Source organism: Quercus suber, unplaced genomic scaffold (genome assembly GCF_002906115.3).
Source record: "Quercus suber isolate HL8 unplaced genomic scaffold, Cork oak 2.0 scaffold_327, whole genome shotgun sequence".
In the NCBI taxonomy this organism is placed as follows: Eukaryota; Viridiplantae; Streptophyta; class Magnoliopsida; order Fagales; family Fagaceae; genus Quercus; species Quercus suber.
Genome location: NW_027069780.1, coordinates 85,880 through 152,862, shown reverse-complemented (window position 1 = coordinate 152,862; position 66,983 = coordinate 85,880). Strand labels below are relative to the sequence as shown.

Sequence of the window (66,983 nt, the reverse complement as noted above, 5' to 3'; positions counted from 1 at the left end):
ATCTTTGGTTTAACAAATCACTTTGAAATTTTGAAATACATAGTACTATAGATAAAATCTCCTTTTTAATAGTACTATAATTAACTGTGCATTATTCCATATTCCAGAATAGAAACGGACAATTTGTTTAGGTGACTCTGGAGAAACTCTTTGTTTTAAAATACCACCATAACCAATATCAGAGGCATCGGTTTCAACAATTTTGAAAGCATCAACAGTAGGAATACCAAGACATGGGAGTGTCTTAACATGAGACTTGATTTGTTTAACAAGAGAAGTATGAACATCAGACCAAGGTGAAGGATTGCTCTTTAACCGATCAAGAGAGGTTTACATTGTTTTCTCATATCTTTGTAGAAATCAGCAACATAATTTAATCACCCAAGATATCTTGGAGTTGAGTTTTATCAGTGATAACATCAGGAAATTTATCAGCAAATTGAATGGCTCTATCAATAGGACGAATTTGTCCTTCAAAGATGTCATAGCCAAGGAAACGAACTTTCGTTTGAAACAGTTTGATTTTCTTAGCAGAGACAACGAGACCATTTTTTTTATAGTATCTAGAAACGAATACAAATGTTTCCAGTGTTCATCAATGGAATTGGAGTAAACAAGAACATCATCATATAAACAATGGTGAAGTGGCTAAGGAGTTGAAAATATCATTCATAATGTTTTGGAACTCACTGAGGGCATTCTGAGACCGAAAGGCATAACATTCCACTCATAATGTCCAAAAGGAGTGGTAAAAGCAGTTTTGTACTACTGTAAGTGTTTAACTCTACTTTCAATAAAGAAGTATTTTCAGTTAATTTTATGTTTATATACTACTTGTTGCTACCGCCACCTTGGACGGATACTGCCATACCGGACGGTTCTAAATTGCTTTTATTTACTTTGAATTATTTTGTTATATACTGCTTGGCTGGTTCTATGGCCTTATTATTGCTTTTGGGACTAGGTCATTCTTGTTGGGAATAGGATACCGAATCCATTCCAAAACCTTGTTCCAAAGGTTATAGTTAATTACTAGACGAGGAGTTCCTCTCTCAATTTCAGCATTCTTTTGAACATAGAAAGCAGAGCAAGACCAAGGGGACTTGCTATTCCTAATAAGTTTTTTCTCTAACAAATCATGGATTCTTTTTTTGCAAAACTCAACAGTTTTAGCATTCATTTGAATTGGACGAGCCTTAGTGGGATTGTTTTTCTCGTCAAATCTTTCACATAAGGCAAGTCGACAATATGTTTCTTCCTATGCAAAAGGCATTAGGAATATCAGAGCAAACATCATCAACTAACAATTTTTGAAATTATCAATTTTTGACTGCAACAATTTATTGGAAAGTTGGTCAGATTTTTATGTATTTAACTTCTTGTTGAAGGAAGTTAAGATGTTTGATTTTAGCATAAAGCAGATTGGAAAGTATTATCAGTATCAATCTCAGATTTTGAAACAAATTTGAATTTTACTTTTTGACCAAAAGGGTCAGTAGTAATGCCATCATGTTCACAAGAAAAGGATACAAGCAATTTATAAAAGCAAACCAAGAATCACTTTATCAGTCATATTTTTTGACTAAAACAGAAGAAATCTTGAAACATATATTATCATGGCAAACATGAGCATTATTCAATTCGTATTTAATCTTCATGTGAGAACCATTAGCAGAAACCAATTTCTCAGTTGATTTTTCAAAATATTTTGAAGGAATCAATCCTTCTTGGATATAGTTTATATCCGCACCAGATTCATTATCAGACTTATTTTTCTCACCATTTTTAAATACATGTTTTAATTCACTTATCTCTTGTTTAACAACATTAATTTCATGTTGGAAATCATTAACAGTTAAAATTTTTCGGTTCTTTTTAGTAAGTCTTTCCAAAAATTTTCTTCACTTTTAGTGAGAACATTAATAGTTTTAGTAGCATTACAACATGAGCTTCCACAACAAGTTTAATATTAGAGAATCAGAAGATTCATCAACAGATTGATAACAAGAATCAGTTGAAGAGGAAAAATCATCTTCCAAGGGATCAAACGAATTGTTTGATTCAAGGATTCTGAATAATTCTTCTTGATCATTATTTCCAATGTTTAACATGTTGAACTTGTTTTTCAACTTACCAGGTTTTTGGTTACAATCTTTACTAAAATGACCAGGTTTTCACAGTTGAAACATTTACCTTTTCCAGATTTTTGGTTAACATATTTTTTCGAAACATTTTTCTTTTTAGCATAAAAATCATTAACATTAGTTTTGTATTTTTTGTGACTTTTATCATGTTTTTTGCCCTTTTGCCGAGAAGGAGCAATCGGGGGCAAACCATATTGTTCACAAAAATTACCCATTTCATATTTAGCTTTTCTTTTATTCTTTAATTGGTATTTTAACAGTTTTTCATCATTGCACATATTAATACCAAGTTTTTTAATAGTGCTTAAAATATCACCATAGGTTAAATTATCATAGTCAATAGAGTCATTTTTACCAATTAATTCTTGTTTTACCTTATGAGCAAAGAGGAGGTAGACTGTCAAAAAACTTTTCTTTCCAATAAGGTTTGTAACAATCTCTCCGCTGCATTACTCTGGAAAGAAAAACATCTTGATACCATCTATAATCAGACATAGTAGGACATCTCAAATTATTCAGTAAATCAGAAATTCGAGATGAAACATTAGATGGAGCACCAACAAAATGTTTGATAATAGTATAAATCAAGGTATTAACACCATCAGGAATACCTCAACCAATACGATCATCAAAAATATGCAAACCTTCATCATTCTTTTTAACAACATGTTTAATAGAGTCTCTGGAATCTTCTATGAGATATGAATCCCACCATCCACGAAGAGTACTAGAAAAACCAGTAGCAAGCAAGTCAACAATTTCAGGTTGATCAAAATCATGATTATTTTGATAAGCAATACCAACCATGGACATATGTCCCATTTTGTTAATAATTTCTTGTTCAGAAAAACCATCAATATTCCATTCATAAATTTTATCAGCAGAAATAGAAAATTGAGTTTGAAAAGGTCTTTCTTCAAACTGAATATCAGGAGGAGTAGGTTTTGAATACCAATTTTTTGTAAGAAACATGGGTTTGGAAGAACTTCCAACAAATCTTTTTATTTCTGGGAAATCATTATCAAAAACCTTTTTAGCAGAAACAGAAGAAACAGTATCAGAATCTGTATTTTCATCAGAAACAATTTCTTTTTCATTTCTTGAAATAGTGCAAGCAGCATGAGTACTTGTGGAAGTACCCTCAGTTTTGACTTTTAAATCAGCAAGCATTTTTTCAACAATGTCCAGAGTTTTAAATTGAGAAGTTTTAAACTTGAATTTGTTATCAAAACTGTGCAAGTTAATCAAAGGCTTCTCAGTCTTAACAGAAATGGATTTTTCAACAGAAGTAGGCTTTTCAATAGAAACAGTTTTTTCAACAATTTTTCTTCAATACGGTCAAGCTGTTGACCAATAATATGCAAAGACTCATAGAGTCTCTGGAATCTTCTGTGAGATATGAATCCTACTATCCACGAAGAGTACCAGAAAAACTAGTAGCAAGCAAGTCAACAATTTCAGGTTGATCAAAATCATGATTATTTTGATAAGCAATACCAACCATGGACATATGTCCCATTTGTTAATAATTTCTTGTTCAGAAAAACCATCAATATTCCATTCATAAATTTTATCAGCAGAAATAGAAAATTGAGTTTGAAAAGGTCTTTCTTCAAATTGAATATCAGGAGGAGTAGGTTTTGAATACCAATTTTTTGTAAGAAACATGGGTTTGGAAGAACTTCCAACAAATCTTTTTATTTCTGGGAAATCATTATCAAAAACCTTTTTAGCAGAAACAGAAGAAACAGTATCAGAATCTGTATTTTCATTAGAAACAATTTCTTTTTCATTTCTTGANTGACAAGCATTGATGTAATCAAAGTAGAATAGTGGGGAGAAGAGGACATTGTTCTAGTAATACTAGGGGAAGGACCCATTCTTCTTCAGTTATAACATGACAATGTAAACACTGTGGTAAATAATTTGGAGGCATCAATTTTGTCAGAAATTGTGTTTAATAAATAATAGATTTCTCATTACGCAAGAGATCAGAATAATAATTCAAATTTTATCTTTATGCTCAGGGATCCAGTGAAATCTTGGAGGGAAATAGCTTTTAGCAAGTTTGAGAGGATCAGAAATTGAGGCTCTGTTGGGTTCAATATAAAACATGTTTAGAAACAATTTCTTTTTCATTTCTTGAAATAGTGCAAGCAGCATGAGTACTTGTGGAAGTACCCTCAGTTTTGACTTTTAAATCAGCAAGCATTTTTTCAACAGTGTCCAGAGTTTTAGATTGAGAAGTTTTAAACTTGAATTTGTTATCAAAACTGGGCAAGTTAATCAAAGGCTTCTCAGTCTTAACAGAAATGGATTTTTCAACAGAAGTAAGCTTTTCAATAGAAACAGTTTTTTCAACAATTTTTTCTTCAATACGATCAAGCTGTTGACCAATAATATGCAAAAACTCATTAGTAAAATTGTTTTGTTCAATAAGACTAACAATAGTAGTTTTATCATCAGCAATTTTGAAAGGAGTAGCTTTAACATCAGTCTTGTCAACAGTTACTAAAATAGTGTCAAGAGGTGGATGACTGGACCTGACAATGGTTTTGTAATCTTTAACAAAATTTGATTTTTTTTATGACATTCAAATGATTTTTTGTAACTTCATCTTTTGAAACATAATAATTTTCAAGGAAATCAAAAAACAAAATATGCTTTTTCAATTGAAGCATTTTTTCTTTCCATTTTCTTTTAACACGGTCTTTTTCAGACTGAGCAAAATTATTTTGGAAATATTTCCTTTTAGGTCAATTTTTTGGAAGCATGAACTCTTTGAACAAGGAAACCATATCAATATCAAAATCTCTATTCAAAACAGTCAAAACTCTTAATCGGTTAACATTATTATCAACAGGAGGAAAATCAGAAACAATTTTAGTATCATCTTCTTTCATATGATAACCAAATGAAGTAGTATTCCAAGCCAAAGTCTTAGCCATATTAGAATCATCCAAAGCAAGAGTAATATCAGGGGAACAGTTAAAATGATTCACAGAAGTAGTATTCATACAGTGATTAGATCTATCATGAAACTCATTATCTTCAACAGTGTGATCTTCTTTATTTTCAATATCAGGAGGACAACCAGTCCTGGAGCTGATAGAGGAGTTGGATCTCCACAACTTATCCATACTATCCTAGTTTTAACACTCAGTTATCATGTTTTTCTCACAACCGTTGCATTTCGTAACACATACCCTAAGCAACCCTATACCACACACATGCCCTACACGCCCTCTCTTGGCTCAAACGGGCCTTGCAGTCAGGTTCTGGGAATTCACTTTACACCTAGGATAAATTATACTTTTCCATCCTAATCTTTCACCATCATTACACTTGTTAATCCCATAAATTATCAAAACACACCATTGACCCCCTAAAATTGTTTCAGTGTCCCCTGTTGTCTATTTTTGTATTAAGTATGATAGAATTTAATATTGAAAGACCATTTTACTCCTCTCTTCATAATAGACAGCAAAAGGGTAAATTAGTCTTGCATTGCTAAATTCCATCATAATTAACAGCAAAACATATAGTAGGAGGTAAGTGTAATATATTTTTAAAATTAAGGGTCGACCATATGTTTCAATAATTCAAATGTTTAAATGTAATCATAGTCATAGTAGAAAAATATAATTTTGCCTTTAAAAAAAAAGGAAGTTGCTTTATTTATGATATTATAAAGGTGTCAAATTTTACTTTAATAATTGAAGGGTTTCTAAGAAATGTATTAATATCACTACGCACCCTTGGTGCGGTAATCACTTTACAAGTATAAGTGTTTGTGGAGTGTGAGGTGTGGGGTGTGGAAGGTAAGGGCAGGAGTTCAAGTCTCCAGCAAGGAGCTTCACACATATATACACTTAGATTAGACTAGAGTAAAATTTCTATCTTATATATAAAAAAAAAAAAAATGTATTAATTATTAATTTTTTTTCCTTTTATGACTATTATTTGAAAATTATATTTTTACCAATAAATTTAATGAAAATTTTATAAACCTAAATTTCATATTTTTATTTGACTTACAATTAAGGGAAGATCAAATTACTATATATAACTATATATATATATATGTGCGCACCCAAAACGAGCTTAAAGGGCTGGCTCACTTTTGGGCTCACAATATATTTATAATGTGGGTTTTGGATTTCCTACTTTGGGTGATTCTAGCCTAGAGACTCAACGATATCTCTCAAACCTTTGTATCGTTTCCCTCTCACTCTTATGACTCTATGGTTCCCAGCTCTCAACTTTCTTCAGAGCCTTCTCAAAAACAGTTTTCCTGCTTCGCTTCTCTTATTTATAACCTTATAATTAGTGGGGAGTCATGATTACTCTTGTGATTAGTGGTATAAGAGGTCCAATGTTATTATTGCTAAGTGGATATTTTAGTTGGGAGTGGGGTGTGCTGAGAGTGGCATTGGAACTGGTTCCTCACTTCAGGAGAGATGTTTGGCAATGCAGTGTCGGATAACCGGGTACAATGTCTTTGAGCAATCATGTTTCCGCCCGAGGTGTACTTTGCAATGCAATTCCTAGGTGATGATCGATGACGTACATGTATTATAATGATTTGCTTGACAGATTTTAGGCCGAGCATAATGACATAAGGCCTGGTTTTAGACGAGTAGGTCAGGCCCATGGGCCATGCTGTAAAGCTGGAATTCAAGGTGCAAGGCCCAAATGGGGCCAGGGGAGTCTCGTGCCTTACAATATATATATATATATATAGATAGAGAGAGAGAGAGAGAGAGAGAGAGAGAGAGAGAGAGAGAGAGAGAGAGAGAGAGAGAGAGAGAGAGAGAGAGAGAGAGAGAGAGATATATATATATATATATATATATATACTAGATTATCATGCATATTATAAGTGTTAAATTTTTATTAAATCAAATATTTAGGCATTATTTTAATGTAACCCCTTTGCATATGAATTTTCATTTTATTATATTAATTAATGTGCTTTCTTTTTCCTTGCAAGTTGCAACAAATAGGGTATTGAAGATTTTAACCTAAAATATTAACATTAAAAGTACTAGTTAGTACCATTGGATATTAAGATTCTTGGCTATATGGATTACAGAGTGCTTTTTAGTATGATACTAAATTAACGATTACATTTGCTCTTGTGGTTTGTCATCATTTAAATCTATAAAACTTTTAGCATGGGCTTACGAATGATCTATTAGTTTTTGTTGTTGTTATTGTTGTAGTGATAATTCGATAGTTACATTAGGGAGGGAGGATTTGAACCATAGATGTTTTAGAAACACCAAGAGGTAGCAACAAACTGAATTCCAAGTTTCTTAGCATCTCTTAGATTTGTTTAATATGATAGAGAAATAAATCAATGACTCTTTTCATTGTGTTAGCAAGATTATTAGCATGGCTTTTGGCATCTCTTGGGTTAGTTTAATATGATGGAGAAATATATTAGTGACTTTTTATTTTATTTTATTTTATTGTGTTAGCAAGATTAGTAGGACCAGTCCCATATCTATAAGGATTTTTGTTTGTTTTATTTTTTTGATAGATTCAACAAATACAATGAGAACGTGGGATTTTGAATTCTAGGAGGCTCCATTGAAAAAACCAAAAAGGTACTAGTTAAGTTACAAAAGGCTTTTGACCTCTTATATGTAGGTTATATATATTCACTTATGTAGTTTTTTCGATTGCATTACATTGAGTAAATTTTATTAAGTCACAATGTGTTATATCATCATTGATTATGTCAGGCCATATGGTAGCATAAACTTTTAGATAAATCCTTACTATCACTTTTCGCATAGAGTTTTGTAAAGGATAACAGTTGTATTGAGTAAAGAAAAATAAGGAAGAAAAGTAAAAAAAGAAAAAAGAAAAAAGAAAAAGAAAAAAAAGAGAGAGGATACATTATAACTTCATACCCCATTCCATTTAGTTTGCCACTTTTCCAAGTATTTCATAAAATAGATGATTAATGTATGCTCTAAGTGTAGGAAATATACATAAAATTCCCAGATATGTGAGATCCAAAAAATAGAAAAAAAAAATGCATCAAAGCAAACAATCACACAAGACAAAGATTTACGTGGTTTGGCAATTTGGCTACCTCCACGGAGTTGTAGGGATTTTACTATTCATGGAGAAAAATACAAGATGTAGCAGTACAAATTTTTATTTTTTTATATATTTTTTTTTATTATTATTTTTTTCACTCAAAACAATACACCAAACTCTAGGACCCATTTGGTAATGTTCTTCTAATAACGTTGTTTAAGTTTTTTGGAAATACATGTGGGTGAAAAAGTGTTATGAAAATACGTGTTGTGTTATTTAAACAACGAAAACTATTGTTTAAATACCCCTACCATGTGCACAGGATTCACATTTGTTTAATTTCCAAAACAAAGTTTTTCAATCATGTGCACAAGATTCACAATGGGCTAAAAACGGACCTCCAAGGAAGCTTGTCCATGAGCGCTCTGGCTTGGCCTATTAAAAACTGTAACACTTTTATATCAGATTTGGCCATAATTCAAATTAAATACAGCTAGGCTCCATACAAATTTTTCTATAAAAAAAGGCTCCACAAAACCCAATACTAAGGGCATACGTACTGGACCCTTTTATTTTATCCCTACATGTTTGTCTAATATTATAAATCAATAAATAATATTTTCACAACTTTCTTAATAACACCTAATGTCTATCAAAATATTATAATTTGATGGGTCACTCTACTATAGAATGCTCCATTATTTGATTTTATTTGAAAAATCAATTCTTAATATTTGATTTGAGTTTTAAATTTTTGAACACTCATAATTTTTCATTTTAAATAATACTATCTAACATCTTTTTTAAAAAATATAAATAATACTATTTTCTTAGAAATCCTATTTAGTAAGAGATTTTTAGTAATGTTGTTTCTCGTTTGGGAGGAGGGAATGATATGGAATAAAAAGGAATGAAAATAATAATTTTAGAATATTTTTTCATTCCCTTGTTTGAGAGTTTTAATGGAGGAAATGAAAAGTTTATTCCCTTATTTGGGAGTTAAAAAAGTGGGAGGAGATGAAATGGGTAGGAAATACCACTCATTCCCTTCTATTCTCTTAAAACCTCAAATTTTCATTCCCTCGAAATTGGGAGAAATGAGAGGGAATAGAATTAGATTTAATAATTTTTTTACTAAAACTTCCAAAATACCCTTATATATTCAACTCTTTATTTTAAAATAGGGGTCTAATAGTAATATTATTGTAAATTGATTCCATTCTATTTCCTTCATGTTACTCCCAAACAAGATTACTTACATTTCATTCATTTTCATTCATTTCCATTCCTTTATTTCAAAACATCCAATCAAGGTTACTTAATTGCATTCCATTTTTTTTTTTTCCATTCCTTTCTCTTACTTAGTGTTGTGAAAATACGTGTGAGTTAAAAAGTGTTGTAAAAATACGTATTATGATGTTTAAACACTGAAAACTACTCCCTCCATTTCAATTTGTTCGTCCTATTTGAAAAGTCAAACTTTTTAAAGAAATATCATTTATTGTCATGTCTGCCTTATAAAAATATATAAGTTTATAAAATTAAACTTAAATAAATTTATCAATTTTTTTAAAAAAAATGTTATTCTTAATGAGGCAACTAAAAAGGTGCTCCAATTAGATTGATTTTTTAACTATTTGTTAGTTTTCTTTTCAAATAGTTTTGAAAATAAAGTAGGGGTATAATAAGAACATTAGTAAAACTGTGTAAAAAGTGCATAAAAGAAATACGTGTTGGTGAAAAAATGTGTAAAAATACATGTGGGTGAGTAATGTTGATTGTATTTTTTTGAAATACATGTGAGTAAAAAGTATATAAAAATACGAGTAATATTGTTTAAAAACTAAAAACATGTGTTTAAGATACTCTACCAAACGAGACTTAATATTTTAGATTCTCATTCTTAGCCCTTGATCAGTAGGAGACAAAGGGCCTGTTTGGTAGAGCATTTTAGCAAAATATTTTCATTTTTTAAACAATATTACACATATTTTTATACACTTTTTTACTTACACATATTTTAAAAATATACAAATAACATTACTTAAACTACTCTACCAAACAGCTCAAATAGTTTTAAAACTCTTCAGCTTTTTCCTTTCCTTTCCTTCTCCTCCAAGTTATATTATACCATCCTCCAATTTACTCTCTCTGAATTTTCAAAAACAAAACTTTAAACTTTACTATCTGTGACTGACTCTATCTCTCTCTCTCTCACACACAAACACAAAATCTCAGCCAACCCAGAGTAGAGTTTGGGTTCTTCATCATCATCATTATCATCATCATCAAAGATCATCAAACACTCAAAAGTCTCAAACTTTCCCTTTCATTGATTCATCCACCTTCATTCTGCGCCCAATAAAAGCAACCCCACCAAAACAAACATGCGTCGTGGAATTGGCCGTGGCAGGGCTAGGAGCACCGGAGTCAAATGGGTTCAAAAGGAGACCGGTGATTCAGTGCATTGTCACAGCCTTGTAATTTTACCACACCCCTTTTCCCTTTTTTTTTTTCTTATTGTAGAATTTTAGCATGGAAAAAATGCAGTCTTTGTAGAATTTGTGATTTCTCATTTTGCTGAAGGTGTTTTGATATATGGGAAATGTACAGTTAGTGGTTAATATTTTGATTATGATGTGAAATGTGACATGTTTATGTAAAAAGTTCCAAATTTGAGATATGGGGTTTTGTCATTGTTGGATTAGTTTAAGGAATATTGTGAAAGATTTGCAAAAGACCCAAGTTGAATATTTGAATTGAAAAGGATGGTGTGGGTTTAGTAAGTAAGAAAATTTGGTCATGATTGTGTAATGTGTGAAAATTCTGGAATTTATGTAACTATGATTGTGTACTGATTGGATTACACAATTTTTATCTGGCATAATATGAGAATTTCATTACAAATGTCATATATGATATGTGTTATGTGTTACAACCTTTGCGTTACTGTGTAAGTTTTTAATGTCTATATGTGATAAATCCTACAGAAATTCCAGGTTGTGTTATCCAGTTTAAATATATACACACAAAAATTTGTTATTAAGGAAGATTGAGAAATATTACACTCATTTTATAAACTTTTGGTGAATTTGATAGTTTTGTTTCCATCTTTGACAAAAACTCAATTCCTAAGCTGTCTGGTATTGTTGTCATTTTGGGGGTCAGGGTTTTGGGTGTTGGTCATTGTTTGAAGTTGCTGTACTAAGAATATATGCTTGAAGCAAATTGATTATCCTCTTTGTATTTTATTTCCATTATTTATCAATTGATTTTATGAGTGTTTATGGAGTTAAGTTTGAGTAATTGGTTTTGATTAAACTTGGGGTTTATTTATTTATTGTACGAACTACAGGTCATATTCTCTTTCCATTATTTATTGCTTGATTTTATTAGTGTTTATGGGATCTGAGTTTGAGAAATTGGTTTTGATTAATCTTGGGCTTGTCTTATACTCCCCTTCTTCACAATACTTCAAACTCACATTATTGGGTATCCCATAGTCAACAATGAATTTGTTCATCATCTCGTCGGACTCAACCAACTTCTTAAACTTACCCATTCCCCAAGGACGACTAAAAGTTTCAGAAGAAGAAAAGAAGGAGTAGAATCAAGGAAATTTGGGGTCACTGGAAGAAGAAGACTTACAGAAATATGACGATTCTCTTCAGGTAGTGTGCAAGTTGAACTAGATTCAAATCATACGCATTAATGGTTGTAAGCGCGAAAATGAGGAAACCAGGTAGTTCAAACAGGTACTTATACTCCCCCTTAGGTTCCCCAAATGTAACTGCCTGCCCATAAAAGCAGGAGATCCCCACCGAACAATTATCATCACACCATTGAAAGTGGGAAACGTGGTGCCGCCAAAATTTAATGTGGGTACACATTAAGTCTTGAAACGCAAAAAACGCACATCGGGCAGTCGAAAGGTCGCCAGCATTAGCACGAACCGAAGTGGGGCGATTCGTCTAGAGGGCCCGTAGGTATCAAAACCCTCCTCCCCGTCCGAGGGAACGTGCAGCAGGGTTTTGAGGGGCTATTGTGGGGCCCGTGGGCCTAACAGCCTCAGCCCATCGCGTAGTAGGCCCAAGGCCGGCGCCGAGGAAGACTGACCATCCAAGGCTAAGTTGGGGAAAGCCTCTTTTTTGACCCACGTCGAGGACCTTTTCGTCCTCGGCATACTAAGGATAATTTTTGGGAAGGGACAAGCCCAGAGCGAGCTGTCACATTCACACTTAATGCATTTACCTAACCCCTCTGGCCACATTAATAGGGATATAACCCCTTAGCAGGGCAACGTTGATCAGAGTGAACCACTTGAGTACTGATAAGGCCTCTGATGGGACGGACGGCCAGAAGAGAGGCGAATGGATGATCAACAGATGGAAGAAGGAGATAGGAAGATGAAGACTATATAAGAAAAGCAAGTAAAGTAAGAAAGGAGAGGGGGAAAAAAGAAGAAAAAGGAAAGGGGCTCCTCGGCCACGGGCCGAGGAGCATCCCCCCAGTTGTAAATAAATTCTAAGTATTTTTTAATAAAAGAGAGTTCATGCTTGGTGAACGACGGTCAGCGCCTAAACTTTCAACCCACTCTCTACAAATTTATTGTTTGGGTTTGTTGGGCTGAAAACTCATTCATACTCAGGGTCAAATCCAAATTGAGTCCCTACAGTTTCAATGTCCTCCCACTGTCTATTTTTGTATTAAGTATGATAGAATTTAATATTAAAAGACCATTTTACTCCTCTCTTCAAGATAGACATCAAAATGGTAAATTAGTCCTTCATTGCTTAATTCCATCATAATCCGTAATTAACAGCAAAACATTTAGTAGAAGGTAAGTTTAATATATTTTTAAAATTAAGCGGTTGACCATCTGTTTCAATAATTCAAATGTTTAAGTGTAATCATAGTCATAGTAGAAAAGTGTAATTTTCCAATTAAAAAAAAAAGGAAGTTGGCTTTATTTATGATATTATAAGGGTGTGAAATTTTACTTTTATAGATAATGGGTTTTTAAGAAATGTATTTGTGGGAGGACTTTCGTCTGTGTAATAGTGATACACTTATTCTTAGGCCAAAGGCTTATAAGGCATGAGTGGGAGGCGTCTCTCCCCGATGTGGGATTGAACAAATCCTTAAGTACTAAGGCTCAACGCCATTTCTAAAGAGGACAATACCTGATTGGAGGTCAAGACGAAAGTCCTCCCACAAAAAGGCACATTGAGCCTTAGTCCTTAAGGATTTGTTCAATCTCATATCGGGGAGAGACGCCTCCCACTCATCCTTAGGCCAAAGGCTTATAAGGCATGAGTGGGAGGCGTCTCTCCCCGATGTGAGATTGAACAAATCTTTGAGGACTAAGGCTCAACGCTATTTCCAAAAAGGACAATATCTGATTGAGGGCTGAGACGAAAGTCTTCCCACGGTATTAATTATTAATTTTTTTTCTTTTCCTTTTATGACTATTATTTGAAAATTATATTTTTACCAATAAATTTAATGAAAATCTTAAAAACCTAAATTTTCATATTTTTATTTGACTTACAATTAAGGGAAGATCAAATAACTTTATATATATATATATATATATATATATAGAGAGAGAGAGAGAGAGAGAGAGAGAGAGAGAGAGAGAGAGAGAGAAGATTATCATGCATATTATAAGTTTTAAATTTTATTAAATCAAATATTTAGGCATTATTTTAATGTAACCCCTATGCATATGAATTTTCATTTTATTATGTTAACTAATGTACTTTCTTTTTCCTTGCAAGTTACAACAAATAGGGTACGAAAGATTTGAACCTAAAATATTAACATTAGAAGAACTTGGTAATACCATTGAACATTAAGATTCTTGGCTATATGGATTACAAACTGCTTTTAAGTACGATACTAAAATAACAAGTACATTTTCTCTTGTGGTTTGTCATCATTTAAATATATAAAACTTTTAGCACGGGCTTACGAATGACCTATTAGTTTTTGTTGTTGTTATTGTTGTAGCAATAATTCGATAGTCACAACAGGGAGGGTGGATTTGAATCATAGATGTTTTAGAAATACCATGAGGTAGTAACGAATTGAATTACAAGTCTCTTAGCATCTCTTAGGGTTTTTATTTTTTTTTTATTTTTTTTTAAGAGAGTTTCAACCTATAGCATCCACTTTTAATAATAGTTCTATATCATTAAACCAAAACACCAATTAGTTTTTGGTGTAAGCGATGATTAAACCACAGAGTTCTTATTCAACCATCAGAGACTTTACCAATTAAGCTAACTAGAACTCATAGCATCTCTTAGGTTAGTTTAATATGATAGAGAAATAAATCAATGACTCTTTTCATTGTGTTAGCAAGATTATTAGTATGGCTTTTGGCACCTCTTGGGTTAGTTTAATATTATGGAGAAATATATCAATGATTTTTTTATTTTATTTTTTATTGTGTTAACAAGGTGTATATACCCAACCTCGGCCTAAAGGACCGGGCCTAGGATTAGGCTCACAATTTACTTATAGAGTGGGCCTAGTGTTTCCTACTAAGGGCAATTCCACCCTAAGTGACATTCTAACTTCCCTTAACCCCAGTGAACACCCTTACTTTCCTCTTTGTGTTACTCTTCAATTGTACGTACCCAACCTCGCCCTAAAGGACCAGGTCTAGGATTGGGCTCACAATTTACTTATAGAGTGGGCTTAGTGTTTCCTACTAAGGGCAGTTCCACCCCAAGTGACACTCTAACTTCCCTTAACCCTAATAAACACCCTTACTTTCCTCTCTGTGTTACTCTCTCCCCTAGTTTTACTAATTTGCTCTCTCTCTCTCTCTCTCTCTCTCTCTCTCTTACTTTCCTCTCTGTGTTACTCTCTCCCCTAGTTTTACTAATTTGCTCTCTCTCTCTCTCTCTCTCTCTCTCTCTCTTACTTTCCTCTCTGTGTTACTCTCTCCCCTAGTTTTACTAATTTGCTCTCTCTCTCTCTCTCTCTCTCTCTCTCTCTTACTTTCCTCTCTGTGTTACTCTCTCCCCTAGTTTTACTAATTTGCTCTCTCTCTCTCTCTCTCTCTCTCTCTCTCTTACTTTCCTCTCTGTGTTACTCTCTCCCCTAGTTTTACTAATTTGCTCTCTCTCTCTCTCTCTCTCTCTCTCTCTTACTTTCCTCTCTGTGTTACTCTCTCCCCTAGTTTTACTAATTTGCTCTCTCTCTCTCTCTCTCTCTCTCTCCAGAATTGCCAACCCCTTCTTCTCATTCCATTCTCTTATTTGTAGCCTGAGGTGGGTGGAGGCGTTATGATTGCTTTCTAGTCTCACTTGTGTGGGTGGGGTCCAAACTAATTATTCCTAACGAGAATATGTTCTGTTGGGAACGGTGGTAATGGCATTGGAACTGGTTCCAGCCTCCAAAATATTGCTCGGCAGTGATATTCCCCAAAGCAATACCAGGCTGCAAAGAACACAGGATGTCCTGAGCAAGCACACTTCCAATCAAGTTAAAATTGATCGGCTGGTGCTTGCCTCTGGTACATTCAAGACAAGATGGACTCCTCATGATACTTGGGCTCAACTTGGGCCTTAAATTGCGTTTGGCCCAAGACCAAAGGTTCGATGGGAATGGGATCATGCGCTGTACTATAAGCCAGGGGACCATTCCCCGTACACAAGATTATTAGGATTAGTCCTATATCTGTTAGGATTTTTGTTTGTTTTATTTTTTTGATAGATTCAATAAATACAACAAGGATGTGGGATTTTGAATTCCGGATGGCTCCTGTGAAAACGCCAAAAAGGTAAGGTACTAGTTAAATTACAAAAGGCTCTTTAACCTCTTATATGTAGGTTATATATTCACTTATGTAATTTTCAATTGTGTTACATTGAGTAAATTTTATTAAGTCACAATGTGTTATATCATCATTGATTATGTTAGGCTATATGTTAGCATAAACTTTTAGAGAATCTTTACTATCACTTTCCGCATAGATTTCTATAAAGGGTAACATTTATATTTAACAAAAATACTTTGACACAATTCTGAAAAAAAACTTTAACCCTATCTTTGAGTAAAGAAAAATAAGGAAGAAAAGTTATAAAAAAAAGAAAAAAAAAGAGAGTATACATTACTAGTTCATGCTCCATTCCATTTAGTTTGCCACTTTTCCTAGTATTTCATTTTGGGTTTTACTAATGTATGCCTTTAGATTACATGTTAGTAAACTATTTTAGGAAATTTTTTATGTGAAATAAAAAAAAATGATGAATAATGTTAAATATACGAACTATTTTACAAAACATTTTACAAACTGTTGATGTGGTGAGTGATTATTGGTAAATGAAAAAGTTATATTAATGGTAGACATAAATGAAAACCAATAAGAGGTTAGCCACATCCCAAATAAGTGGTTAACCAATAAGAGGTTAGACATAAATGAAAATAGTTTGTAACTGTAGCATTACTAAAAAATGACTAACCTTTTTGACATTTTTTTTCAATTTTCTATAAAAGGTTTCATAAAATAGATAATTAATGTATGCTCTAAATGTAGGGAATATACATGAAATTCCCAAATATGTGAGATGCAAAAAATAGAAAAAAAAATGCACCAAATAAAATGACCACACAAGACAAAGATTTATGTGGTTTGGCAATTTGGCTATGTTCATAGAATTGTAGAAATTTTACTATTTACAGGAAAAATACAAGATGCAGCAGTACATTTTTTTTTTTTTGGGTGAAAACTCCATTTTGCTTCCTAAATTTTAGGATCATAGTCAATTTGGTCCCTGCTATTTTCAATTTGTAGTTAATTTGGTCTCTACTATTAACTCATTAACAAAAAATGTTTACATGGTGCACTATTGGCACATGTCATGCTGAGGTGAAAAATAAAATAATAAAAATACTGTTTAATAAATATTTTAAAATGTCACATAAGCATTTATTTTGAAAAAAAAAATCACAAATTTTAAAGATGGAAAAAAAAAAAAAGTTAGAAATCCCAGATTTTCTTTGATTTTCATGGCAACCAAACACAAAATCACCTTGATTTTTCTATCTTAAATCCTTGAATTCATAAATACATTCCACAACATCTCACCTCTATACAATTGAGAAACACGTGGAATTGAAATAACCAATAGGAAATTGAAATTTTAGAGCACAAAAAATTCAACAAATTCCCCCAGCAAACTTTCTCGGAAACCAAACAGAAACCAAAAAAAAAAAAAAGGAAAAAAAAACCCAAATGAAGAAGACACCCTCATTTCAGGTTGGTGTCTTTGTGTTGAGTACAATCTAGTGGCTTTGACAAGGACAAATCCAACCAAATTTGTTTATACAAAACCCCAGATCATTTAGGGGCCAAATTTCACCTTAAACCTCAAAAACTCAAATCATAACGCCAAACCCACGAATCTAAAATCAACCTCAAAACCCCATATTCCAAACTCAAGCAACCAAAAGAAAATCCATTACAAAGGAAACAACTTGCTCATTGGGTGGCTGTGATGAGATATTCGTTTGGTGTTGAGGTTCAATGGCTAGTGATGGCACAAGGCAAGAACGGGGACGGTGGTGTGAGGCGAGAATATTGATCGAATCGTCCTAGGTTGGAGCACGCATGGAGCTTCGACTGGTGTCAAATGCGTGCTCATCTCCTCCTTCCTTTGGGAAATTTTCTTCCATGTCAACATAATATCCAATTTCTAATTGTTGGAGTTGAACCAAACCTCTCGCTATGGACAATGAAAAGATGTTTTTCAAACGATTGCATTTGAATAGCCAAAGAGATCTGAGGTTGCCAAGACAAGCAAGCTGACGTTGTGCATCGCTAAAGGATCTTTGGAAATTGGCCTATGATATATCTCTGTTATTAAAATTATGATGGCATATTAAAATTAGAAAAATACAGAGGTAACATTTTAAAATATTTATTACACGATATTTTTATTATTTTATCTTTCATGTCAGCGCCACATATGCCAACTATGCACACTCTTTGACATGTAAACATTTTTCGTTAGTGAGTTAATGGTAGGGATCAAATTTATTGCAAGTTGAAAATAGTAGGATCAAATTAACTACTACCAAATTAATTGTTACTAAAATGTAGAGACTAAATTAATTGTGACCTCAAAATGTTGGGAAAAAAATGATTTTATTTTTTATTTTTTTTTGGTCTCAAAACAATAAACAAAACTTTAATTTCCAAAACAATAGTTTTTCAATCATGCACACAAGATTTATAATGGGCTAAAAAGGGACCCCAAGGAGGCTTGTCCATGAGCGTTTCGACTTGGCTCATTAAAAACCGTAACATTTTTTATATTGAATTGTGTCATAATTCATATCAAATACAGTTATGCTCCACAGAAATTTTTCTAAAAAAAAAAGAGGCTCCATAGAGCCCAACACTAAGGGCATACATTAACTAAATCATTTTATTTTATCCCTAAATGTTTGTCTAATTTTATAAATCAATAAATACATTTTTTTTAATACAAGATAGAATTTCTAGTCTAGCCTAATCTAAGTATATATATGTGTAAAATTCCTTCCTAAAAACTTAAACTCCAGCCCTTTCCCTCCACACCTTATAAACATTTATATAAGCATTTATACTTAGAGATATACCTCTGCATTCATAACTTCCTTAATAACACCTCATGTCTATCAATATATTATAAGTTGATGGGTTACTCTACTATAGAATGCTCCATTATTTGATTTTATTTGGGAAATCAATTCTTAAATTTGAGTTTTGAAATTTTGAAAACTCATAATTTTTCATTTTAAATAATACTATTTAACTTCCATTAAAAAAAAAAAACCTAAATAATAATATTTCCTTAGAAATTTAAGCTGGACAGGAAAATAGATTTCTTGTTCAAACTTCACATCCTTTAAGCTGGACAGGAAAATAGATTCTTATTCTTAGACCTTGTTCTAGTGGAGACAAAAAAGTTTTAAAACCCTTACGTACTATTTTCTCTCGTTGCCATAGATAACTTAATCCTCAACAGTCACACGGATTTTCCACAATGAAACCATGATTGATACAATCTTATTAAAAAATTGCATCAAGAACCCGCTCGGATACCATTATTGGATCCTACAATATGAATGGTAATTCCGTTAGGTGGGGATCACCAAAACTGATAGAGAGATAATGTAAATTGTGTAACAAATGAATGCGGAGTATCAATATTTATAAACTTCTTCATGTCTTTTGGGAAGAAATATATCTCTTTACCAAAAGATGTATCTTATCTAAGAAAATTTAAATGTTTCACAAAAACCACCAAACAAAAAGGCACAATGTTTCGAGTTTTTAAAAATGTAAACGTGTTGGTAATTTATACAGCCTCGCGGCGTAATGAGGAGTAGTCAACAAAAAGTCAAATGTTCCGGCTATTAGTTATTATATAGATTATACATATCTTTACACACTTTTTTACTTATACATATTTTAAAAAAATATAAATAACATTACTCAAATTAATCTACCAAACAGCTCAAAAAGTTTTGAAACTCTTCAGCTTTTTCCTTTCCTTTCCTTCTCCTCCAAGTTATATTATACCATCCTCCACTTTACTCTCTCTGAATTTTCAAAAACAAGACTTTAAACTTTACTATCTGTGACTGACTCTCTCTCTCTCTCTCTCACAAACACAAAATCTCAGCCAACCCAGAGTAGAGTTTGGGTTCTTCATCATCATCATCAAAGATCATCAAACACTGAAAAAGTCTCAAGCTTTCCCTTTCACTGATTCATCCACCTTCATTCTGCGCCTAATAAAAGCAACCCCACCAAAACAAACATGCGTCGTGGAACTGGCCGTGGCAGACCTAGGAGCACTGGAGCCAAATGGGTTCATAAGGAGAACGGTGATTCAGTGCCCAAATGGGTTCAAAAGGAGACTGGTGATTCAGTGCATCGTCACAGCCCTGTAATTTTACCACACCCCTTTTCCCATTTTTTTTTTCTTATTGTAGAATTTTGGCATGGAAAAAATGCAGTCTTTGTAGAATTTGTGATCTCTCATTTTGTTGAAGGTGTTTTGATATATGGGAAATGTACAGTTAGTGGTTAATATTTTGATTATGATGTGAAAATGTTACATGTTTATGTAAATAGTTGCAAATTTGAGATATGGGTTTTTTGTCATTGTTGAATTAGTTTAAGGAATATTGTGAAAGATTTGCAAAAGACCCAAGTTGAATATTTGAATAGAAAAGGATGGTGTGGGTTTAGTAAGTAAGAAAATTTGGCCATGATTGTGTAATGTGTGAAAATTCTGGAATTTATGTAATTATGATTGTGTACTGATTGGATTACACAATATTTATCTGGCATAATATGAGAATTTCATTACAAATGTCATATATGATATATGTTATGTGTTACAGCTTTCGCATTACTGCGGAAGTTTTTAATGTCTATATGTGATAAATCCTACAGATATTCCAGGTTGTGTGTTATCCAGTTTAAATATATACACAGAAATTTGTTATTACTCATTTTATTTACTTATGGTGAATTTGATAGTTCTGTTTCCATCTTGGACAAAAACTCAATTCCTAAGCTGTCTGGTATTGCTGTTATTTTGGGGGGTTTTGGGTGCTGGTCATTGTTTGAAGTTGCTGTACTGAGAATGTATGCTTGAGGCAAATTGATTATCCTCTTTGTATTCTATTTCCATTATTTATCAGTTGATTTTATGAGTGTTTATGGGAGTTGAGCTTGAGTAATTGGTTTTGATTAAACTTGGGGTTTACTTATTTATTGTATGAACTACGGGTCATATTCTCTTTCCATTATTTATCGCTTGATTTTCTGAGTGTTTATTGGATCTGAGTTTGAGAAATTGGTTTCGATTAACCTTGGGCTTGTTTTATTTATTGTATTATACGAACTACAGATTGGAGCAGATAGACTCGCTGAGGAGACTGTTGGTGGTAAGGATGGATCCTCCATAAGCAAAAGGAATAATTCGCAGCAAATATCACATGGTAGTGTTCCAAAGTACTTTGAGTATAAACCCAAATTTGGTAGCAAAAACAGGCAGGAGTGGCATTCACATGGTGGCATTCAAGAGGTACCAATTAAGTTACAAGAGGGTCTTGATCCCTTATATATATATATTCGCTTATGTAGTTTTTTCGATTGCGTTGTATTGAGTAAATTTTGTTAAGTCAAGATGTATTATATCATCATTAATTGTGTCTAACCATATGGTAGCATAAACTTTTAGAGAATCCTTACTATCACTTTTCACAGAGAGTTTTGTAAAGGACTACACTTTGCTTTTAACAAAAAAAATACTTTGACACTATATTGATAAAACCTTAACCCTACATTTTTAAAAAAAAATATTTTTTATAAAGATGCTTGAACACTACATTTGAGTAAAGAAAAAATAAGGAAGAAAAGTTGAAAAAGGAAAAAAAGGGCTTACATTACTACTTTTATTTTAAAATTATCCTTAAATCTTTTTCCAATTTTAAAAATTAATAAATACATTTTCATAACTTTAATAACACCTTATAATTTGATGGGTCATTCTACAGTTTCTACTGTAGAATGCTCCATTATTTGATTTGGTTTATTTGAAAAATCAAATTTTAATATTTTATTTGAAGTATTTTATTTATTTATAAAAATACATATAAATAATATTCCCTTAAAATTTTAGAATTTAAGCTGGACAGAAAGGATTAACTTTTTTAAAACATCCCTTATTTTCACATAAATTTTTTTATAAAAAGAAATCACTTATTTATTAGATTCTTAGCCCCTTGGTCTGGAGAAGAGAAAACGGTTTAAAACCCTTCACCTTCTTCCTTTCCTTTTCCTTCTGCTTCAAGTTATATAACACCATCCTCTACTTTACTCTGTGAATTTTCAAAAACAAAACTTTACTCTCTGTGACTGACTCTATCTCTCTCACACACACAAACTCAGCCAACCCAGAGCAGAGTTTGTGTTAATCATCATCATCATCAAAGATCATCAAACACTCAAAAAGTCTCAAACTTTCCCTTTCAATAAAAGCAAATAATCACAACCACCAAAACAAACATGCATTGTGGAACTGGCCATGGCAGAGCTAAGAGCACCAGAGCCAATTGGGTTAAAAAAGAGACTGGTGGTTCAGTGCATCGTCACAGCCCTGTAACTGTGCCACACCCTTTTTCCCATTATTTTTTATTTTATGAAAAAGATAAGAGTCTTTGTAGAATCTGTGATTTCTCTTTTTGTTGAAGGTGTTATGATATATGGGAAATGTACGGTTATTGGTTAATTTTATTTATTTATTTATTTATTTACTTATTATGATGTGAATTGTGACATGTTTATGTAAAAAGTTGCAAATTTGAGATATGGGTTTTTGTCATTGTTGGATTGGTTTAAGGAATATTGTGAAAGATTTGAAATAGACCCAAGTTGAATATGTAAGAAAAGTTGGTTATGATTGTCTAATTATTGTGTAATGTGTCAAAATTTTGGAATTTATGTAATTATGATTGTGTAATGATTGGATTATACAATATTTACGTGGCATGATAGGGATAATTTCATTACAAATGTGATATGATATATGTTATGTGTTACAGCTTTTGTGTGACTGTGTCAGTTTTTAATGTTTATATAAGATAAATACAACAGAAATTCCAGGTTGTGTTATCCAATTTATATATACACACACACAGGAATTTGGTATTAAGGAAGATTGAGAAGTGTTACACTCATTTTATTTACTTATGGTGAATTTGATAGTTTTGTTTCCATCTTGGATAACACCTCAATTTCTCAGCTGTCTGGTATTGTTGTCATTTTGGGGGGCAGGGTTTCAGGTGCTGGTCATTGTTTGAAGTCACTTGAAATTAAGTACCGAGAATATATGCTTGAAGCAAATTCATTGTCCTGTTTGTATTCTCTTTCCATTATTCATCAATTGATTTTACGTTTATGGGATTTGAGTTTGAGTAATTGGTTTGATTAAACTTGGGGTTTGTTTTATTTACTGTATTTTACGAACTACAGGTTGCATTCTCTTTCCATTACTTATCGCTTGAGTTTATGAGTGTTTATGGGATTTGAGTTTGGGTAATTGGTTTTGATTAACCTTGAGTTTGTTTTACGTTTTGTATTATACGAACTACAGGTTGGAGCAGACAGACTTGCTGGGGAGACTGTTGGTGGTGAGGATGGATCCTCCACAGGCAAAAGGAATAATTCGCAGCAAATGTCACAGGGTAGTGTTCCAAAGAACTCCGAGTATAAACCCAAACTTAGCAAAAACCGGCAGGGGCGGCATTCACATGGTGGTAAAGATGGTTTTGCTAATACAGTGAGGTCTCAACAAGGAAAAAATTCACCAGAGAGTGTAGGCAGTAAATCAAATCAATTCAAGTGCATGGGTACTCCAGATTCAGCCCATAAAGAGGATTTTCCTCAATTGTCTGGGCGGTCTGATTCTGAGGACTTGGATGCAGGGAAAATCTTAAGTGGGGGGACTGCTGATAGCATAACATTACAGGATGATCTCCCGCACCAAGCAGCTCCTTCCAACAAAGGAGCCAGTTTGGAGGTGGACATGGAATCCAAGTTGAAAATTTCCGTCCAGGTTGAGAGTCAGCTCCTCTCTGTATCTGCTGGAAAAGATGGTTTTGCTAATACAGTGAGGTCTCAACAAGGAAAAAATTCACCAGAGAGTGTAGGCAGTAAATCAAATCAATTCAAGTGCATGGGTACTCCAGATTCAGCCCATAAAGAGGATTTTCCTCAATTGTCTGGGCGGTCTGATTCTGAGGACTTGGATGCAGGGAAAATCTTAAGTGGGGGGACTGCTGATAGCATAACATTACAGGATGATCTCCCGCACCAAGCAGCTCCTTCAAACAAAGGAGCCAGTTTGGAGGTGGACATGGAATCCAAGTTGAAAATTTCCGTCCAGGTTGAGAGTCAGCTCCTCTCTGTATCTGCTGGAAAATATGAGCCTTCTTCAAGCAAGGATCCAAAAAATTCTGCAGGCCATAAAAATTTAGAACATTCAGAGCACTCCGCAATGCTTGACTCTTTTGATCTCTGCCCAACCAAATCTGAGAAAACTGTAATTCTCAAACCTCCTTTACATGTACAGAATAGAGAAAGGCGGAACGAAATCAAGTCCTCCCTGGAGGGGCAAAATGGATTTGTGTTGAGGGCTGGGTTGGTCCTTCTAAAGAGTTACATATCGTTCAGTGATCAGGTCAAAATAGTAAAAAAATGCCGAGACCTTGGTCTGGGTCCTGGAGGTTTCTACCAACCAGGTTACCGTGATGGAGCAAAGCTGCGGTTGAAGATGATGTGCCTTGGTAAAAATTGGGACCCTGAGACAGGTAACTATGGAGATCACCGCCCAGTTGATGAGGCTAAACCACCCGCTATACCTGCTGAATTCTATCAGTTGGTCAAAAAATCAATTGAAGATTCCCATTCCCTTATTCAGAAAAATTCCAAATCAAGCAATGTAGAAAGCATACTTCCCTGGATGTCACCAAACATTTGTCTTGTAAATTATTACTCTGAAAATGGTCGACTTGGTCTCCATCAGGTGTGCCTTACCCATATAATCTGACTTATCAATTTCTTTGCAATTTCTATTCTTGGAAATTCTTCCTTCCTTGATTATGTTTAGTTTTTCATGAATTATTCATCCATAACTGGCATTCTCTAGACTCCACGTTAACTATGAGTTTGTGAAGTTCCTATGACAGCTAATGACTTCAATTCCATGCAGGATCGCGATGAAAGCCAAGAAAGTCTTGCTAACGGTTTACCTGTGGTCTCTTTTTCCATTGGTGACAAGGCAGACTTCTTATATGGTGATCAGAGGGATGTTGACAAGGCAGACAAGGTTGTGTTGGAATCCGGAGATGTTCTTATATTCGGTGGAAAATCTAGGCATATTTTTCATGGTGTTACAGCCATTCACCCAAACAGTGCACCAAAGTCCTTGCTTGAAGAAACAAAACTCCGGCCTGGCCGGTTGAATCTTACTTTCAGACAGTATTGAAAACCTTGGTATATATTTGGAACTCCCTCGAAGTGATTAAGAAAGTTTCTTGAAGCAGAGAGGTACATGATAGTTTTGTAACTTTTGTTGATGTAATAACCGTTTATGTAGATATTCTGGGTGGTCATTGTAAGCCCTGTTTAGGCCCTTACCCTTTGATGATGACCCTTCCCTTTCCTCTCCTATCTCCCCATCTCCCCACATCCAAAGTCCAAACATATGCAAAAATGACGTGTATCACAGTTTTCCTTGTAATTGATTTATGTTTCAGTTTTCATTTTTACAATTTTCCTTTCTTCCCCTTCCCCCTAAAACAACTTTTAGCTCTTTTTATTTATTTATTTTTTCATTAAACGACCGGTAGAGGTGGCATATTTTGGTTTCAAGTAATACTAATGGTATAAAATTCCATATATAAAATGGTCTATTATTGCAAATATTGGTGCTACACGTTCAAATGGTCTATTATTCCATATATAAGATTGCGATTGTTGCCAAAAGCCTTGAAGATCAATTGACATGTTCAAATGTTTTTAATAGAGAGACGTTTAGGGTTCAAATTCCCTTTTCCTCAACTGTCAAAATAAAAGAAAAAATGCATTTGTTTTTTCAGAAAAAATCTCCCATCTCATTGAGTAATAATTCAACTCTCTCTCTCTCTCTCTGCAGTATACCCTACAAAAGCATATAATCTAATCATTTAGATTGTCTTGCTTTTAACACATTGGAATCAATTTATTTCCGTACGGCATGCCCATTTGCCTAAACGATGCACATTCTCTTTTGCTAGGAGCAAATAAACCATTTTAATTATTATAATTTTACTTTTGTGTAAAAATGTATGTTCTTGGAAGGCAATCGTACCTTTTAAGGATTCTTGAATCCGACAGTTATTTTGAAGCTACCTGATTCAACAATAGGATCCCTATTGGTAAGGGATGGTAAGAGTACAGTTTGTTTAGATCTCCAACTAGGCCATGGTGGGTGGTCTGCCATACCCTGGGGGCTCGGGGGTACTACTTTATGTTTGCATTTGCTTTACTTCATATATTTACCAGAAATTTTTTGTGCTTTGGACACTTCATTAACCGCTTATTTGGCAGCCAAACTTCAACAGTCACTTCACCAAAGTTTGTTTGGTACTAGCATGCCTTTGGTTTTTGCTTAATGCATGACATAAAAATTCTTATTTTATAAGCAAACCACAAGACAACCACTTTCACACCCCAAAAAAAACAAAATGCTTGCATTTGCAATTTCATATGTGGGATCCATGTAAGCTCGTCAGCCTTGGACAGCATTAATCATAACCATACAAGTACATTTTACTACATACAAAAAGTATTTGGAATTCCTTGTATCCCATTATTCAACAATGTTGTTTAATATCTACCAACCATATAAGTGCCAGTTCTAAGTCTAAACAATAAGCTATTTAACCAATGCTTTTGAACTTTCAGCCTCCAGGAAATGGAGATAGGGAGAGGGCGAGCCATGCTGGAGAAGCAGGGCACATGCCAGATATATCAGAATGAAGATCTGAGAATTTTGCATGTGCTCTAGCTCTCCAGCTTGGACCCTCTTTCTTGCAAGTACAGGTTAAATACATTGAGCAGGCCTTGAAATAAAAGAGGTAAGTTGCCTGCAAGTTTGTCTTGAAACTTCTACTTCAAAAGATGCATTTGCTAAGGGAAAGTGCCAGTTCTAAGTCTAAACAATAAGCTATTTAACCAATGCTTTTGAACTTTCAGCCTCCAGGAAATGGAGATAGGGAGAGGGCGAGCCATGCTGGAGAAGCAGGGCACATGCCAGATATATCAGAATGAAGATCTGAGAATTTTGCATGTGCTCTAGCTCTCCAGCTTGGACCCTCTTTCTTGCAAGTACAGGTTAAATACATTGAGCAGGCCTTGAAATAAAAGAGGTAAGTTGCCTGCAAGTTTGTCTTGAAACTTCTACTTCAAAAGATGCATTTGCTAAGGGTCTAAAAAAGATCGTAGTATCACAATGTTTCATCTTCATACATAATCATTTGTCCTACATATTCTTGACATATCATTCTATTTATTCTTTAAATTAGGTAGAGGATCCATTAAGGAAATAACACACACACACACACATACACCATTTACATTAATATGGACCTTTGGTGGCCTTAATTATTTTCATACACAACTAAACTAATAAATAATTTGCAATACAAACCTGTTTGGCCAACACTTCAAGAACATTGTTTGGCTCCTATCATCTGTAGTTAGCAATCCACGTCACCTTAACCATAAGTTATTTTCAAACATCATAAGACAAACAATGTTTTTAAAACCATCCTTTGTTGATCAATCAAATACGATTCTCCAGAGCTGATGCAGCAGACTCTACATGAGCAAGCAAACAAGAATAAACTTTCTGCTTCAACCGCTCAACTGTCTCTGCTAATCCATCATTCTCAGAGCTCAATTTGCTTCTCAGTTTATCCAACCACTCATTTGCATGCTTAAGCTGTGACAATGTGACAGCAATATGGTTGTCTGGCTCCATTCGCCGTCCTGCACTGTCCTTACCTTTCTTCTCTTGGGTAACTACACGAAACCCGATATCCAATGCTCCCTCCAAAAATTTAAAAAACCAAGATCTTGTTTCATTTAAGAGAACCTCTCTAAGTTCTTTGATCTCTTTTGCACCATCCCCTTTAGCCCATTCTAATTTCTCAGTCCCACTTAACTCAATAGGGGGCTTTGGAGACTTTAACATACTTTTACCATGAATAAGACCAGCCTTTTTGCTAGTTTTGTCTGTGTTTGGAGCAGATTGGTGAGTCAATAACTGAAGTGATTTATTCTTTAATGGATCTACTACATTTGGTTGTTCAATGAGCTGGTATAGTGTGAAGAACTTGGTGAGATATAGGTGGGGGTTCTCTGGTGAGGAATATGCGCAGAGATCAGCGAACATACTGAAAGAAAAATGCACAAGTAAGACTTGGATATAATTATAAACTGGTTCCTTTATGGTGATATATTTTTGAAATGAATGATTTTGTCATGAAATGAACTTACTTGAGGCACTTGACAAGAGTTGCAGCTGTGGATGCCTCCTTTTGAGCTTCTGCTGCAACCAAAGAAGCTAAATTTCTCCTTCTAAGCATTCCCTTATAAAATTTTAATAAAGGAAAAGAAAGAAGAATTACTTAATGATTGTAAAGAAATTGTGATATTTTGCTGTTTTAAGGTATTTTTCCCATGTCAATTTTAAATTGATAAATAGGCCATCTACTCAGTCAACAAAAACTGATAACAGATAGTCCATTTGGTCAGATAGTAGGCAATGCAAGGCATATTTGGCCATAATTTTAGTGAAATGCAGCAGGATGATTGTATTTCTTCAAATTAAGTACTGCCATATATGCTACCAAAAAAGAAGCAGCAAAAGATTTCCATTGAATGGTCAATGTGGCAGATGAAACAGTAACCATATAACTAATTTATGAACTATAGAAGTTGTATAAGAATAAAAAATGATTAATGGAAGTGGAGGAAACAAGGAAAGTTACCTTCCCTGGCTTCGAAAGTTTAGCAGGTAGAGAAGCCCATAAAATTGCCTCAGCTGATTGGTTTTTATCTTTATTGTTTGATAAAAAATTAAAGTTCATGTTTTCCTGTTTACTTGAAGTACGTTTTGCAGGAGTGCTCTTCGAAGGCACTGCAGTCTCCTTGTTGTCAGATACAGCTACGTCTGGCTTTGATGAAAGTGCATCAGATCGATTTCGTGAAGGAGTCATTGAGCGTGTCTGTAATGATAGTACAAATGATTATCACTAAATAGGTTTTTACACACATTTAAGCTTCATTTGACTAACATTTCTTCATTGAGCCCATCACATGAACCATGTATCATTTATTTGATTGTCCCATTGACATGAATCATTGTCTGGAATTGGGTTTTTATTTTTTTTTATTTTTATATATATATAGGGGACAATAAATCCTAAATAATTCTGAATAATGCACACCACTATTTTCCTTTGATGTATAGAAACTGTTTCTTTACTAATTCCTATAAATAGTTCTTATTAATTCACTTATTTCACTGTATGCACCTTACATTTTTATTGTATCAGGAGCTTTGCAGAATCTAATTACATTAGGATTTCAGGGTTGTACTGCATAAAAACATGACATCCTAATGGTGCACATATATTTATTATTATTTTTAATTTTTTTTTTTTTTTATATTCTAAAATTTTCCAATGGCTTTTCAATTGTTACTATACTGATATAATTTCCAACAAATATTGCCTAGACAAACAAGGCAGGATAAAAAAAGTCCTAGAACTGTTTATTTCTTCCTTTAAGATTGGAATATATGTCAAACAAGCAAGAATCATACCTGACCTTTCAGCTCTTGCTGCTTTCCTTTCACTAATCCAATCTTCTTACTTGCTCCAACATTCTCATTCTCATTGCTCTTCCCACCTTCATTTGATTCTGCCCCAATTGCCTTGGTATTATTTGGTGTCAAAACACCCTGCATGTACCTGGATGCAACAGCTGCCTTTTCCTCTTTGATAACAATTTTCTGCCTTGAGCTTTCCTCCTTCACTTCCAATAACTCATTCAATTTTGTGCCATTTGTTCCTTCATTATCAGACTGGACTGGACCCTCTGATGGCTCTAACATTTGCATCAAATCCTTTGGATTCCCCACAAAAGGGTGGCGTCCTGGGACCGGTCTCACTCCAACAAGAATAGGAACTGGTCTTCCAGCTTCCACCCTATCAACATAGAAAAACTGCCCAAGTTGCAACTTGTTGTTCAAGATGAACTCATTGTCTTCTCTTGATAGTGAGACATATGTTGAATGAGACGAGTCAGAGACTTTTATGAAGAAGCCTTGATTAGGCCACAAGTCAGACCCAGTTAAGGCAGGCACAATGCTAATCACTTGCAGTAGAACGGATCGATATTCTCCACGTACTTTTACATTGGAATTTATACTCTGAAGAAGCTTTAGTAGTACTCCAGGAGTAAGCGATGCCATTCTTTTCCCTCGTCTTCTGAATATCCAAATTTGTAATGTCTACCTGAATGATGCATTGAAGTTCATGCCATTAACTAATCAGAGTTATATGTTTATTCCATGAAATTTACCTCATACATTACAAATATTAATCCTATGCATTCCTTCATGTCAAAGACTGCCACATTTTTCATGATGTGTAAGATTTTTCTAGGAAAATTAGATTGACACTTTCTGTCTATAGCTTCCTATTATTAATAAGGTTTCATTCAAGTGTGTGGTAATAGTAATAAAATTGCCTAACAAATGAAGGTACTGAATTGGACTAATCATTCAAAAAAATCAAGTACGAAAGTTTTAAATGTTTTGCACCCTATCGGGCTAGACAATCTGCCACAAAATAAACTGGGGGGGAAAAAAAAACTATAATGCTTGAAACATCATAAGGCTATATTCATTGACAAACAAGAATTAAACCAAGAAAGCAAGTATTGGATTTTTTTTTTCTTTCTAAAATGAATAAATAGTATATTAAGCTGTATGTGTCACAATGATGTGCTTTGGAATGAATAAAAATATTGACATGAGCAAGAAAGATGTATAAGTACCTGAGAGAGAGAGAGAGAGAGAGAGAGAGTCAGAGCATAAAGAGCCAAGAGAAAAAAAAAAGAGGTCCTTCTCTGAGTGAAAGAACAAAGTTTTGCATAAAGAAGTAAAACAACTGTAGCTTGAAGACACAAAGTGAGTCTTATTGTATTGGTCTAAGGCTTAAACAAGAGCTTCTATAGCTTTGCATGTCAGGCACGTAATTATCAACTTTCTCTTGGCTTTCAAGCCAAGAGACAATATTTACATGTTTGAATTATGTGGTCCTTTGATTTAAAATGACAAATCTGCCCCTCCTTTAGTGGAGCATCATGTTGGAGCTTTATTAGCACCGTCAATGGGCATTCTAGTCAGTTGATTGAGGTTGGTATTTTCCAGGTTGCATTTCCTTTTACGTTAGAGGAAAGGGAGCCATTGGGAAAGGTAAAGGGATTCCAATGTCTACTTCAGTCATTAATGCAGTATTTAATCATTTTAAATTTTTTGATAAACTTAATCATTTTAATTTGACTAGAGAACTTGCACATATGACACATAAGAAATGGGATAAAAATGTGACCTTTTTTTTTTTGGATAAACATATTGATGTAGATTGTAGAACAATTAGCTCTCATACCAATATGTTAACTCAGGAAAAAAAGAAAAACTTGATACTAATTAACTTTATTAACTATAATATAAGACTTAAAATAACATACAATTGACTTCCTAAACGGAATAAAACAAAATTAAAATTAATATAGTCCTATACCGAGCATTCTCTCAACTAAGGCTACTGAAAGTGAACTATTACCTAATACTTATCAAGGCTCAGCTTAGATTCATGGAAAAAGTAATAAGGAAGCCAAGTCTCTTTTCTTTTGTCCCCTTCTGACACAAGAAAAGAAAGGAAAATAAAAGGAACTCATTAGTACACCTACCCCAAGTGTAAGTTTCAACCAATCCAAATCCATTGGCCCAATTACAAATCTAATAAAAATGTAGGACCTGAATCATCTGATGTTACTTGATGTAAATAGATATAATAGTCAGTTCAAACTCTCCACTTGATGGTTGCACATTATATATCAGCTATCAATCACAAATCACAATCATTAAAATTACAAAAAAAAAAAAAATGTTTAATAACAAAATGAAGCTAAAGTTACTCTATTCATGCGAAGCAAACTTTATAAAATGAAGATATGAATAAAATATATTGCTCAGGAAAATGCATTGGCTTCAGTTTCTGCACGAACCAAGCTAGCAAACACACCATTAACATGGGAAGCCATGAGTGTCTCATGGTCCCCATACTCCACAACTGCACCATCTCTCACAACAGCAATCTTTTCGGCCTCTTTGATCGTATTAAGGCGATGGGCCACTATGATTGCGGTGGCTCGCTTAGTAATCTTCCTTAATGCATCTTGGACATGCTTCTCTGACTCCAAGTCCAGTGCACTGCTAGCTTCATCTAGTAGTAGCACCCTTGATCTCATCAGTATGGCCCTTGTTATTGCAATCCTTTGTTTCTGCCCACCTGATAACTGGACCCCACTTGCACCAACCTATAAAAAAACAACAATAATCAAGCTTTAGTCCTAAAATTTTGGAATCGGCTATGACTTCTCAAGAGACTAACCAAGGGTAGGTCACATGTAAGTAGAGAAAATTAAAAGAAATGGTAAGGTAATTATAGATTGGTCACTTGCTATGGTGTATCATATAAGGTCCCTTATAACTTATAAGCCATCTAATTAAAATTTCATCTCCCCTTGATCAAACCTTTAAGGGAATGTATTATGTTAGATCTTATGATAATCCCAGTATTTATGCCATACCTGAGTTTCAAGCCTTCAGGGAGGCCACTGATGAACTTGTGAATGTAAGCTTCCTTAGCAGCCTCTTCGATCTCAGCCCATGACGCATTTGGATCCCCAAATGCAATATTTTCTGCTATGGTCCCTGCAAACAATGCAGGCTCTTGACCCACCAAAGCTGTTTGCCTTCTCAACCACTTAACATCAAATTCCCTCAAATCAATACCTCCCATCATTACCTTCCCTTGAATTGGATCATAAAATCTTTGTATCAACCATACTACTGTTGATTTTCCTGATCCACTTCCCCCCACTAAGGCCACCATGCTTCCACCTTTGACCTTTATGTTGAAATCACTTAACACAACCACCTCTGGCCGAGAAGGGTATGCAAATGTCACCCTTTTGAACTCAATATCCACTGGCTTTGACCTTTCAATCTTTCTGCCTTTTCGTTGATCATTACCAATCAATGGCCTACGATTAATGATGTTGAGTATTGCTGGAATTGCTGTTGCAGCCATGGAAGTTTCTGGGGCTAGACCAGCTAATTGTCCAACAGAAAATGAGCCCAAAACAAGAATGAGAAATATCTTATATACCACCCCAAAGTTTGTTGTGTCTTCTTGGACAAGGCGTGCACCATACCAAAGGATTAAGGTATATGCTCCGTACATGGCACCACGAGAGAAGCCAAGTGTTAGGCCTTGAATTTGTGACCTTTTCACTGATTTTTTCTTAGGCTCTGATAAGGCTTGGTCAAATGACTTTATTAACTGTTCTTGAGCTGAAAATGTTGTGACTGTTCTAATGTTTGAAACTGCACCAGCTGCAATATTGCTAGCTTTGGCATATGATTTGTTATCAAGTCTTGGTCCAATATTTATGATCAAACTCAAGTAGCTTGTACCAAGTCCAACTGCAGCTGAATTCAATCCCATTAATAAGACTGATAGACGATCGCCAAGGACGGAATGAAAACTAGTACAACCAATTGAGAGCCTTGAGAAAAGTACCCCAGTGGAGTTTTCTTCAAAATCAAACCAACCAGGTTCTTGCTTTAATATAGATTGGAATAAGAGGTCTCTCACTCTTATTGTGAGATTTGTTCCAGCCCAACCACACAAACCTTGCTGTCCTGTAATGAAGATCATACACCCAAAGCCAAGCCCAACAATTACTAAACAAAGGTCACCGACTTTTTGTTTCATCTTTGATGGGGGTTCAGCAACATTTAACTGAAGGGCTTGTTCAAGAATTAGAGGAAAAATAGATAGAACTGCACCTGCAAGCAATCCCAAGAGAAATCCTAATAGTAACATGAAAATGTCTGGTCTTTGTAACTTCCAAACTTCTGAAAGTTTATAATTTTCTGGATTTGTTTCTTGCTTTTCTTCCTTCTCTTCTAGTTCTTCATCTTGCATAGACTTTAGGTAATTCGACCTTGAAACATCATTTAAGTGCTTTGATCCCGATACATCATAAGCGGATTTCTCATTCATAGACAACTCAGAACCTTTTCCAGTATTATTTTTTGAAGTGCGGTTTGAAACTGCATCAGAAGCAAGCTTGACAAGGCTATTGTAGGCCCTGGCTTTTTCCATAAGCTGATTATGGTTGCCATTTTCTACAGCAGAACCACGGTCAAGAGCCACAATGGTATGAGCATTTCTTACTGTTGCTAGCTTGTGAGCAATGACAACTGTGGTTCTGCCAGAGCAAATCTTGTCAATGGCCTGTTGGACTATGGTCTCAGACTCAGGGTCTAGTGCACTGGTAGGCTCATCCAAGAGAAGGATGCTGGGGTCTTTGATCATGGCACGAGCGAGTGCAATTCGCTGTTTCTAACCACCTGAGAGCTGGGTTCCCCTGTCTCCAACCTGTCCAAGTAAAGTAATTAAACCAAGGTAGACTATGAATGTATTTTGTAAGTATTTATATATGTATAACGGTCTATGTATATGTTGTTAACTATGTCTGATTGGACCTGAGTATCATAGCCTAGTGGGAGGTCAGTGATGAATCTGTGAGCATTCGCTGCAACGCAAGCCGCAATTGCCTCTTTCTTGGTAGCATTCTCCTTCCCCATCATCACATTTTCTATTATGCTTGTGGCAAAAAGAGCTGGCTCCTGACCAAGCATACCTATCTGGTCTCTTAGCCACTTGACTTGCAGTGTCCTTAAATCATGACCATCCAAGGTGATTGTTCCTGCCAAAAGTTTTGATACTCTAACCAAATCAGGAGTGAAATGTAGTAATGGCAACACTTTTGCATAATATGATCATAAGCTTACCTATGATAGGGTCATAGAACCTCTCTCTAAGAGCAAAAATGGTGGAAAGCCACTTGCACCAACCAATGCAAGAGTCTTATGAGATGGAATCACCAGATGAAGAGAACTGAGAATTTGAGCATTGGGACTAGATGGGTATGCGAAAGTAATGCCTTTGAACTCAATCGTTCTATGAACACTTTTGATTGCCCTCCCTTCAGGGCTGTAGGGATCCATCTCTGGAACTCTGTCTATAATTTCAAACACCTGGCTTGCCGCCACAATTCCTTGTGCAAATTGAGCATAGTATGGTAGCGACAATGCCAAGCCCCTGTGAAAATGTAGACACGTATCTTTCATGTCAAGTACTAAGAACATTGTAGAAGATTTGGTGCCTTTTCAAGAAAATTTCAGAATCATTTTAATGTCAATGGGTTGATCAGAAAAATTTGACGATTTGTTTTTTCGTTAAGTGAAAATGAAAATAGTAGTTAAGACCAATTAGTGTTAATTCCAAACTCTTCTTAAAATGATGTGATTATTTTCTAACAAAATATAGTTGAATATATTAGATTTTCTAAATTAAGTTATTTATATTTGTTATTTAAAAGTGTTTAAAATTTTGTAAGGTTTTTTTTTTAAAGAAAACATAATGCACTTTAAATTCAATTTATTATATAAAGCAATATATTTTATAAATAATGTAATGCTTGGTTGGGATTTGTTTCTAATACTCCTTACAAATGATTTATATTCTATATGTCTTGAATGACCTAAAGAGAAAACATATATAAGTAAATTTATCACGAAGAAAAAAATATACAAGACTTTAATAACATAATAAAAATGTAATTTTATCAAGAACCTACCAAAATCACACTAAGAATGTGACACAATGAAGCAGCCCCTCTTTCTACAAAATCTTCTACTTCCAAAATATCAACGAAATGGACTGAATGGAAGTAGACTAAAATGGACCTAAATAGACTGAAATAGATCGAAATGGACCAAATGAACTGAGTTAGGCTGAATGGACTGAATTAGACTGAAATGGACCAAAGTAGACTGAAGTAGACCGAAATCGATTGAAATGGACTAAAGTAGATCAAAATAGACCAAAGAGAACCTAATCGACCAAATAGGCCAAAGTAGACTGAATTAGACCAAAATAATCCGAAGTAGACCTAGATGGATCGAAATGGACCAAATGAACTGAAGTAACCTAAATGGATTGAAATGGACCAAAGTGGACTGAAGTAGACCTAAATGGACTGAAATGGACCGAAGTAGACTGAAATGAACTGAAGAGAACCTAATGGACCAAAGTCACCCGAAGTGGACCAAATAGACCAAAGTGGACAGAAATGGACCGAATAGACCAAAGTTGACTTTATGGACCGATTAAACCGAATTAGACTGAAATAATCCGTAGTAGACCTAAATGGATCAAAATGGACCGACCTAGACTGAATAAACCAAAGTGGACCAAACGAACTGAAGTGACCTAAATGGACTAAAATGGACCGATCTGGACCGAATTAGACCTAAATGGACTGAAATGGATTGGACTGGACCAAATTGGACCAGTTGGACCGAAATGCTACATTGATGTTGCTTAAAGGAGTATAACAACAATAAATGTTATGCTTCAGCTTTTAGATATTATAGATGCAATGTGTAGGATAATGTTATAAAAGGCACATGTAATTGAGAAACTAATTTTCATTTAATGGAATTAGTTTGCATGATTCTTAGTAATTTCTTAAGAAAGTGGATATCAAGCTTATTACCTTCCCCAACATTGACACCAAAGAAACAAGCAATGGCAGCACCTCCAGAGATCTCTCCCCTAGCAACCAAGATACCTCCATACCAGAAAGCCAATGCCCATGTTGAATAAGTAACCAAATAGATTACTCCAGTTCCTGCACCCTTAGCAAAGCCAAGCTTTGCCCCAAGAAGCATTGATTTTGTCAACAATTCAGCATATCTTGCAGTCAGTTTATCCTCGGCTACAAATGAAAATACAGTTCTGATTGAACTGATGGCTTGCTCTACCACACTACCAGCTTTCCTATTATGTTATTCTCTTTTCTACTTACCACTTCTTTTGCAGCTAGACCTACATAAATAGCTTTGTAAGCAATACCACAGAACATCATCAATGGGATGACTGAGAAGACTACTAGAGATACTTTCCATGACCTCAAAAATCCAACAGTATATCCACAGATGAAGGTAAATATATGGTGGATGAAGTGTGCCATCTACAGTTAAAAACACACACAAAAAAAAAAAAAAAAAAAAAAAAAAAAAAAAAAGGAGGTGCAAATTTGTTAATGCTATTTGTCTTTATAACATGCTACTTAGCTTTTCTATAAACATAGACATACTGCTGGCTTAATTCTCCAAACAAATACTTCATATGAGATTATCTTGTAATTATGAAGCAAACAACAAATTATAATGAAAGGGAATGTGAAATATTTTTTTGAAACATTGAGGTTTAACCTTCTCTCCATCACTTCTTGTATTTGGGCAACATCACATGCATGAAATCACTAGTGCTGATTTCTGTGTCAAAAAAGCCAATATCCTGTCGCAGAACTGCTCTTAGATATTCTGTTCTTATTCATTGAGCAGATCTCTCTCCAACCAGTCTCCAGCAAGTGATCTCTGCAAATTTTGAGATATAGAAAACAGTACACTCTGGTATTACTTTTGAAGATATTCAAGTCTTACAAAAAAAGGCTCTAAAAGTTACGAAGGAAAATGAAGATGAAGTATTGTAGGTCTTTATTCTGTAATCTCCCTCTTACCCAGGTATGCTCCAACGACCACAATTGCTAATAATCCAGTCATAATTAGACCTACCTAAGAATTGAAAATTTCAAAGAAAAGATGATTAATTTCCAGTTAGTCAAAATATATTCTGACTCATTCTTTTGGTTCATTACAACAAAATATTTAAGAATTTTAGAATGTAACCTATTAATTTATCCTTTCAGTTTTGTTGGAATAATAGTTAAATGATTAAATTTACATTTTCCTAACGGCTTAAACTTTTAGAACAATTGAAAATTTATCATGGTATTAGAGCAAGTGGTCTTAAGTTTTATGTTTTTGTAACAATTAAAACTTTATCAGGTGGAACATTGAGTTGCATAGTAAGGCTAATCCTCCATTTTCAATCCTTTATCTTCCACGGTTCTATACCCATAGACCTCCCTTCTGAGGCTGGAGGGGCAAATGGTACCTGTTATTTCACTCTAAAAATAATGGCACTAGGGGGGAAAAGGTTATTTATACAGAAAGTTGTGTACCTTCTCTACATCCTTCATCATCTGGCCTTTTTCTCCATTTGGCGATTCTGTGGCAATCTTATTCACAAACTCTCCAAAAAGATAAGAATACCAAGGAAGGGATCCTCCATTAATCAGAGCTCCCAAACAACCCAAGATCACAAGAAATATATCCCACCTTGTTGAATACTTGAACAAGCCAAGCAGCCCAATTGATCATCACCCTCATCATCATCATCTTCCTCATACGCCGAAACCTTATTACTGTCATTGTACTGATCATCACCCCTATAATGATGACTTGGAGTTTGCTGACCCCCATGTGATATCCCATGACCATTGTGCACATAACTATATTGCTCACCATGGTGTCCAATATTTGAAATTTCATGACCACGGTGATCATAACGAGATTGCTCACCAAGGTGTGATAGGTCATGACCATGATGATGATAATTACCTTTATGAGACGAGCCATTAAGAAATTTATGTTCTTGAGACTCATATTTAATCATATTAAGCTCATCTTTCGTAGCCGAAGGACCACTACCAGTTCCATCTCTAATGTCCACTGTTGAAACCCCACGAGGCCTACATTCACCAGAAATGAAACTGTTTCCATAAAATGGACTCTCGCCATCTCTAGCAACATAACTTCGAAGCTCAAGCCTCCCTGCAGAAACAGCCCCATAGCCTGAATAATCATGATATGGACTTCTAAAGTCTCGAAAGCCTTTTGATCGAGAATGGTAATAGTCATTGGCTGAACGACGAAATATACGACTCTCTGAGGGGGGGCATTGGAGTCCATGGATTTAAAGCTGCACTTAAGTTGCTACTAGCATGCCAGCTAGTAGGCTCAAACTGCCATGATAGTTCACCTTGCCATGACATGTCATTGTCTGAGGCAAAAGGTGTGGCCGGAGGTCTGTTTCGGGTTCTTCTAGGGGTGGGAGTATGGGACCTGTGATGATCAGGGCTAGAAGAAGTGCCAAAGTGTGAGCTGGTGGGTGTGAGATGGAGGTGGTTTTGGTGGCTTGAGGGAGAGTAGAATTCCATTTCAAAGGAGGAGTCAGCCATTGATGGAGGAGTGTGATGGTGTGGAAATGTGGCTTGAGCTTGAAATGGAAGTGGTGAAGAGGAAGGGAAGGAGAGCATATAGAGGAGAAGCAAAGAACAAGGGCTACATTGTAGTTGGCGTCCATTGTTGGTTTTTTAGTCACTATACTTTGCCTCTTCCGCCTGTATTTTAGTTTAGTTAATTAGTCTAAGGTGGATTACCGATTAAACTAACCTGTAAATTCTCTTGTCAAGCCTAGGTTTTAAGCTTGCTTAATTAAATAAAAAAAAAAGTTTATTTTGGTGCCTTGACTAAATAGTAAAGAACAATTATTATAAAGTAAACCTCATAAATTTGAAATCTTATCGGATCTTTAAAAAAAAATGAAAAAGATTAGTTGTTAAAGGTTCTGTTTAGTATAGTCCAAGTTGCTCTACAGGATCAGAACAATCGAAATATAGGTTCAAGGTTCTCTTTGTTTTGTCTGAGTTGAGGTCTTGTAATTGTAAAGGTACAAGGACTAGCAACATTATGCATAAGAACAGGAGGGTCTATTGTTCTAGTTTGAAAAAATGTCAATACATTTTGTTGACTCATCAAATTTTAAAGTTAATAGCGTCATACAATCCTTCTTTATTCAACCAAAGGGAGATTTTAACCTCTTTTTTAAGTTGCAACACTATTTGAATAGACAAATGGCCTTGTTTTGGGTATGTGAGTTAATCCCTAAAGACAGACAACACAACATAGTGCACGGCCAGCTTATAATGCAAGGAGGCCGGCTAATGTTCATAATCATAGTTTCCTTAGACATTGACTTATCATTTTAGGAAATATTAATATATAAAAAAATGTGTATCTTTGTAAACTAAGTGATGATTTATAGTTGTAGATACTAAATCTTAGCAGTATTTTCTCGAATTGTGATGAGTTGTTTTCACTTTTTTATGAAAACGATTTCTTTGATACAGAAGCTTGTGAGTGTTTTTATAACATATAATCTCTCCCTAGATGACAGCAAATTATCAATAGTTTATATTTACCAGGCTTTCCTCATTTGTCATTAAAATGTGATTTAACAAGGGTCCAGACTGGATCCACTGGTGAAGAGACCACAGCATCCAACAATGAATGATAGTCAATTATACATGAAAGAGTGACCATGACACTGCCCTCAAAAAGTTCTCAAAAAAAAGGATAGATACATTTTTCAAAACAAAATAATAAGTCTTGTTCCACAAAGTGGGGAACACGGACCATCTCCAATAGGAACTCCCAAAGCTTAGGGAGGAATAAAAGAGATACATTTTACCATCAAATCCAACTAGCATCAAAATGGACAATTACGTTTTCATAGTTTAAAATATGAGACTTTTCAAAAAGAAAACAAATGAAAATACAAGAAAGATGCACGATACCTATTAGCTATCCACCTGTAAGGTTATGTATGATATAATTTGGGTGGATTTGATTGGATTGAATTGTTTAAATGTGCATTAAGCAGGCATGTGCTGATTTCCATATCGAATTATTTACTAGATGAATCTTGAGTTCATAAGTGATTGCGAAAAGTCTCGATTGCAACTATTTTTTTTAAAAATAATTTGATAGTTGGGGAAAATGGAATTTGACCCCAAATGTCATTACTCTTTACCAAAAATATGACTTATAATTTTCTTTCATTTTTATACCTACAATTATTTATTTATTTTTATTGAATGACAATTTTATACCTACAAAGGATGTGTGACAAGTTTTGACATAAAAAACTTGTTAATGATAACATTGGTTTACGACATATGGTTTTATTCTTCCCCAATAACCCATTGAACATATTCAAAAAATGAAAAAGAAAAAAAAGAGTAGCTCATTGAACATACCATCAGGTATTATTAGTGATATGCAAGAAGCCTATATAGAAGTGCTATGAAGCTTTTTTTTTTTTTAATTTTTTTTTTAGTGCTATATTTTTACAACAAGTCATAGGTGGTAAATTATTTTTTTTTTTTTTTTTTTAGTGTTAGCTAGATTTTTACGACAAATCATAGGTGGTAAATTATTATTGGTTATAATTTAAAGGACAAAGTTTAGCTACAAAATCGATTGTAGCCTTAGGTTACAAACTAACTCAATATCTTTTTATTTGAGGTGAATTTTGACAAATCCACCATTGGATTACATCTTCTTCTTATATTCTCCATGTTTGCAAAATTTCAAGTAAATTAAAGATCAATAGTTATGTCATCAATAAATTTTTAAATTACAAATTTTTGTAATTTAAAATTATGCATAAAATATAAGATTATAGATTATATAGTAAATAATATCCGATTGATACAAAAATTGTCATGTGTATTAAGAGTGTAAAGAACATATAATTCAACGGTTAGATTTTCAAAATATGCAATAATATTTATTTTATTGAGTGAGTTTGTAGCCTAAGGCTACAACCAATTTTGTAGCTAAACTTTGTCCTAATTTAAATTTGCTACTAAAATTAATTTTTTGCTCACTAATAACAACCCATAACATCTTGTTAGTTAAAATTTATTATAACAGTATCGTGAAAATGTTATAGACATAGTATTTCTCATATTCTTTAGGGAGTGACTAAGAGAGTATTAATCCAAGGACCTTGAGACATAGTGACTAAGGGAGTGACATAGTATTAATCCAAGGACCTTGAGACTTTGTTGACAAGATGAGAATGAGAGATTAAATTCCAAGTAGATAATACCATGTCCTATGTCTCAGTTATTGCTTTTAAGACCAAATTCTATATGAAAGGCTGAGATTTCAATGAAAGAATAAGCCTGTTCAAAATGGTACAAAGATGAGTACTGCCATTTATATCCACATTGTCTTTTTTCCTTCTTGGGATACAATTTATGAATCAATGTTTAGTAAAGAGGATGATGGTCACTACTAATTAGTCACATTACACACATGAGGACCATTATATTGGAGACGGTTTTCACCATTTGAACTAGAGAATAAGTACATGTCAACCCGGCATGGCCAATAAAAGAAAAGGCATATTTATTGACACCTATATTTCAGTTATCATAGTACCCACGACCATAAGCCAAAAAGTTCATAATCCACACACGCATGCACACACTCATTGTTTGCCATTGACTTAAAAAACAAATTTTTTTTACTATTTAAAGTACATTTCAAAACAATTTATTTAGCTAAAATTAAAAGATTTTTACTAAAAATACTGTAGATAAAATTAAAAAGTAGTTAAAATAATACAGTAAGACCCATGAATAATATCAAAAAGTACAATAAGACCCATAAATAGTAGCAAAAATAAATTAAATAGTAAAAAAACTGGCTTTTTAAGCCAAAACCAAACGCAACCTTAGTTTTTTTTTTTTGTTACTATTTATGAGTGTCATTATACTTTTTGGTACTATTAATAGGTCCTACTGTACAGCAAAAAGTTTTTAGTTTTAGCTAAATAAACTGTTTCTAAACAAATATTCTGGATGTGTTTGTTTGGAGGTGAAATATAGTAAATTGAAAAGTTTGAAGAGAAAATAGAAAATAAAATTGGTTTGTGTGTTGTTTGGTGGAGAAAGGGAGAAAACGTTCTCGCATCTTCACAACAACGGTGAACTCCAGGTTCTCTTTTTTTTGCCTTGTCCTCGTTATATTCAACATTCTATTGTATTAATCTTTTGTTTCTTGTTGATTTTTTTGTTTCGTATGACATTCTTTTTTATTATTATTATTATTATTTTTGGTCATCATTCGTTGATCTGCCTTGTCCTCGTTATTTTCCTTTTGTTCCTAATAAGTTAGGCAAAGAACTAAAGTACTTTCGAAAAAAGATGCGTGCCAGTAACTCGTCTAGCGAAGAACAGAGGTTTCAGGTCCGAAAATTACAGTTCTCAGACAAAAACAAAGGATTCATAGAGCTGCTGAGGCAACTAACTGTTTGTGACTCTGTATCTGACAAAGATTTTGAAGATCGATTTTGGGAGCTCAGCGCCCTTGGAGATGACCACATTATTTCCGTGGTAGAAGACGAATCTTCTGGGAAAATTATTGCAACTTGGAGCATTTTCATTGAGAAAAAGTTTTTGAGGAATTGTGGCAAAGTTGGGCACATTGAAGATGTTGTGGTTGACTCCAATGCTCGAGGGTTGAAACTAGGCAAGAAAATTATTGCCTTCCTCACAGAGCATGCTCGTTTGACGGGATGTTATAAGGTGATTCTGGACTGCAGTTTGGAGAATAGAGCGTTCTATGAGAAATGTGGCTTTAAACAGAAAGAAATCCAGATGGTTAAGTACTTCATTTGATTTTATTTTTGTATCACTTACAAACCATTTTTGACAGCGGTTGTTGTCTATTTGTATTTGGTGATTTTTTTTCTTTTTTTTTTTCAATTGGAATGAGGCAAATTCTCTCTGTGCATGGTGTCTACATGTACAAGATAGGTTTTCTCGAAATCGGTGAGTTTAGATGTTCAGTTCCTAATTCACAATTACATCGTTTTGCCCATTGGTAGCATCAGCTTCAGCGTCAATAGGTGGGGTATCGTTCTGGCCATAGTTAATATCAGCAAGTGGGACTACGTTCTGGTGGTCATTGGCAACAACAATAGGTTGTCTTGCAGTCCAAATGGACCAAATCCTTCTGCATATGCGTATCAGTAGTAGGAGTAGAACAACAAAGTTGACGAGGGACCCAACTACATCATGAATGAGTTCTAGGACTGACACAACTTGCTGGAATCTGAAACAAAATGGAATTATTAGAATAACAGTAAAATTGACAGAGCATTAATAATGGGTTATGGGGAGAAAGAAGTTGAAATACTTTCTCACCCTTCATCTGCCATTGAGATTTTTTGGTGAAGATTGCTTATTAACCGTAGGAGTAGAACAAGAATGAGGTCAAGAGTCCCAACTACTTCAGAAATGAGTTCTAGGACCGACTGAACTTGCTGAAATCTAAAACAAAAACAGATTGTTAGAAAAAATTTACAGAGCGTCAATAATGGGTTGTGGGGAGGAAGAAGTTGAAACTCTCTCACCCATTATGATTCATGTGCCATTGAGATTATTTAATCCATTTTTTCAAAATTATTCTTGATGTGCTCTAAAAAGAGTTATTTACAAACAAATTCCAAAAAAAAAAGTTAAAAAAATAAATAAACATAGAGCTACTACTAACGTTATGTAACTAAATTAATTCTGCATTAGTCACAAATGGTCAAAATGTAATTACCAAATACCCAACTGCTTTAACCAAACTAGTGGTACTCTAATGCCATTGGTTCATGCCTTATAACCAAACTAGTGGTNACATTAGTATGCATTTTCCTAAACAGGGGGGAAAAAATCATATATCAGTATATCATGTCACATGAAAAAAAAAAGTGTGGCAGATTACGATTGTTGGAATAGAAAGTGGACCAGTCAAATTTGGACATGAGTATATTGATTTTGGGGCAACCTTTTTGTTCTAACAAAGATTTGTTGATCTACACAAGTATTAATGTAGTAAGTGGTTAAGAAGAAGTTTTTTTTTTGAGAGAGATTAAGAAGAAGTTTGATGCATCTATTCTGACACATTATATATATGTACACATAATTACACACTAGCTATGATTTTTAAGCAAATAATTTTTTTTTTTTTTTTATAAAATAAAAATGAGGGGTATCCAAATCCAATATTTGTCATGGAGAGATTAGACACTACCACTAAACTATAAGATCAATGACAAGCAAATTATGATTAAGTGCAGAGTACTCAGACTATCAAATGCTGTTACTTTATATAAATAACTTTCTCATTTTTTTTATACCATTCTTTGTTTTGACAATATAATACCAGTTTAGGCTATTCTAACAAAATTAATCCATGTATTTTCTTGATTTAGTGTTTCTTTATGATAGTTTAAACTTATTGGCTTAAAATATAAGTCGAATAAAAATACAATTGTAATTAAAAAAAAATTAAAGCCATAAAAAACTATACATAAATTAGATAAAGAAGTCAACTTATAAACTGAAACAAATGGGCTCTTAATGGAATTTGATCATGGGAATCGAAACATGAAACTGGAGGCAAAGAGAAATATTTTATAATTAGTAAAGGTAACAACTATAATTCAGCCAACTTTTAGCAAAAAGCAAAAAAGTTGATAACAAAACAGACACCAAACTCCTCATTGGATTGACCAAGATCCTATGCTGCTGAATTACCAAAGCTGAAATTTGAGTCAAAATAGAAAGAATTTTGGTGGACTCCACTCAGCAAATTCACGCAGGAAGTTGCTCTAAATGTGAAGCAAAAAGAAGATGAAAAAAGTGACCCTTGAGTGTGGATTTGGCTTCTATTTCAGCACCTTAATAACAGCAGATTTAAGTCATAGTTTGAAAATTAACAAATCAAAATTGTCTTTCAGATTTCAACCTCATTTGAAAATTGAACTAATGTCCATGTTTAGGGATGACAATAGGGTGGGGAGAGGCGGGGCGAAGGATGGGGTCTTCCCTCCTGCCCAACAGAGTTTTATTTTGCCCTATTCCCATCCTGCCCCGCATGACAGGAAAAATTTTGTTACCCCATCCCGGCCCTTTGGGCCTCGTGAAGTCCACCCCCCCCCCCCCCATAAAACTTTACTTTTTGTTAATTTGCCCTAAAACTATTACAATATTTTTTAATAAAACTATTTCATTAATAAAAATATACTCAAAATTATAACTAAATTTATTCCATCAAATTAAACTAATTTTTAATAAACACTGAATAATATTATCTAAGTGTTTAACAAAGACAATATCACAACAAATACAAAATCTCATAGTATAACAAATAACAAAATAGAGGCAAAAAGCCATGTTGGATAGAATAAAATAAGCTAATATTGATATATTTATTTAAATAGTAGGATTTTAGGGTATGAAAAATTTACAATTATAACATTTATTAATGCAAGGTGGGGTGAGGTGAGTCTAAAACGTCTAAACTCATCCTTGCCCCATCCTGTGGTGCGGGGCTAAAATCTCGCCCCATCCTTGCCCTACCACCTTTACAGGGAAAAAATTTTGCACAGAGTAAAGCAGGGAGGGGTGGGTCAAGTGGGGTGGGGAAAAATTGCTATAAAAATGGATGTTGGAAGTTGGAAGTTGGAAGAGTAACACAATTGTTAATTAACTCTCATATTTATAAGAAGAAAGAGTAATACTACTATTTAGAGTATGTAGCACTCCCTTTAAGCTATTCTAATTTTAAGCATCTTGACACATGTTGCTAATGTTCATGTAATAAAAAGAGTAATGTTGAGGATATAATATTTTTCAATTGTTTATTGTTGACGTAACCAGTTATGATTAGAATAATATTATTTTCAATCAACTTTATTACTAATACCGTTTTTGTTATATACCATAGCTACTTTTGTTATAAAATAAGCCATATTAGGAGTTGTGAAATAAATCATGAAAAATGTTGTCCTTAGATTTATTGTGTGAGTGATGCTAAGGTTACAATGAATTTACTATATAATATTTATAAATTAATGTGTTAGTAAACACACACACACACAAACAAATATTATAAGGAAATGATTATTATTTGCATTTTCCCTATCTCATTCCTCTCTCTCAATTTGGCCTTAAGAGTCACTTAAATTTTGATGAGAAATCCTATATAATCTCAATTTTGTTATTTGCATTGCTTCTTCATCCTTTATTTCTTTCTAGTTCCTAGTCGTTTATTTATGGCTAGCACTAAAATATGTAAAAAGCATTTTCCTTTACTATATTTTTTTGAGAAAAATATTTTCCTTTACTATGGTTTTTATTTTTATGATCATATTGGCAATTAATTGATTGGAATAGTGTTTGGATTATATTTTGGGGAAGAAAATTATTCGTACTTTTAATTTAGTTAAATGGCTCAAAACAAATTTACTAGTTGGGTTAAAATGTTAGTCAACCAATTAAATTCAGACATGTTCAACTCTCATCCACCAAAATATGAAAACTCAATTCTAGGTCATTCAAAAGAGTAATTAGATATGCATCAATCAAAATCTCGGATTGGCGATTAGGTCATTCAAAAGAGCAATTGGATATGCATCAATCATAATCTCGGATTGGCAATTAGGAAAACAACTAAGAACCATTTCCCAAAAGAGAGGAAGAAAAAGAGTGTCCTATCCAGGATGATTTGGGCCTTCTATAAAAATCCATCCAAATCCACATCTTTTTTATTTTTTTTTGAGAAATCCAAATCCACATCTTTTTGTTTATGAGCCCAAAATAGAACATTTGGTTGTGGAGGCCCAAAACATTTTCCCAAACCGGCCAGCAGAAAGAGAAAGGCCCAGATCCACACTATTTATTTATTATTATTATTATTTTTTTTTTTGGTTGGAAAAACCAGATACACACTATTATTCATAAACTTTAACCAGTATAAAAGATGAAAAAGAAAAACAGAGCATGAATTGTACTAAAACAATCAGAAGGCCAAACAGTTCAAATTTTCCCAACCACAGGAAAATTCAAACTTCCCAAACTGGCCAGTAGAAAGAGAAGGGCCTAGATCCACACTATTATTCATAAACCTCAGCAAGTTTGGAGAAAAAAAGAAAAGCAGGGCGTGACTTGCACGAAAACAATCGCAAAACAAACAGTTCAAATTTTCCTAAGCCCTCAACAAGTATTGGACTAAAATCACTTTATTCATAAAACATTACAAACCACAATAGATACACACAATATAGATTCTGCAAAATGAAAAAAGAAAATGTAAACCTCATACCACGGACAATTCGAACTACGCAATTCAAACAAACCAATAAAAACGGAGCATGAAGCAGTGCACACTCTGTTTCAACTTATTTATATTGGAAGCTCCAAGTTATGTAAAAGTAAAACTCACATAGTAGGTATTAACATAGCAATGTTGTTAGTTAAAAACCTGGGAAGTGCGAGAAGGAGTGTGATGATGAGAATGACCAGGCCAAGAACTATATGAGTAGCAAGTTTAACGTCTGAATTAAGCTCATTCCCTGTAGTAACCAAGAGAAAATTGTATGAAATATGTAAAAATTGTTAAAAAGATATATTCAGATATATAGATTCATTCTAACCCATTTGGAGCAGAGGAAGTTGGGTAAGCTGGGTTTTTGGTTCACTTAGGGAAGCGATGCTAGAATTCGACAATTATATATTTTATTTTAAAGTCATTTGCTGATGGGTTTTACTGGGTGGGTTTCAGAGTTGGCTTTTTTTCATTTGCTGATGGGTTTTGCTGGGTGGGTTTCAGAGTTGGCTTTTTTTAATTTGGGTCAGGGATGTGATTTTTTTAATTTGGGTCAGGGATGTGAAGTGGTAATTTTAATTTATTTTGCGGGGGGTTTTGCTCGGTGGGTCTGGGATGTACGTCAAGTGGTCATTTTATTTTGCCGGGATGCAGTAGTGGGTTTTGCTGCCTGGGACTCAGGGATGAAGTAGTAATTTTATGGGTTTTGCTGGGTGGGTCAGGGACGTAGTCGTCATTTTCTTTTTTGCTAATAAGGGACGCTCGCATTCGTGGTCAATTAACCGTTAATGTTCGGAAACTACCAAATAAATACGTTAATGTCACAAGCCTCACAGCCATATATTAACCATTCATTCTTATTATTTTTATCCAATGTGGAACTTTGTCATTTAATTAACTAGGAAATTTACACTACCACACATCTTTAGTGTGGTGGTCACTCTACAAATATAAATGTTTATGGAATATAGAAGGTAAGGGCCACGATTCAAATATCTAGGAAGGAGCTTCACACACATATAAACTTAAATTAAATTAGAGTAAAAAAATCTATCTTATAAAAAAAAAAAAAAAAAAAACTAGGTAATTTACAGCAATAATTTTGAACAACAATTATTTGGTGAAGATCACTTATTAACCGTAGGAGTAGAACAACAATGCGGTCAAGGACCAACTCAACTTGCTGAAATCTGAAACAAAAGCAGATTGTTAGAAAAAATTTACAAAGCGTCAATAAGGGATTGTGGGGAGGAAGAAGTTGAAACTCTCTCACCCATCATGATTCATGTGCCATTGAGATTATTTAATCCATTTTTTCAAAATTATTCTTGATGTATTCGAAAAAGAGTTATTTACAAGCAAATTCCTAATAAATAAATAAACATATAGCTATACTAACATTATGTAACTAAAATAATTATGCATTAAAAGATTTTATCTTTTCAAAAAATTTCTTTATGATTAAGAGGTCTCAAATGGTCAAAATGTAATTACCAAATACCCAACAATTAGATGATTTAGTTGATCAATGATACCATTTATGACTAAAGCTGGTTCCAATCAATATATATTAAATTGATTAATGAAACTTTCATAATATTGACAAGAATGAGAATCTTTTATTCCACCCGTAATATTCCATTTTTTACACTAGTATGCATTTTCCTAAACAGGGGAAAAAAATCAGTGTATCATGTGCATGTGAAATAAAAAAAAAAGGTGTGGCAGATTACAATTGTTGGAATAGAAAGTGGACCAGTCATATTTGGACATGATTATATTGATTCTAGGGCAACCTTTTCATTCTAACAAAGATTTGTTGATTTACACAAGTATTAATGTAGTAAGTGGTTAAGAAGCCGTTTGATGCATCTATTCTAACACATTATATGGGTATATGTACACATAATTACACACTAGCTATGATTTTTAAGCAAATAATTTTTTTTTTTTATAAAATAAAAATGAGGGGGTTTTCGAATCCAATATTTGTCATGGAAGAGATTAGACACTACCACTAAACTACAAGATCAATGACAAGTAAATTATGATTTAGTGCAGAGTACTCAGACTGTCAAATGCTGTTACTTTATATAAATAACTTTCTCATTTTTTTTTTATACCCATTCTTTGTTTTGACAATATAATACCAGTTTAGGAAATTCTAACAAAATTAATCCATGCATCTTCTTGATTTAGTGTTTCTTTTCGATAGTTTAAACTTATTGGCTTAAAATATAAGTCGAGTAAAAATACAATTGTAATTAAAAAAAAAATTAAAGCCATAAAAAACTATACATAAATTAGATAAAGAAGTCAGCTTATAAGCTGAAACAAATGGGCTCTTAATGGAATTTGATCGTGGGAATCGAAACATGAAACTGGAGGCAAAGAGAAATATTTTATAATTAGTAAATGTAACAACTATTATAATTCAGCCAACTTTTAGCAAAAAGCCAAAAAAGTTGATACCAAAACAGACACCAAACTCCTCATTGGATTGACCAAGATCCTATGCTGCTGAATTACCAAAGCTCAAATTTGAGTCAGAATAGAAAGAATTTTGATGGACTTCACTCAGCAAATTCACGCAGGAAGTTGCTCTAAATGTGAAGCAAAAAGAAGATGAAAAAAGTGACCCTTGAGTGTGGATTTGGCTTCTATTTCAAGCACTTTAATAACAGCGGATTTAAGTCTAGTGTGAAAATTAACAAATCAAAATTGTCTTTCAGATTTCAACCTCATTTGAAAATTGAACTAATGTCTATGTTTAGGGATGACAATAGGGCGGGGAGAGGCGGGGTCGAAGGATGGGGTCTTCCCTCCTGCCCCACATAGTTTTGTCTTATCCTATTCCCATCCCACACCGCATGACGGGAAAAATTTTGTTACCCCATCCCTACCCCTTGGGCCCCTGTGAAGTCCTGCCCCACCCCATAAAACTCTACTTTTTGTTAATTTGCCCTAAAACTATTACAATAATTTTTAATAAAACTATTTCATTAAAAATTATAACAAAATTTATCTCATCAAATCAAACTAATTTTTAACAAAAACTTAATAATATTATCCAAGTGTTTAACAAAGACAATATGACACCAAAAACAAAATCTCATAGCATAACAAATAACAAAATAGAGTTAGAAAGCCATGTTGGATAGAATAAAATAAGCTAATACTGATATGTTTACTTAAATAGTAGGATTTTAGGGTATGAAAATTTTATAATTATAACATTTATTAACGCAAGGTAGGGTGAGGTGAGTCTAAAAAGTCTAAACTCATCCTTGCCCCGTCCTGTGGGTGCAGGGCTAAAATCTCGCCCCACCACCCTTACAGTGCGAAAAAAATTCACGCAAAGTGAAGCATGGAGGGGTGGGTCAAGTGGGGCGGAGCAAAATTGATATAAAAATGGATGTTGGAAGTTGGAAGCTAGAAGAGTAATACAATTGTTAATTATTAACTCTCATATTTATAAGAAGAAAGAGTAATACTCCTATTTAGAGTAAGTAGCACTCCCTTTAAGCTATTCTAATTTTAAGCATCTTGACACACGTTGCTAATGTTCACGTAATAAAAAAAGTAATGTTGAGGATATAATATTTTTCAACTGTTTATTGTTGACGTAACTGGTTATAATTAGAATAATATTATTTTCAATCAACTTTATTACTAATACCATTTTTGTTATATACCAATACTACTTTTGTTATAAAATAAGCCATATTAGGAGTTGTGAAATAAATCATGAAAAATGTTGTCCTTATATTTATTGTGCGAATGATGCTAAGGTTACAATGAATTTACTATATAATATTTACAAATTAATGTTATTAATCACACACACACACACACACACATATATATAAACAAATATTATAAGGAAATGATTATTATTTGCATTTTCCCCATCTCATTCCTCTCTCTCAATTTGGCCTTAAGAGTCACTTACAGTAAATCTTGATGAGAAGTCCTATATAATCTCTAATAATTCAATTTTGTTAGGTAAAATAGTGATAGTGAAATAAAAAAAAAAAAACTATCACTTTTATGTGTGTGTGTGAATGTGGTAAAGCTTCAGTAGCTTTGCTACATTATTTTGGTTTGTCAATTTGCACTATTTCACAGTATAATAAAATAGTAACACAACAAATTGGCACAATATTTTCACAATTGTTAATGTGATAGTTCCTTATAGGTAAAAATAAAATAATAAAATATCATATTAGAACCAACCACAACTAAAGATAAAGGTATTGTGAAAAAAGAATTGTTACATCCACAACATTTCACAATACTTTCATAAAAAATCATAAGTGGTAAATTATTATTGGTTCTATTTTAAACTTACTAATAAAATTAATTTTTTACCCACCAATAACAGCCTATAACAACCTACTACTTGTAATTTGTTAAGAAAATGTCATGGACATAGCATTTTTTTGTGAAAATGTTAAGACATCTTGTTGTTATCACAATATTTTCAAAATTGTTGAGGTGTCAATTTTTTACAAGTCAAAATAATAAAATAACAAAATTATAAAGGTATTATGAAAATTTTGTACAATTTTGTTGTGTTTTTAGAAATTTTTTATTGGTTTAATCAACTTTGTTGAGCCAAAATTCATTGTTTCATATATATTTTTCTTAGGTTAGCATTTTTTTTTCTTTATGCACCATTTTAAATAAAAACACATAGTTTTACACACACACACACACACACACACACACACACACAAACAAAAACTTAGGATACAAATATTTTTCATCCTTTATGTTTGGGTTAGTTTACAATTCCTCCTTAAACTTTAAAATTAAGCAATTTTTCTCTTAATATTTTGAAAATAGCAAATATGTCATATAGTTATTTTCTCAATTAAACCTTAATGTAAGCTTATGATTCTTAAAATATTTTTTGTATAATGCCTTAATACTTCCACTAAATTTTAACATTCCAAAAATTTTCTTCACGTATTTTGAGTTTTAAATGGCAGTAATTCTTGGAAAGTTGGAATGATGATATAAATTATTTTATTTGTTATCTAAAGAACATTAATTTTCTAGGTTTAAATTTTCAAAACTTATAATTTACCTAATGGAAAATTTGATGACACATGCCCTTTGTTATCTTTCTTTTTTTCTTAGCAAAACTCAAGTGCTTATTGTTGGAAGATTATGATATTCGTTATCATTCATAGAAGTTTTTTTGTAAGTGGATATATTGCCTTTAACAAATAGGTACTAAAAATCTATTATAGTAAAATAGATATTTATATTTTAAATAGCCACCCTAACTTTGTATGTGATCAAAATTTGTATATGAATGAAATTAACTTTTTATGACATAATTATCAAAATTCTTAAAATTAACGTCTCTTTTGATTAATGTAAATTTAAATGTACTTTAAAAATCAAATAATTTATATCTTTGTTTTGTGATATAAATAAAATTTAAAATTGACTTTCATCACTACTTTTTTTCCACAACAAGCACGTGCTTCCCTAACTAATAAATATTTAAAGCAAAAAAAGAAAAAAAAAAGCACTGTAGCTACAATGCCGATTGAACAAACCAAAGTGGTATGGTTTGTGCATTAGTGCTTTTTTATATATAGAAATTATTAAACGTAGTATGGTGTATTGGACCTAGTCTATATATAAAAAGCGCCAATGAGCTATACCTACAGCGATTTATGTGATTATACATGTTCAAATGGGATGTGTGTGTGCTCAATCATATATGGTTCAAACAAAAAAAAATTTTGTTCTTTTTGTTTGCTTTTGGAAGTGATTTCTATAACCTATGTTTTTCAAAGTTTTTAAAGTGTTTTTGTGTGAAAAATATGTTTTCTGGGTGTTTTCGTGACCTATTTCATGTATAGGCTCAACTGGGAGTTAAATGGTCCAATTTTAAAGTTTTTTCAGCTTTGGACAGAGACTTTTGCTACTGTTTTGTGACTGTTTTGCGAGTAAGACTTACTCGCGAAAAATTTCGCGAGTAATTTCGTGAGTAAGCTTCTCGCAAAAATTTCCAGATTAGCTTTTTAAAGAGCATTTCGTGAGTTTTTTGTTTTAAACCTCTCCCATCTTCTCCCAAACCCTTGTTTTAATGCTTCAACATCAAAACCCAACTAATTTCAAGTGTTTTACATTCCATAAACATCTCTAAGGTAATCTTTAACTCTTTTTCATTGATTTTGATCCTTAATTAGATTATGTTTTGGGGGTTTTATGTTCATAGTTGAGATTTTCTCAAATGGGAGTTGGAAACTTATTTTTTTGTCAATCTTGTTGATTGAGCTTTGTTTAAAATGATGATTTTCTTTGGTTGTTGGCTCCTTGTGGCAAAAATAACATGTATTTAGGCAAGATTTTCATATGTTCTTGCATTGTTTATCATAAATGTGTAGTGTGTGCACTCTAAGTGTTTGATAAAATGCCCAAATAGCATTTTTTCATTGTTTTGGACTCCGATGAGTACCAAAATTTAGGGATCACCATAATTATTCATGTTTATCATGTTTTGATATTTGGTGGTGTGTTTTATGCACTTTTCCCCATGAGTGCTTATTCATGCATCTCACATGCTCACTAATTGCACACTAGATGCACCTTTGTTGCACACACTCTAACACTTGACATGTTTTGTATTCACTCATGCTAGTTAATTCTTTTCATGACAAAAAGGGAGAGTATATACTGGAGAGTATATCGGTGTGTTTTGTCATTTCTATATGGCTTGTGCACAATCTTAGGGGGAGAAATTCTACCTCGTACACATTCATAGGGGGAGAAAGCCATAGGGGAGATGCATATACCAAAGGGGAGAAAACATTTTTTTTTTAGAAAACCTTGATTTACTTTATGCTTGTTTTCTTATTACTTTATGGTGCTTTGATATGCTTTATTGCTCTCATTGCATCGTGCTTATGTGTTGGAGATGCTTTTATCCTTATGCTATTGTGCTTTATTGGTTGCATGTTCAGATGATCATTTGTTTTGCTATATAATCTTTGTAGTCATTTCCATATGACTGTTTTGTGTTTGATCAAGTTGCTCATATGTTTTACAATATGTTTACTTGATCGTATATTTACTTGTTACATTATACTTGTCCTTTTATCACTTGATTTACCTTGAGGGCCTAATGTGTTTTGTGTAAGTATTTCAAGTTACAAGTATACATGTTCCAAGTTTATCACAGCTTCTAGATTTAGGTGTGAGTGAGTTTTTCCATTGTTCCCAAACTCACAATTAAGTCTAGAGTTTGTTATAAGGTGTTTTGTCACGGAATAACCAAAGGGGGAGATTGTAAAGTTGTGATTTACAGCTATGTTTTATGTTGGCTTTATTCCATGACAAAAGTGTTGTAATTGCTTCAATTTTGTTCCTTGTATTTTGTGGGATTTTATTGTATTGAGTTTAGTATTAAGTTGATGAAGACTCAAGCTTAATTGAAGAATCAGTGCATTTCGCGACTAGCTCGAGAGAAGTTCACGAGAAGTTTGCGAGAAGGGTTCCTGCGAAAAGGACATGCGAGAAGCACATGATTGGAAGCTGAAGAGTCGTGCCAGGTTGATAATTTCCTGAGTGTCTCGTGGTTAAGGCCTTCCCATGAGGTAGTCACGAAACATTCTGTCTAGAGGATTTTTAAGAGTGACTTTCTTACTCTTCACCCATACTATATATACCCTCATTACCCACAAATATAGAAGAGGCAATTCAAAGAGAAAAACTCTAAATAGGTTTTCTACAACACACACACACCCATCTTTTAGAGAGAGAGAGAGCTACTCATCCTTAGTGAGAAATCATTGTAGACTTTTCTCTTTCCCTCTCCCATTGTCATACCTTGAGAGGAGATTTGTACCCAAATACAACCCACACCTATTTAGAGTGTAGAGAGTGTTTTAAAGTTTGGGAAACTTTGGGGATTTGCCAAAAGAAGCTGGTGAGGTTTGGTGGATGCAATCAGGCGCATTGCAGGATCCAGAAAGTTAGACAAGACACGATTCCGAGAAGCCTTGTTGGAGTAGGAGTTTGGAGGGTTTAGGTACATCGGGTAGATTAGGCTTGGAGGGTCTCTTGCTAACTCATGTATCCCAACTGATTGTCTAGTGGATCGATTTACTGCTTAGAGAGTAGTAGAGAGGTTTTTCACTGAGTTCTTCGGTTTTCTTTTCGATAACACATCGCCGTGTTATCTTGTATTTGCATCTTTCTTCCCTTACTCTTGTGCTTTAATTTTATTGTTTGTTGTTCATGTTTATGCACTAGAGTAGTATCGATTGATTGCACTTCATTTACTCTTATTTCCGCACTTAAATAAGTTACAGTAAAAGCAATTTAGCCATAATTTTAATTTAAGGGTTTAAACAATTTTTGTGTTTTCAACATATTCTCGAACTTCCAAAAGTTAAATACATATTTCATACTTCTTCAAAAGAAAAATTCTATATTAATTTTCTCACAAAATCGTCATATTAAAAACGTTAAAGTTTTGTGTATTCACATCAGACAATGCTCATATGATCACATAGCGAGCTGATAAGGACATATTACCTTTTCTCTAATATAAATAAACTAGGCGCATGTCCATATATGCACCTAACACACTGTCCTATTAGAGACAGCTTTCGAAGCATTTGGTGCAATTATATGATAGCTGCATTTTTATATATTTATGCGAGCTGATAAGGCAATATAGCCTTTTCTCTAATATAAATAAAGGAGGTGCATGTCCAAATGTGCACCTAACACACTGTCCTATTAGAAACACAGCTTTCAAAGCATTTGGTGCAATTATATGATAGCTGCATTTTCATATATTTATGCGGCTAGCTAGTGCTGTCCTATTATATACGCAGCTTGCATGGTCGTCTTTTGATTCTGTTCTTGCGTCCAAGATTTTTGTTGTTACTCTTTTGTAGGAACTTGACCTGTTTCTGCTGTAGGCAGTCCCTAATGTTTTTCTTCTTCAATAAAATCTTTCGCTATTGATCAAAAAAATAAATAAATAAAATTTTCCTTAGCTAAGCTGAGCATAAGTGCCAAAGAAAGAAAAAGGAAAAATATTCTTTCACACTCAATCTGTCAATCACATCCATTTTTTTACGCATTCATAATTGATGTGAAAATACTATATTTTAAAAATATTCACAAAAGTAGATGTAAAAAAAATAAATGAAAAATATTGAATGTGAGAGAATCAAAAATCTTAAAAAAAAAATACATGCCCAATACAATTCTATATTATTAATTAAGGAAATTTTTAAGTTTAGATTTATAATGACAGTACAATGTGAACTTATATTAAAAAAAAGGTTACCATTTTGCTCTATAAATTGAGAGATTTTTTATTTTCAGCAGAGGTATATAGATTCGTCCAATAGCACCACAAACCCATGTTCTGCTGCCTACACAGAGACACCAAAATTGTTCTTAGTTGTTGCAAATTGCAAACCTGAGCCAACTGTCCTATACTATACATATATACATAGACCCACTTATCCACACCAGTCTCAAACCACATCTCACAATCTGAAACCATGAAAGCCCATGTTGCAGTCCTTCCAAGTCCAGGCATGGGCCACATCATCCCTTTCCTCGAGCTAGCTAAACAACTTGTCGTCCGCCATGGCATCCATGTCAGCCTCCTCAACATCACCACCGAGGCTTCTGCAGCTCAAAACCAACTACTCCACTCGCCAACTCTCCCTCCAAACCTCAAAGTTATCGACCTCCCACCTGTTGATATTTCAGCACTGGTCACAGAAGACGCTGGGATTGTCACTCGGCTTTGTATCAACGTACAGGAAAGCCTCAAGCCACTAAAGTCGGTCCTGATCGAGTTGGGCAAGCCACAAGCTCTAATCATTGATTTGTTTTGTACACAAGCTTTTGAAATCTGCAATGAGCTTTCTATTCCTACCTACACGTTGTTCACATGCTCAACTGCTTTCCTTGCTTTCTCTTTGTACCTTCCTACACTGGACCGTGAGGTGGAGTGCGAGTACGTTGACCTTCCTGAACCGGTTCAGGTCCCAGGTTGCACACCGATACGAATCGAGGACTTGCCAGACCAGGTCAGGAACCGGAAGATTGATGAATACAAGTGGGTCTTGTTCCACTTTAATCGAACCCCATTGGCAACAGGGATTTTCTTGAACTCATGGGAGGATTTTGAACTAGCTTCGCTTAAAGCAATAAGAGAGCACCCTTTCTATAAGCAAATAGCCACACCACCAGTTCATCCAGTTGGGCCGCTTATCAAAGAGGACGAGCCGTTGACTGAATTAGGTGCCAAGTGTGTGGCTTGGCTAGACAAACAACCATTGGATTCGGTTCTTTTCGTTTCATTGGGTAGTGGAGGGACTCTAACAAATGCGCAGCTCACTGAGTTGGCATGGGGTTTGGAACTGAGCCAACAAAGGTTCATATTGGTGGCACGTAAGCCAACTGATGGTAGTGCCTCAGGTTCATTTTTCAACGTGGATGGTGATCGTGTTAATGATCCAAAGGCATATTTGCCTGAAGGGTTTTTAGAGAGGACCAAAGGGGTGGGGCTGGTGGTGCCATCTTGGGCTCCACAAGTAGCAGTGCTCCGCCACCCATCAACGGGTGCGTTTTTGTCTCACTGTGGGTGGAACTCTACTCTAGAGAGCATCACTTATGGTGTGCCGATGATAGCGTGGCCGCTTTATGCAGAGCAGAGAATGAATGCGGCGATGCTAGTGGAAGAGGTCGGTGTGGCCGTTAAGCCAATGGTGGGAGAGGGAAAAGGTGTGGTGGAAAGGGAGGAAATAGAGAGGATGGTAAGGATGGTGATGGAAGGTGAAGAAGGGAAGGCAATAAGGGGTAGGGCTAAAGAGCTAGAACACAGTGCATCTCAAGGGTTGAACTTTGGTGGATCATCATATGAGTCACTTTTTTGTGTGGTCAAAGAATGGACGACTTCAGATCAAATCTAATTGAAAGTTTGGGACGATTACACACTCCGATCAACTATGCGCTGCTTGAGTTAAAATTCTGGTCATGCATGTTTTTGTCTTCATTGTGAAAAATTACATTTTGTAATGGTTAGTCACATCTCTCTTTCTTTTATTAAATTTGAGCTTGGTGATGGTTAGTGTGTCCACTTTTGGCATGATCCTTGGTGTGAAGAAGTGCCTCTTCGTGAGGCTTTTCCAATTTTCCTACTCTTTTTAACAGGTTTTAGAATTAGGCCCTTCGATGATGTGAAGGGTTGCAGAGGAATATTTTTATTCTTCTTCTATTTCTTTTGTGTGTGAAAAAGGATTTATGAAGAAATTTTGAAGGTTCTTTTTCCTTTATTGGAGAGTATGGACCTTGCTTCTTGAATGGCAGTGAGCAAGCAGTGGAGAGATGGCCTTTGTTAGAATGAGTGAAGATTAAAGCAGAGGAAGAACAAGTCCAGTCTATGTATAAAAAGAGCCAATGAGTTAGTGCTACAGTGCGCAACGCTACAGTACATTGGTTTGTTCAGTTCTTTTTTTTTTTTTTTTATTCTATTAAATTTGAGTTTGGTGATCGATGGTTAGTGTGTCCACTTTTGGCATGATCCTTGGTGTGAAGAAGTGCCTCTTCGTGAGGCTTTTCCAATTTTCCTACTCTTTTTAACAGGTTTTAGAATTAGGCCCTTCGATGATGTGAAGGGTTGCAGAGGAATATTTTTATTCTTCTTCTATTTCTTTTGTGTGTGAAAAAGGATTTATGAAGAAATTTTGAAGGTTCTTTTTCCTTTATTGGAGAGTATGGACCTTGCTTCTTGAATGGCAGTGAGCAAGCAGTGGAGAGATGGCCTCTGTTAGAATGAGTGAAGATTAAAGCAGTGGCGACTCTAGGAATTTTGTCCAGGTTGCTCTTATTCTACTTTGAAATTTTTTTTGGCTGATTTCAGTCTATTTTTGGTGTTTCAGGACCAAGGACGGACCCAAGATTTCAAGTTAGGGGGGGGCCGGAGATAAGTGCAAAAAATTAAAAAAAAAAAATTTCAAATGTGCATCCATATATTATTAACAAACTATCAACCAATACAAATACACAAAATCATTGTTTCTTAATATATTAATGCAAACGTCTATCAATAAAAACAAAAGACACAAAACACTATTATTTCTTAATACATTTTCTATGAAAATGGAACTCGACACTATGAACTTATTATGCACTACCAACAAGTACTTTTCCTAACTTTACAATTTTTATTCCTTGAAAGTTGAATCAATGTTCCTCTTTCTATTACTTGTCTCTATTATTACCCTTTCAGGTTATTTCGGAGTTCTTAATATATATATATATATATAAAATAATTGTTACTTTTATATAAAATAATGAATTTAATTTAATTTTTAAAAAAATCTTAAATAAGGTGGGATTTAAAAAAAAAATTTATTTATAAACTTATATTCTTATTCACATTTTATATAAGATTTTTAACTCACTATTTACATATGGCAATCTTGTAAATAAAGAAGAATAGAGGATTATTTTTTAAGTAGGAAGTTTCCTAGAAATTTCCTTAATCTCTTCCCTGCTCAGCACGTGATTTACTTTTTCCATTAGATCTCTTTTTTCTATTTTCGCAACCAAATTTCTTCCTCATAGTCTCTCACCAAGGAAGCAATGCCAAGATCTCAAATTAATTCTTTACTCAAATATTCTTTCATACTTTTAGTGGAGAGTGAGTAGACCTCGACCACGGGTCGAGTACCCAGTAAGCTGACAAACTTGCCCACTTTATAATCATCACATTTGGGATCAAATCCAAACCCGAAAGCAGAGTGTGTATCGCAGGTGAGATTGGAAGAAGGAAGTTGGAGAAATTTTCTCACACAAGGGTTCCACAGAAATAATTAGGCTAAATCATCGGAAAGGCAGAGCAGACCGTTACAAGTATCGACCACAGTGTATGGAATATGGAAAGGGTAATAAAAGTTGGCGTGTTGGGTGAAATCGGGGTCATCATCATTTGATCATGAATTTGAGCCAAGGATGGGTCTCGCGTGGCGACAGTGGCGACGCTGGTGTGGCCGTTTCTCGTTTGGGTATGCGACGCTGACAGTTGAGACAGGGACGGGTCTGCGATGGATTTCTCTCGCGTGTGGCGGCTTGAGCGGCGGCATGACTGGGTCTGCGATGGGTCTCTCTCTTTTCTTTTCTTTTTTCCTTCGTTTTTGCTTGTTGCTTTGCTCCGTTTGGTTTCTTTTCTTTGCTCCTTTTGGTTTCTTTTGTTGGGTTTTGTTTTTGTTTTTTTGTTTTCCTTTTTTACATTTTTTTTTATAGTTACATGGGCTCAGGGCTTTTGACTGGGCTGGCCGGCTGGGATAGGGGGGCCCAAAGGGGACCAAGTCCTTTTTTTTTTGAGAATACGTTTGGGTTGGGCCTGTTGGGGATTTGTTTAGGATTGAATTTGAGCTTTTTCTTGGATTTGTCCTGTTACAATTTTTTTTTTAGAATTTTGTTACAACTTTTTTTTTTTTTTTATAGATTTTACTTCAAAATTTGTTTGGCATAAAAATTTTGAGGGTGTTCCTATTTTTTTTAGGGTGTTCTTTTTTTTTTAAAAAAAGTAAACAATTAAAAAATTTAAATTATTATATATAAAAAAAAAAATTTCAATTCGGGGTGTTCCTGGAAACACCCTGGACATTGAGTAGCGTCGCCACTGGATTAAAGCAGAGGAAGAACAAGTCCAGTCTATGTATAAAAAGAGCCAATGAGTTAGTGCTACAGTGCGCAACGCTACAGTACATTGGTTTGTTCAGTTCTTTTTTTTTTTTTTTTTTTTTTAAAGGGTACTTGCTATACAGTTCTTTCGATGTTTCAATTTCCACTGTCATGGCTTGCTGTAATCCTGTAGGCTATTCTATGGCTTCTACTGAGGTTGATGCTGTGATATGCTGGAATGAGTTTTCCCGTAGAAGCCTACTCTGGGGGCTAGCTGATTATATTTACAATGCCTTCATCTGATGAGCAATGGCATTCTTGATTGATGATATTCTGAATGACAGTGGTAAGGGCTTCGCCAAATCCATACTTATGAAGTTCTGCTTCGTTACGGACTATACATTCTGACAAAAGGCCATAATCAACAGGAGCTGAGGGGTTAGAGTTATGGTTTCTCCTTGGAATTCAAAGGCTATAGGATAATATGTGGAAGCTGCTGATAAAAGCTTAGCTCTGGTTATGCTAAATTCTAGCTGACATTGACATCCTATTCTCTCTAAGGGTACTGCCTGGCACATAGGATCCGTTTCTGAGTTTAGACATGGTTTCATTAGATCGTAACCGACGTCTTGATCAAAAACAATTCCCCTCATGCTGAAGAAATTCCTGCTTGCTGATTATACTGAGATACGGATATGAGTTTCTGGGTAATAGCTACTTGCCTGGCTATGGCTTGACTCTGTGCTTTAGAATAGATGTTAGAGATGACATCTGGCCGGAAAGATTTCTGAATACTTTAAGAAGGAATCTGCTTTTCTAAAGCTGCTTTACCTAAAGGATGGCATGTGAGGTACATTGAAGCCAGTGGGGCCCCAATTATTTTGCTAGTGGAAGCTTTGGATTGCATTGCCAGTGGGGTAATGGATGCTTTTTCAAGGCTGGCAATAATGTCTTGTAGCTTGTCGTGTTTCTCCTTGAGTCGTCTGCAATAAGTGGATATGATTTTGCAATCCTGACAAGCTGAGCTGCTTTCTACTTTATCTTTAGCTTCTAAAGATGCAAAGCTGACTATTTTACCCTTAGCTTCTATATGGATTCCTTTGACAAAATTGTCATTGGGTGAAGTGTGTGATTTGGATCCAGATGCAATGTTTTCATTGGGATGACCTTCAATGAAATAGCTTGTAAAGCTTGCTAAAATTGTGTGATTTGGAGCTAGACAGTTCATTGCGTGTAGTGTGCATTTAAGCTTGGTAAAAGTGGCTTTTGATTTTCTCTGGTTCTGGTGCTCCAGAGATTATCAAGTAAGCATTGCTGTGTATCTGTTAACTGGCCTTGTTGAAGGCGAAGAGGCTTGAAAGCAAGGTTGGATGCTTTGGGAAAAATCTTGAGGGAAATTTTCCCGAAAACAACTTCTGATCCATCTGAAATTAAAAACTTGTTAGTCTTAATAATTTGTCTAGATAATAAATCTGCTAGCTCGTTATCTTTACCCTTAATAATATGTTCAAAATCTACTTTATACTGGGTAATTATATCTAAGAAATTAACTCACCTTTTATGCTTCAATCCTTTATTATTATTAGAAAAATGGCTACCTTCTGAAATGTTTGTTGTTGAATAGCAGAGACGGGATAGTTTCTAAATCGTCTATTGCAAAGAACGAACAGAGGTTTCCACCGTTGCAGAAGTTTTCACTGTTGCAGAGTTTTTTCTTTTCGGCTGGTTAAACTACAATCGGACAATACAGGATTCAAGAAATTGTAAAAATAAATGAGAAATTAGGGTAAAAGAGGGGGGAAATGCCTACTTTCGACTATACCTTTTTTTTGCCTGGAAAACCTAGAAACGGCAATTGAATAGGGAAAAAAAAAAAAAGTGGAAAAATGTCTACCTTCTGAATTGTTTGTTGTTGAAGAGCAGAGACGGGATAGCTACTAAATCGTCTGTTGCAGAGAACGAACAGAGGTTTCTACTGTCGCAGAGGTTTTATTCTTTGTCTGTTTGAAGGTGTAGCAAAGAATCGTTGGTCTGGGTGGGTCTGAATTGTGATCGGGGAACATGGGTTGGGTTTTAGGTTTTTTGTTTTTTTTCTTCCTTTTGTTTTGTGGGTAAGCGGCTGGTGTTTTTATAAGGGTTTGTGTTTGTCTTTTATTTATATATATATATTTTTTAAAAGGGATAAGCGGTTTGCTGTTGCTGTCTGAAAGTGTGTCTGTACCAACGCACTGTGCGATGTTTTATGTTTTAATCCTATACGTGTCACAATTTTAAATAGCCTTTTTTGCTAACGTGTCAGCACCTTATTAAAAGCTTCTGCTATTATATCGCCTGCATGAAGCCAGAATCGCTAGTAATCGCCGGTCAGCCATACGGCGGTGAATTCGTTCCCGGGCCTTGTACACACGCCCGTCACACTATGGGAGCTGGCCATGCCCGAAGTCGTTACCTTAACTACAAGGAGGGGAATGCCGAAGGCAGGGCTAGTGACTGGAGTGAAGTCATAACAAGGTAGCCGTACTGAAAGGTGCGGCTGGATCACCTCCTTTTCAGTTTCTTTCCTCGTATTGGTCTTAGTGATCTTTCAAAAGTACCCTCCTTGTTTGTTCTTTCTTTTTTTCTCCAAAAGATACTAACCTATCTATGTCTCTATCTCCTTTGATTTCAAAAATTTTGTCAGACTTAGTATAAAAATTAAAGAATTGTCAATTTCTATATCTTCTTCTAAATATCTATCTATTTCTGTATCATCTAAATTTCTATACATTTTTTAAGTTCTATTTCTCCATCTTCTTCTATTAACAAACTGTCGAAAATTCTAAATCTTCTAAGGTTCACCACGCTTCGCTTGTGCAAACTCTGATGAAATGTTGTCTAAAGTTCTATTTACGTATGGTATGGTTGGAACTTCTACTACTTGTTTTCTAGTTATGACTCTGTTTCCTGACATGTACAGTCTTCCTCGTGAAGAAATAAGGAACTGGTATCCTATGGCAAAATCACAATTGGTCTCATCTAATACTAAAGTTCTGGTTAAGCTATATGTCCTATTTTCATTGTTTTCAAATCTTTGCTGAAGAAATTTAATCTTAACATCATCTGGTAACTGCTTATTTATTATTATGCTTCTACCATTCATCATTTTTGCTTCATAAATTACTTTGCTTTTAACATACTCTGTATCTTTAATAAGCTTCCTGTTTATCATGCAATGAGTGCTACCTGTGTCTACTATTCCTACAAGTTGTATTACCCTATTATTTATTATTATTTCTATGGGTATTCTACATGCTGTTTGTGGATTCAGAGTAACGAATAATGACACCCTCTATAGTATTTTATGTCTGTGATTCGAATCCCACATCTCATTTCTCCACTATCTACCTATCTCTAAAAAGAAAGAAAAAAGTTAAAATAGATTTTTTTTTTCCACTCTAATTCATACTCTACCAACGATCCAATTGTAACAATCATTCTAATTTATACGTTCATAGTGAGCTTCTTGAGAACATTATGAAGAAATTCCTCTCTAGAATTAAATGATATATGTTGGACAGAAGAACTAAACACACATTTGAAGGAATAATTAACCTCATTAACTCCCTAAAAAATAAATTTTCACAATTCGATTAATATAGTAAGTTGTAATTGAACTAAAGTTATTTTAGTCATTTTCACATAAATTCTTCACTGATACTATATTTATTATGTATCAATTACAGTATAAATTTGTAACAAGCACGTCAATAAATAATAATAATAAAATTTATTCCTGGATTTTTTGTTTGCAGATGAACTTTTGGTGGGCTGGCTCCTGGTCTTTTATTTATTTATTTATTTTTTTCCTTTTCATTTCTGTATTTATTAATAGATTGATAAATCTTACAAATTCTTTGGACGTGGCAAAATGTGATTAGACCCGCATTCCACATAACGTGATCACATCAACACATGATGGCTACTCTTTTTTTTTTTGGGCTGCTCTTTCTTAGGCTAGGCTCAGCTTATTATTTAAGTTATTATACCTTAAATGGAAACCAAAACAACCTGTTGGGTTGTGTATAAAACGTGAAAAAAAATCCTGTTCTTTTTTCACTTTAACCCCAAAAACCCAAACCGTACATTTGTATTTATTTCTCTCAAATCAACCATTCTTTGTAGCTCTTTCAAGATTCAAGATTTCCACTATATTCTATTGCTTTCAATTCCATTTCTACTCCATTACAAGTATTTGATCTTTTTATAAAAGAACGTGACTTTCTTTATTGAGGAATATGTTTTTATAAATGATTCTAAGCTTTCATTACATACCCATTTCCTTTCAAAGTTGAGGGTGTGAAATTTTTCTTCTTCTTTTTCCTTTCTTTGGTTTTTTGGGTAAATGTAATTATTGACATGGGTTGAGATTGAATCAATGGGATTCAGACCCTTTGTTTTCTGCAGCGAGCCGAGGTTGTCCAAGACTCTTGCTTTATTTGGTTTCTTGAATAACTTATGGACTATCAAGAAATGGAAGAAAGAATTCTGTATTTGATTAATTGGCAAAAAGAAAGAGTACAAAGTATTATATACAATGAGTAAAGCACGCCTAACAGACTAACTGCTGCTAACAGAACAAAACTAACTCTACACGTGCACACAGTAATAACTAACATTCCCACGTGCCTCACTTACAGCATTAATTCAACTATTAAAACTACAAGTCGTATCTACACAGTACAAGCACTATCTGATGTCGTTTATGCAGTGGTTTTGTTCTGATCAGACTTCAATGCTCTTGTTGCTTCCTTGTGCTCATTACCATCTTCACTCTGATATGGACAGCATCTGTGAACAGGGTCACTAGGAATTATACGAAGAGGTTAAAAGATGGAGAAGAGCAAAGGGATTCCCCAAGATACATTGACATTTCTGGTGCACAGGTAATTTTAGCTAGACCATACTGATGTCGCAATGCATATACACAGTTTATACCACATAAATGGGTAATCAACCTCTGGCAAAGCAGTGAATATAGTGCTGCCAGAAGCACTTTGGTCCCATTTCAATAAATATATGCATAATAGTTTTATTTAGAATAATGATGATATTTTGTGGATGTGTACACTAAAATTTATGAAAATTTTCACAAATTGTTGAAGTGGAAATTAGGGGTAAAAGTGTGGTTTTTTGT

At 34.2% G+C, this 66,983-nt stretch overlaps 4 protein-coding genes, 2 long non-coding RNA genes and 1 pseudogene across 9 annotated transcripts; 4 read left to right on the top strand and 3 right to left on the bottom strand.

Moving 5' to 3' along the window:
* Positions 1-19,881: 19,881 nt before the first annotated feature.
* On the top strand, positions 19,882-25,550 carry LOC112013105 (uncharacterized). Its single transcript, XM_065783064.1, has 4 exons — positions 19,882-20,152; positions 21,125-21,301; positions 23,372-24,802; positions 24,989-25,550. Exons 1-4 carry the CDS (start codon positions 20,024-20,026, stop codon positions 25,262-25,264), a joined length of 2,013 nt encoding a protein of 670 aa, XP_065639136.1. The 5' UTR covers positions 19,882-20,023; the 3' UTR covers positions 25,265-25,550.
* A 1,758-nt stretch (positions 25,551-27,308) lies between these two features.
* Positions 27,309-31,017, bottom strand: LOC112013100 (uncharacterized). Its single transcript, XM_024045488.2, has 5 exons — positions 30,889-31,017; positions 29,651-30,344; positions 28,815-29,051; positions 28,321-28,412; positions 27,309-28,217 (listed from the first exon to the last, which is right to left on the bottom strand). Exons 2-5 carry the CDS (start codon positions 30,299-30,301, stop codon positions 27,605-27,607), a joined length of 1,593 nt encoding a protein of 530 aa, XP_023901256.2. The 5' UTR covers positions 30,302-30,344; positions 30,889-31,017; the 3' UTR covers positions 27,309-27,604.
* A 1,002-nt stretch (positions 31,018-32,019) lies between these two features.
* On the bottom strand, positions 32,020-39,345 carry LOC112027144 (ABC transporter B family member 1-like; annotated as a pseudogene).
* A 3,435-nt stretch (positions 39,346-42,780) lies between these two features.
* LOC112026896 (glucosamine 6-phosphate N-acetyltransferase) lies at positions 42,781-44,301 on the top strand. 2 transcript variants are annotated; one of them, XM_024059569.2, is made up of 2 exons: positions 42,781-42,955; positions 43,165-44,301. In XM_024059569.2, the coding sequence occupies exon 2, from the start codon at positions 43,165-43,167 to the stop codon at positions 43,636-43,638; it is 474 nt and encodes a 157-aa protein (XP_023915337.1). In that variant the 5' UTR covers positions 42,781-42,955; the 3' UTR covers positions 43,639-44,301. The 2 variants fall into 2 exon arrangements, with proteins under 2 accessions (XP_023915337.1, XP_065639131.1); XM_065783059.1 differs by having other exon boundaries at positions 42,792-42,955; positions 43,136-44,301.
* Positions 44,302-57,426: 13,125 nt separating this feature from the next.
* Positions 57,427-59,311, top strand: LOC112027047 (anthocyanidin 3-O-glucosyltransferase 5). Its single transcript, XM_024059720.2, has one exon. The coding sequence runs from the start codon at positions 57,670-57,672 to the stop codon at positions 59,089-59,091; it is 1,422 nt and encodes a 473-aa protein (XP_023915488.2). The 5' UTR covers positions 57,427-57,669; the 3' UTR covers positions 59,092-59,311.
* Positions 59,312-60,670: 1,359 nt separating this feature from the next.
* LOC112013059 (uncharacterized) lies at positions 60,671-63,181 on the top strand. Of its 2 annotated transcripts, none has more exons than XR_010632880.1 (2): positions 60,671-61,283; positions 62,004-63,181. It is a non-coding gene; the product is annotated as an uncharacterized LOC112013059 (long non-coding RNA). The 2 variants fall into 2 exon arrangements; XR_010632879.1 differs by having other exon boundaries at positions 60,671-61,898.
* On the bottom strand, positions 61,909-64,072 carry LOC136071580 (uncharacterized). 2 transcript variants are annotated; one of them, XR_010632882.1, is made up of 3 exons: positions 63,705-63,951; positions 63,366-63,541; positions 61,909-63,234 (listed from the first exon to the last, which is right to left on the bottom strand). It is a non-coding gene; the product is annotated as an uncharacterized LOC136071580 (long non-coding RNA). The 2 variants fall into 2 exon arrangements; XR_010632881.1 differs by having other exon boundaries at positions 61,909-63,541; positions 63,705-64,072.
* Between the last annotated feature and the right edge of the window lie 2,911 nt (positions 64,073-66,983).

Excerpts from the sequence above, each read along its gene's own strand:
- LOC112027047 (XM_024059720.2), top strand. The coding sequence starts at position 57,670 with ATGAAAGCCCATGTTGCAGTCCTTCCAAGTCCAGGCATGGGCCACATC.
- LOC112026896 (XM_024059569.2), top strand. The coding sequence starts at position 43,165 with ATGCGTGCCAGTAACTCGTCTAGCGAAGAACAGAGGTTTCAGGTCCGA.
- LOC112013100 (XM_024045488.2), bottom strand. The coding sequence starts at position 30,301 with ATGGCATCGCTTACTCCTGGAGTACTACTAAAGCTTCTTCAGAGTATA. Across the intron at positions 29,052-29,650 it reads AGCAAGAGCTGAAAGGTCAG|ACACGCTCAATGACTCCTTC; the intron begins GTATGATTCTTG and ends CTATCATTACAG. Across the intron at positions 28,413-28,814 it reads AACTTTCGAAGCCAGGGAAG|GGAATGCTTAGAAGGAGAAA; the intron begins GTAACTTTCCTT and ends AAATTTTATAAG.
- LOC112013105 (XM_065783064.1), top strand. The coding sequence starts at position 20,024 with ATGCGTCGTGGAACTGGCCGTGGCAGACCTAGGAGCACTGGAGCCAAA. Across the intron at positions 20,153-21,124 it reads CAGTGCATCGTCACAGCCCT|ATTGGAGCAGATAGACTCGC; the intron begins GTAATTTTACCA and ends TACGAACTACAG. Across the intron at positions 24,803-24,988 it reads GTCGACTTGGTCTCCATCAG|GATCGCGATGAAAGCCAAGA; the intron begins GTGTGCCTTACC and ends AATTCCATGCAG.